A 72,089-nucleotide genomic window follows, 5' to 3' on the forward strand; every position below is an offset into this window, starting at 1 on the left:
GGGGATAGCATTTAATTTCTCTGAATATATGATTTCAACATATCTTTGAAGGAAAGTTGTCAGATTGAAAGGCATCCTGAAATTCCACGTGAAGCTCTTTCCTTACTATTGAAGACATCTTTTCCTATGGAGTGCTGCTTTTGGAACTTCTGAGGTTCCATTTTAGGTTTGAAGAATCACTGTGTTGTGACTCTTTGTACAATGGGTCTCAGGCCTTCCTGGAGCCTCAGAGCTGACCTCGTCTTCATCCATCAGCTACATTTCAGATAAAGGAGACCATGATGAGCATGGTTGTTGAACCTCACCATTCCTGTTAAAAGGAAAACAAGGTCAAAATTTTCAAGGGCAAGAATTTTGAGTTTTGGGCACTGAGGGTTGTACCTCTCTGCTCAGAGTTCTTTGAAATATTTCACCTATGTACATTGTGCCTGTATAGTCAGACTTTATCTTGACAAAGACTTTGATTTCTAGTTTGCAATATATTATAGTTTCCTAATGCTTGAATCAAGTCCATTTCCAAAGGATGACTATCCTTCCGAATCCATTGTGCAAGACATTTGTGGGAAATGTGGGCTATCTCGGTGAGACCTATTTCTTTATGAAGTTGACTGATATTTTTTTCAAATTGAAACACAATGCTTATGTAAACTACAAATTTCTGTGAGTCCTTAAAAGCTTCATGATCTTCTTTTCTCTCTTTTATAAGGTACCAATAGAGACAAAGTTGTGGACCCTGATGAGTTTTCATGAAGGTCAACAAGAGGAACATTTCCAAACCCCATCATTTTGCATATGTTACAAAACCAGATGTTGTTCCTGTCAGCACACAGTTGACTTAAGTCCTTCCCCAATTTGCAATGAACCTAGATAGGCCGAAGTCATCCTGAGAAATGTTGTCCCCAACAGGAAGCCTATGTATTGGAAATTCCTGAACCTTCTATCTCATCATAGGCACTAGGGTGAGCATCCTTCCGAATTGTTCTTGTAACATTTAGGAGGTCTATTATATTTTTGATTACTGTTTCTTTCTAGATGTGGCCCTTCTGCTGCTGAGCACACATAAAATTGTAAAATTGTTTCATTCGTTTTATTCTCCAAGAAAATTCCAAGAAGTGGATACAGATTTGTCAACTTTCAAATTCACATTTCTATTACACACGCACTGTTTCATTTTAAAATTCATTGACCGAATGCAATCCATCAAAGCTTGATAGCAGATGATTTTTAAAGAATAGGCAGGATTTGCCTTGGGGTTTCCCCATTACCTCTACAACAGAAAGAAATGTTGCATTGAATGTTTTTACTCTTTATTCAAAAGTGGATATCATTTTATTCCTCTGAATATATGATTCCAAGATAACTTTGAAGGAAAGTTTTCTAAGTGAAAGGCATCCTGAAATACCACTTGAAGGGCTTTCCTTACTATTGATGATTTCTTTTCCTATGGAGAGCTGCATTTGGAACTTATGAGGTTCCACTTTAGGTGTGAAGATTCCTTTTGCTGTGACTCTTTGTACAATGGGTCTCAGGCCTTAGTAGAGCCTTAGAACTGACCTCTTTTTCATCCATCAGCTACATTTCAGATAACTGAGACAATGATGGGCAAGGTTGTTGAAACTCACCATTCCTGGTAAAAGGAAAAAAAGGTGAATATTTCCAAGGTCAATAATTTTATGAGTTAATGGCACCCAGGGTTGTACCTGTCTACTCAGAAGTCTTTGAACTCTGTCACCTATCTATAGTGTGCTTAAAAAGTCACATTTTATCACGAGAAGATATCCCTATATAGTATGCAATGTTCTAGAATTTCGGTAGGTTCAATCTAATCCATTTCGAAATTATGAGTATCCTTCAGAATCAGTCATGATGGCATCAAGGGGGAATGTGATAGGCAAAGTTGTGGACCATGTGCATTGTACTGAAAGTAGGAAAAGATGAATATTGGCAAAGAAGATCCTTCTGCAACTTTTAGGAAACAATCTGTTGTCCTTGTCTGCTGATTGATGGCAAGTCTTTCGTAAGTTCCAAGTGGGCCTCTAGCAACAGAGGTAATACTTAGAAACAGATTCCCTAACCTGGTACGCTATTACCTAAATCTTGGATCAAGTCAGTGTCACAAGGGTGAGTATACATCTGAGGTAATCCAGAACAATTTGCGGGGCATATTAGCTCTGTTATTAATATCCCCTTATTGATGTGCCCCCAGTGCAGAGGGCTATACATGCAACATGTCAAATAGTATTTTTCTAATCGTTATTGAGGCACTTCCAATGAGAACTGTGTACAAGATTGACAACTTTCAAATTCCAGCTTGTATTATGCCCAAATATTTTAACTTTAAACTTCCGTAAAAGAATAAAGTTGACCATGACTGTTAGTAGGTGATTTGAAGGAATACACAGGATCTACAATGTAGTTTCTACATTAGCTCCTGAAACAGGAAGAAATGTTTCCTTGTATGATTTACTCTTTCTTCAAATGGGGATATCATTTTATTCCTCTGACTATATGATTCCAAGATATCTTTGAAGGAAAGTTTTCTAATTGAAAGGCATCCTGAAATTCCACAGGATGGTCTTTCCTTACTATTGAATTCTTCTTTACCTATGGAGAGCTGCTTTTGTTACTTCTGAGTTTCCACTTTAGGTGTGAAGAATCACTGTGTTGTGACTCTTTGTACAATGGGTCTCAGGCCTTCCTGGAGCCTCAGAGCTGACCTCGTCTTCATCCATCAGCTACATTTCAGATAAAGGAGACCATGATGAGCATGGTTGTTGAACCTCACCATTCCTGTTAAAAGGAAAACAAGGTCAATATTTTCAAGGGCAAGAATTTTGAGTTTTTGGCACCAAGGGTTGTACATCTCTACTCAGAGTTCTTTGAAATATTTCACCTATATACATTGTTCCTGTATAGTCAGACTTTATCTTGACAAAGACTTTGATTTCTAGTTTGCAATATATTATACTTTCCTAATGCTTGAATCGAGTCCATTTCCAAAGGATGACTATCCTTCTGAATCCACTGTGAAAGACATTTGTGGGAAATGTGGGCTATCTCGGTGAGACCTATTTCTTTATGAAGTTGACTGATATTTTTTCAAGTTGAAACACAATGCTTATGTAAACTACAAATTTCTGTGAGTCCTTAAAAGCTTCATGATATTCTTTTCTCTCTTTTATAAGGCACCAGGAGAGATAGACAAACTTATGGACCCTGATGAGTTTTAGTGGAAGGTTGTCAAGAGGAACATTGCCAAAGCCCATCATTTTGCATGTTACAAAACTAGATGTGGTTCATGTCAGCTCACAGTTGACTTAAGTCCTTCCCCAATTCGCAATGAACCTATAAAGGCCGAGATCATCCTGAGAAATGTTGTCCCCAATAGGAAGCATATGTATTGGGAATTCCTGAAGCTTGCATGTACTTATAGGCACTCCGGTGAGCATGCTTCTGATTTACTCTTGGTACATTTAGCAGGTCTATTATATAACTGATTACTGTTTCTTTCTATATGGGGCCCTTCAGCCAATGAGCACACATAAAATTGTAAAATTGTTTCATTTGTTTTATTCTCCAAGACAATTCCAAGAAGTGGATATAGAATTGTGAACTGTCTAATTCATATTTCTATTATGCACACACTGTTTCATTTTAAAATTCATGGACCGAATGCAAACCATAAAAGCTTGAAAGCAGATGATTTTGAAAGAATATGCAGGATCTGACATGGGGTTTCACCATTACCTCTAAAACAGAAAGAAATGTTGCATTGCATGTTTTTCCTCTTTATTCAGAAGTGGATATCATTTTATTCCTCTGAATTAATGATTCCAAGATATCTTTGAAGGAAAGTTTTTTAATTGAAAGGCATCCTGAAATTCCACAAGAAGGTCTTTCCTTACTATTGAAGACTTCTTTTCCTATGGATAGCTGCTTTTGAAACTTGAGGTTCCACTTTAGGTGTGAAGATTCATTGTACTGTGACTCTTTGTACAATGGGTCTCGGGCCTTAGTGGAGCCTTAGAACTGACCTCTTCATCGTCCATCAACTTCATTTCAGATAAGGGAGACAATGATGGGCAAGGTGGTTGAAACTCATCATTCCAGTTAAAAGGAAAACAAGGTGAACATTGCCAAAGTCAATAATTTTATGAGTTTATGGTACCCAGGGTTGTACCTGTCTACTCAGAAGACTTTGAACTCTGTCACCTATCTACAGTGTGCTTAAAAAGCCACACTTTATCCTGGGAAGATTTCCCTATCTACTATGCAATGTTCTAGAATTTCGGAAGGTTCAATCTAATCCATTTCCAAATTATGAGTATCCTTCAGAATCAGTCATGATGGGATCAAGGGGGAATGTGATAGGCAAAGTTGTGGACCATGTGCATTGTACTGAAAGTAGACCAAGATGAATACTGCCAAAGAAGATCCTTCTACAACTTTAGGGAAACAATCTGTTGTCCTTGTATGCTGATTGATGGCAAGTCTTTCATCAGTTCCTAGTGGGCCTCTAGCAACAGAGGTCATACTTAGAAACAGAGTCCCTAACCTGGTATGGTATTACATAAATTTTGGATCGAGTCAGTGTTACAAGGGTGAGTTTACATCTGAGATAATCCGGAACAATTTGGAGGGCATATTGCCTCTGTTATTAATATCCCATTATTGATGTGCCCCCAGGGCAGAGGGCTATACATGCAACATGTCAAATAGTATTTTTCTAATTGTCATTTAGGCACTTCCAATGAGGACTGCATACAAGATTGACAACTTTCAAATTCCAGCTTCTATCATCCCCAATAATTTAACTTTAAACTTCCGTAAAATAAAGTTGACCATAACTTTTAGTAGACGATTTGAAGGAATAAGCAGGATCTACAATGTGGTTTCCACATTAGCTCCTTCAGATAAGGGAGACAATGATGAGCAAGGTTGTTGAACCTCACCATTCTTGGTAAAATGAAAACAAGGGGAATATTTTCAAGGGTGAAAATTTTATGAGTTTTTGGCACCCAGAGTTGTGCCTCTCTGCTCAGATTTCTTTGAAACCTTTCACCTATGTACATTGCGCCTGTACAGTTACATTTTATCTTGACAAAAGTCTTTCATGTCTAGTTTGCAATACACTATAGTTTCCTGAAGCTTGAATTGAGTCCATTTCCAAAGGATGACTAATCTTCTGAATCCCTTGTGCAAGACATTTTTCGGACATGTTGGCTATCTCCGTAAGAACTATTGCTTTATGAAGTTGAATGATATTTTTTGAAATTGAAACACAATGCTTATTTTAACCCCAAATTTCTGTGGGTCATTAAAAGCTTCATGATCTTCTTTTCTCTCTTTTATAAGGCACCAGGAGAGACAGACAAAGTTGTGCACCCTGATGAGTTTTAGTGGAAGGTGGTCAAGAGGAACATTGCCAAAGCCCATCATTTTTCATGTGTTACAAAACCAGATGTTCTTCATGTCAGCTCACAATTGACTTAAATCCTTCCCCAATTTGCAATGAACCTATAAAGGCTGAGGTCATCCTGAGAAATGTTGTCCCCAATAGGAAGCATATGTATTGGGAATTCCTGAAGCTTGCATGTCCTCATAGGCACTCGGGTGAGCATGCTTCTGATTTATTCTTGGTACATTTAGCAGGTCTATTATATAACTGATTACTGTTTCTTTCTATATGGGGCCCTTCAGCCAATGAGCACGCATAAAATTGTAAAATTGTTTCATTTGTTTTATTCTCCAAGACAATTCCAAGAAGTTGATACAGAATTGTCAACTGTCTAATTCACATTTCTATTACGCGCACACCATTTCATTTTAAAATTCATTGACCAAATGCAATCCATCAAAGCTTGATAGCAGATGATTTTGAAGTTTTAAGCAGGATCTGCGATGGGGTTTCCCCATTACCTCTAAAACAGAAAGAAATGTGGAATTGCATGTTTTTACTCTTTATTAAGAAGTGGATATCATTTTATTCCTCTGAATATATGATTCCAAAATATGTTTGAAGCAAAGTTTCCTAGTTGAAAGGCATCCTGAAATTACACATGAAGGTCTTTCCTTATGATTGAAGACTTCTTTTCCTATGGAGAACTGCTTTTGGAACTTATGAAGTTCCACTTTAGGTCTGAAGATTCATTGTGCTGTGAGTCTTTGTACAATGGGTCTCAGGCCTTAGTGGAACCTTAGAACTGACCTCTTCTTCATCCATAAGCTACATTTCAGATAGGGGAGACAATGATGGGCAAGTTTGTTGAACCTGACCATTCCTGTTAAAAGGAAAAGAATGTGAATATTTCCAAGGTTAATAATTTTATTTGTTTTTGGCAACCAGGGTTGTACCTCTCTAGTCAGAAGTCTTTGAAATCTGTCACCTATCTACAGTGTGTTTGAAAAGTCACACTTTATCCTGAGAAGATTTCTCTATCTAGTATGCATTGTTCTAGAATTTTGGAAGGTTGAATCTAATGCATTTCCAAATGTTGAGTATCATTCTCAATCAGTCATGATGGGATCAAGGGGGAATGTGATAGGCAAAGTTGTGGACCATGTTCATTGTACTGAAAGTAGAACAAGATGAATACTGCCAAAGAAGAACCTTCTACAACTTTTAGGAAACAATCTGTTGTCCTTGTATGCTGATTGATGACAAGTCTTTCATCAGTTCCTAGTGGGCCTCTAGCAACAGAGGTCATACTTAGAAACAGAGTCACTAACCTGGTACACTATTACCTAAATCTTGGATCAAGTCAGTGTCACAAGGGTGAGTATACATCTGAGGTGATCCGGAACAATTTGGCGGGCATATTGCCTCTGTTATTAATATCCCCTTATTGATGTGCCCCCAAGTGCAGAGGGCCATCCATGCAACATGTCAAATAGTATTTATCTACATGTTATTTAGGCACTTCCAATGAGAATTGGGTACAGGATTGAAAACTTTCAAATTCAAGCTTCTATCATGCCCAAATATTTTAACTTTATACTTCTGTTAACAGAATAAAGTTGACCATAACTGTTAGTAGGCATTTTGAAGGAATAGGCAGGATCTACCATGTGTTTTCCCCATTAGCTCCTGAAACAGGAAGAACTGTTGCATTGTATGTTTTTACTCTTTCTTCAGAAAGGGATATCATTTTATTCCTCAGACTATATGATTCCAAGATATCTTTGAAGTAAAGTTTTCTAATTGAAAGGCATCCTGAAATTCCACAGGATGGTTTTTCCTTACTATTTAAGACATCTTTTCCTATGGAGAGCTGCTTTTGCAACTTCTGAGGTTCCACCGTAGGTTTGAAGATTCACTATGCAGTGACTCTTTGTACAATGGGTCTCAGGCCTTCCTGGAGCCTCAAAGCTGACCTCTTCTTCATCCATCAGCTACATTTCAGATAAGGGAGACAATGATGAGTAAGGTTGTTGAACCTCACCATTCCTGTTAAGAGGAAAACAAGGTGAATATTTTCAAAGGAGAAAATTTTATGAGTTTTTGGCACCCAGAGTTGTACCTCTCTGCTCAGATTTCTTTGAAATCTTTCACCTATGTACATTGTGCCTGTACACTCACACTTTATCTTGACAAAAAGTCTTTCATATCTTGTTTGCAATATACTATAGATTCCTGGAGCTTGAATCGAGTCCATTTCCAAAGGATGACTATCTTTCTTTGTTTTTTAATTTTTATTAAAGGTATTATTTGAGTTTTACAATTTTCCCCCAATCTTGCTTCCCTCCCCCCACCCCCACCCCACAGATAGCACTCTGTCACTCTTTACTTTGTTTCCATGTTGTACGTTGATCCAAATTTGGTGTGATGATAGAGAAATCATATCCATAAAGAGAACAGAATTCTCAGAGGTAACCGGATCAAACAATAAGACATCTGGGTTTTTTTTCTGAATTCAAGGGAATAGTCCTTGTACTTTGTTCAAACTCCACACCTCCTTATCTGGATAAAGATGGTACTCTCCTTTGCAGACAGCCAAAAATTGTTCCCAATTGTTGTGCTGATGGAATGAGCAAGTCCTTCAAGGTTGAACATCACTCCTATGTTGCTGTTACAGTGTACAGTGTTTTTCTGGTTCTGCTCATCTCACTCAGCATCAGTTCATGCAAATCCCTCCAGGTTTCCCTGAAATCCCGTCCCTCCTGGTTTCTAATAGAACAATAGTGTTCCATGACATACATACACCACAGTTTGCTAAACCATTCCCCAACTGAAGGACATTTACTGAATTTCCATTTTTTTGCCACCACAAACAGGTCTGCTATAAATATTTTTGTACAAGTAATGTTTTTACCCTTTTTCCTCATCTCTTCAGGGTATAGACCCAGTAGTGGTATTGCTGGGTCAAAGGGTATGCACATTTTTGTTGCCCTTTGGGCATAGTTCCAAATAGCTCTCCAGAAGGGTTGGATGAGTTCACAGCTCCACCAACAGTGTAATAGTGTCCCAGATTTCCCACATCCCTTCCAACAATTATCATTATCCTTCCTGGTAATACTGGCCAATCTGAGAGGTGTGAGGTGGTACCTCAACGAAGCTTTAATTTGCATTTCTCTAATAATTAATGATTTAGGGCATTTTTTCATATGGCTATGGATTTCTTTGATCTCCTCATCTGTAAATTGCCTTTGCATATCCTTTGAACATTTGTCAGTTGGGGAATGGCTTTTTGTTTTAAAAATATGACTCAGTTCTCTGTATATTTTAGAAATGAGTCCTTTGTCAGAATCATTAGTTGTAAAGATTGTTTCCCAATTTACTACTTTTCTTTTGATCTTGATTACATTGGTTTTATCTGTGCAAAAGCTTTTTAATTTAATGTAATCAAAATCATTTAATCGGTTTTTAGTGATGTTCTCCAACTCTCCCATAGTCATAAACTGTTCCCCTTTCCCTAGCTCTTACAGGTAGACTAGTCCTTGATCTTCTAATTTGCTTATAGTATTGTTTTTTATGTCTATGTCCTGTAACCATTTGGATCTTATCTTGGTAAAGGGTGTGAGGTGTTGGTCTAAGTTTCTTCCATACTAACTTCCAATTATCCCAGCAGTTTTTATCAGAGGGAGTTTTTATCCCAATGGCTGGACTCTTTGGATTTATCAAACAGCAGATTACTATAATCGTTTCTTGCCATTGCACCTAGTCTATTCCACTGGTCCACCACTGTATTTTTTAGCCAATACCAAACAGTTTTGATGACTGATGCTTTATAATATAATTTTAGATCGGGTAGTGCTAAGACACCTTCGTTTGCATTTTTTTTCATTAAGCTCCTGGCAATTCTTGACTTTTTATTTCTCCATATGAATTTACTTACAATTTTTCTAACTCATTAAAGTACTTTTTTGGAATTTTGATGGGTAGGGCACCAAACAGATAGTTTAGTTTTGGTAGAATTATCATTTTTATTATATTAGCTCTCCCTATCCATGAGCTGTTGATATTTGCCCAGTCATTTAAATCTGATTTAATTTGTGTGAGAAGTGTTTTATAACTGTTTTCAAAAAGATTCTGAGTCTGTCTTGGCCAATAGACTCCCAAGTAATTTACACTGCCTGAGGTTACTTTGAATGGGATTTCTCTTTTTAGCTCTTCCTGCTGTTTCTTGCTAGACATATATAGGAAAGTTGAGGATTCATGGGGGTTTATTTTATAACCTGCAACTTTGCTAAAATTGCTAATTGTTTCCAGTAGTTTTTTAGATGATTTCTTGGGATTCTCTAGGTAGACCATCATGTCATCTGCGAATAGTGAGAGTTTTGTCTCTTCCTTCCCAATTCTAATTCCTTTAATTTCTTTTTCTTCTCTAATTGCTGATGCTAACATTTCTAATACAATATTGAATAGTAGTGGTGATAATGGGCACCCTTGTTTAACCCCGATCTTATTGGGAATGCCTCTAGCCTCTCCCAATTGAGTATAATGCTTGTTGATGGTTTCAGATAGATACTGCTAATTATTTTAAGGAACAGTCCATTTATTCCTACACTCTCTAGTGTTTTTAATAGGAATGGATGCTATATTTTGTCAAAAGCTTTTTCAGCATCTATTGATATGATCATATGATTTCTGATAGGTTTGTTATTGATATAATTGAGTATACTAACAGTTTTCCTAATATTGAACCAATCCTGCATTCCTGGAATAAATCCTACTTGATCGTAATGTATTATCCTAGTGATGACTTGTTGTAGTCATTTTGCTAAGATTTTATTTAGGATTTTTGCATCGATATTCATCAGGGAAATAGGTCTATAATTTTCTTTCTCTGTTTTAACTCTTCCTGGTTTAGGTAACAGTACCATATTGGTTTCATAGAAAGAGTTATGCAGAGTTCCATCTTTCCCTATTTTTCCAAAGAGTTTATATAGGATTGGAACCAATTGTTCCTTAAATGTTTGGTAGAATTCACTTCTGAACCATCAGGTCCTGGAGATTTTTTTTTAGGGAGTTCAATAATGACTTGTTGAATTTCTTTTTCTGAGATAGGGTTGTTCAGGTATTTAATCTCTCCTTCATTTAACCTGGGCAACTTATATTTTTGTAAATATTCATCCATTTCACTTAGATTATCAAATTTATTGGCATAAAGTTGGGCAAAATAATTTCAAATTATTACTTTAATTTCCTCCTCATTGGTGGTGAGTTCACCTTTTTCATTTATAATATTAGAAATTTGGTTTTCTTCTTTCTTTTTTTTAATCAAATTGACGAGAGGCTTATCAATTTTATTGGTTTTTTTTTATAATACCAACTTTTGGTTTTATTTATTAATTCAATAGTTTTTTGCTTTCAATTTTATTAATTTCTCCTTTAATTTTTAAAATTTCTAATTTGGTATTTGATTGGGGATTTTTTGATTTGTTCTTTCTCTAATTTTTTTTAGTTGCATGTTTAGTTCATTGATTTCCTCTTTCTCCAATTTATTCATATAAGCATTTAGAGCTATAATATATCCCCTGAGAGTTGCTTTGAATGAATCCCATAGGTTTTGGTATGTTGTTTCATTATTATCATTATCTAGGATAAAATGGTTAATTCTTTCTATAATTTGTTTTTTGGTCCACTCATTTTTAAAATGACGATATTCAGTTTCCAATTTGTTCTGGGTCTATATCTCCTTGGCCCTGTATTGCATATAACATTTATTGCATTGTGATCTGAGAAAGATGTATTCACTATTTCTGCCTTTCTGCAGTTGATCATTAGGTTTTTATGTCCTAGTACATGGTCAAGTTTTGTATAAGTTCCATGTACTGAAGAGAAAAAGGTATATTCCTTTCTATCCCCATTCAGTTTCCTCCATAAGTCTACCATATCTAATTTTTCTAACAAACTATTTGCCTCCCTAATTTCTTTCTTGTATATTTTATGATTTGATATGATAGCAGGAGGTTGAGGTCTCCTACTAGTAGAGTTTTGCTGTCTATGTCTTCCAGTAATTCTTTCAGCTTCTCCTCTAAGAATTTGGGTGCTGTCCCACTGGGTGCATATATATTCAATATTGAAATGACTTTATTGTCTATGGTACCTTTTAGGAGGATAAAGTTTCCTTCCTTATCTCTTTTAACGCTATCTATTTTTGCTGCTGCTTTGTCTGAGATAAGGATTGCTACCCCTGCTTTTTTTACTTCAGCTGAAGCAAAATATATTTTGCTCCAACCTTTTACCTTTACTCTATATGTATCTCTCTGCTTCAAATGAGTTTCTTGTAAGCAGCATATTGTAGGATTCTGGTTTTTAATCCACTCTGCTATTTGCTTATGTTTTAAGGGAGAGTTCATCACATTCACATTCAAGGTTATGATTACTAATTCTTTATTGCCCTCTGTGCTATCTTCCCTCAGTTTGTATTTTCCCCCTTTCCCTCTCTTTTATCCATATTCTTCAGTATTTTGTTTTTGAATACCACCCCCTTCCATGTGTTTCCCCTCCTATACCATACCCTCCCCTTTCTTTCCCCTTTCCCTGTTCCCTTCCCTTCCTTTTGTTATTTCCTCTTATTTCCCACACTCCCCTTCCCTTTCTCCATCCCCCCTCCCCTTTTCCCCTTTTAATTCTTGAAAGGTTAGATGTTTTATAAGTTAACCTAGTATGTGTAGGTTGACTTTAAGCCAAGTCTGATGAGAAGAAGATTCAGGTGTTTCTCCTCTACTCCCTTCTTCCCCTCTATTACCATAGGTTTTTTGTACCTCTTAGTGTAATGAGATTTGTCCCATTCAATCCCCTCCCTCCTCCCATCTCTTTCCTGTCCCCCTTTTTAGGGAGGTAGTGTATTTTTTTTAGATCATTCTATCTAAGCCATAGAAAATTCTGAGTGTTTGTCCCTTCTAGTTCAGTATATTCTGCTGAATAGAGTCAAAATTCCTGAGAGTTATTAGAGTCTTTCTCCCCAGTGGAGTTAAAGTCAGTTACATCCCATTAAATATCAGTCTCATGGATAGGTCATGGATGTCCATCATTTCTGGCTAGGTATATTCTCTCTGTTAGAGTTACATTTCTCAGGATTTATGAGAGTCTCTTCCCCCCACCCCATGCTGGGATATAGCCAGTTTCAACTTACTGGATTGCATTTTTTTCCTTTTACCTTCCCCCCCCCCTTTTTTTACCTTTGCATATGTCTCTTGAACATCCTGTTTGATTTCCACATTTTCTGTTTAGCTCTGGTCTTTTCATTAGAAATTTTTGGAATTCTTCCATTTTGTTAAATGTCCATCTTTTTCCCTGGAAGAGAAGGCTCAGCTTTGCAGGAGAATAGATTCTTGGCTGCATTCCAAGCTCCCGTGCTCTTCGAAATATCTCGTTCCAGGCCCTTCGATCCCTTAAAGTTGATGCAGCCAGGTCCTGCATGATCCTTACTGTGGCTCCTTGATATTTAAATTGTTTCTTTCTGGCTGCTTGCAGGATTTTCTCTTTTATCTGATAGTTCTGTAGTTTGGCCACAATATTCCTTGGTGTTTTCATTTTAGGATCTTTTTCTGGTGGGGATCGATGTACTCTTTCAATAACTACTTTGCCCTCCGATTCGATGATGTCAGGGCAGTTTTCCATCACTAGATCCTGTAATATTAAGTCCAGGCTTTTTTTCTCTTCAATGTTTTCAGGAAGTCCTATAATTTTCAGGTTGCCCCTCCTAGATCTATTCTCGAGGTCAGTGGTTTTGTTGATGAGGTATTTCACATTTGCTTCTATTTTTCCTATTTTTTGATTTTGTTTAACTGACTCTTGCTGTCTCGTGGAGTCATTAGTTTCTGTAGACTCCATTATTTTTTGGGGGGGAGGAGTGTTCTTCATTAACCTTTTCCAATTGGTCAATTCTACTTTTGAAAGAGCTTTCCATTTGACCAATTGAGGTTTTGAGAGAATTAATTTCTTTTTGCATTTGCTCATTTAAGGATCTGAGAGAATTATTCTCATTTTATAATTGTCCAATTCTACTTTCTAAGGTTTTGTTTTCTTGTTGCAAGGTATTAATTGTCTCCCCCAAATTTTCCAGTTGATTTTTAAACTCCTTCCTTATTTCTTCAAGGAAGTCTTTAAGTGCTGGAGACCAGATTGAATTCTCCTCAGATGTTCCAGGTCTCTCTGGGTTGGGGTCTTTCCCTTCCAGGAATTTTTCAATGGATCCACCTTTCCACTGTCCCTTCTTCATTATGCTAAGACCTTGAGTTGGGTGGGGCTGGTTCACCTGGGCTTGGGATCTCTAAAGGCTTTACTGAGTGCAGTTTCTCTGGCTGGCCAGTAGGAGGTGCTGGTTGCTTTCTCTGGAGTGTCCATGACCTTGGTTGGGAGGCCTTCTCCCTTTGCTTGAGGGAGGGAATTGGAGCTATTGAATTCTTTTGGCTTCAATCAGTGGTGGGCTTTACCCTGGCCTGAGGTCATTCCTCAGCTGGGTTGGTTCTTTTGCTCACACACCTGGGCCTGAGGCAGAAGTAATATGCATTTGTTTGGGAAGAGGCCTCAGTACAATGGAGGTGTGGCCTCAGAGTTTCTCAGACTCCAGGAGCCCAGGGACAGCATCCACAGCTCTCCTGCACCAGACCTCTCCCCCCAGCCCCTTCCCCAAGTTCCAGAGGGGACAGCACCAAGACCAGGCCTCTTCTTCCCCTCGGACCCAAGCCCCCTTCGTCCAGCCCTACTGCTGATCCAGCAGGTCCACCTCTCAGGCCCTCAGACTCCCAGTTCCGATTCAACTGTTGATCTGGCTGATCCCCGGCTGTTCTTACCTCCGAGCTCAGACTCACCTGCCGGTACTCAGCCAAGGCTGCTGTGGGAGACAAATCCTGAGCTAGATTTTCCTCTCCTGGTGTTTCTTTCTGGGTTTCCTGGTTCAGATTTCTTTTAAGAGGTTTGTTTCATGTGATAGATGGGGAAGAGATCAGGAGAATTTAGAACTGTGCCTGTCTTCTCTCTGCCACCTTGGCTGGAAGTCCCCAATTTATAGTCTTAAAAGGGATGACTATCTTTCTGAATCCATTGTGCAAGACATTTGTGGGACATGTTGGCTATCTTGGTAAGAACTATTCCTTTATGAAGTTGAATGATATTTTTGAAATTGAAACACAATGTTTATGTAAACCCCAAATTTCTGTTGGTTGTTAAAAGCTTCATGATCTTTTCTCTCTTTTATAAGGCACCAAGAGAGACAGACAAAATTGTGAACCCTGATGAGTTTTAGTGGAAGGTCATCAAGAGGAACATTGCCAAAGCCCATCATATTGCATGTGTTACACAAGCAGATGTTGTTCATATCAGCTCACGGTTGACTTAAGTCCTTCTGCAATTCACAACGAAACTATAAAGGCCGAGGTCATCCTGAGAAATGTTGTCCCCAACAGGAAGCCTATGTATTGGGAATTCCTGAAGCTTGCATCTCGTCATAGGCACTAGGGTGAGCATCCTTCTGATTTATTCTTGGAACATTTAGCAGGTCTATTATATAAGTGATTACTGTTTCTTTTTAGATGAGGCCCTTCAGCAGATGAGCTCACATAAAATTGTAAAATTGTTTCATTTGTTTCATTGTCCAAGACAATTCCAAGAAGTGGGTACAGGATTGTCAACTATCTAATTCACATTTCTATTACGCACACACCGTTTCATTTTAAAATTCATTGACTGAATGCAATCCATAAAAGCTTGAAAGCAGATGATTTTGAAAGAATATGCAGGATCTGACATGGGGTTTCACCATTACCTCTAAAACAGAAAGAAATGTTGCATTGCATGTTTTTCTCTTTATTCAGAGGTGGATATCATTTTATTCCTCTGAATTAATGATTCCAAGATATCTTTGAAGGAAAGTTTTTTAATTGAAAGGCATCCTGAAATTAAACAAGAAGGTCTTTCCTTACTATTGAAGACTTCTTTTCCTATGGATAGCTGCTTTTGAAACTTGAGGTTCCACTTTAGGTGTGAAGATTCATTATACTGTGACTCTTTGTACAATGGGTCACAGGCCTTAGTGGAGCCTTAGAACTGACCTCTTCATGATCCATCAACTACATTTCAGATAAGGGAGACAATGATAGGGAAGGTGCTTGAACCTCACCATTCCTGTTAAAAGGAAAACAAGGTGAATATTCCCAAGGTCAATAATTTTATTAGTTTATGGCACCCAGGGTTGTACCTGTCTACTCAGAAGACTTTGAACTCTGTCACCTATCTACAGTGTGCTTAAAAAGCCACACTTTATCCTGAGAAGATTTCCCTATCTATTATGCAATGTTCTAGAATTTTGGAAAGTTCAATCTAATCCATTTCCAAATTATGAGTATCCTTCAGAATCAGTCATGATGGGATCAAGGGGGAATGTGATAGGCAAAGTTGTGTACCATGTGCATTGTACTGAAAGTAGAACAAGATGAATACTGCCAAAGAAGATCCTTCTACAACTTTTAGGAAACAATCTGTTGTCCTTGTGTGCTGATTGATGGCAAGTCTTTCATCAGTTCCTAGTGGGCCTCTAGTAACAGAGGTCATACTTAGAAACAGAGTCCCTAACCTGGTACACTATTACCTAAATCTTGGACTGAGTCAGTGTCACAATGGTGAGTATACATCTGAGGTGATCCGGAACAATTTGGGGGGCATATTGCCTCTGTTATTAATATCCCCTTATTGATGTGCCCCCAAGTGCAGAGGGCCATCCATGCAACATGTCAAATAGTATTTGTCTACTTGATATTTAGGCACTTCCAATGAGAATTGGGTACAGGATTGAGAACTTTCAAATTCAAGCTTCTATCATGCCCAAATATTTTAACTTTATACTTCTGTTAACGGAATAAAGTTGACCATAACTGTTAGTAGGCAATTTGAAGGAATAGGCAGGATCTACGATGTGTTTTCCCTATTAGCTCCTGAAACGGGAAGTAATGTTGCATTGTATGTTTTTACTCTTTCTTCAGAAGGGGATATCATTTTATTCCTCTGACTATATGATTCCTAGATATCTTTGAAGGAAAGTTTTCTAATTGAAAGGCATCTGGAAATTCCACAGGATGGTTTTTCCTTACTATTTAAGACATCTTTTCCTATGGAGAGCTGCTTTTGCAACTTCTGAGCTTCCACTGTAGGTTTGAAGATTCACTGTGCTGTGACTCTTTGTACAATGGGTCTCACGTCTTCCTGGAGCCTCAGAGCTGAACTCTTCTTCATCCATCAGCTACATTTCAGATAAGGGAGACAATAATGAGCAAGGTTGTTGAACCTCACCTTTCCTGTTAAGAGGAAAACAAGGTGAATATTTTCAAAGGAGAAAATTTTATGAGTTTTTGGCACCCAGAGTTGTACCTCTCTGCTCAGATTTCTTTGAAATCTTTCACCTATGTATATTGTACCTGTACACTCACACTTTATCTTGACAAAAGTCTTTCATATCTTGCTTGCAATATACTATAGTTTCCTGAAGCTTGAATCGAGTCCATTTCCAAAGGATGACTATCTTTCTGAATCCATTGTGCAAGACATTTGTGGGACATGTTGGCTATCTCAGTTTGAACTATTACTTTATGAAGTTGAATGATATTTTTTGAAATTGAAACACAATGCTTATGTAAACCCCAAATTTCTCTGGGTCATTAAATGCTTCATGATCTTCTTTTCTCTCTTTTATAAGGCACCAAGAGAGACAGACAAATTTGTGGACCCTGATGAGTTTTAGTGGAAGGTCATCAAGAGGAACATTGCCAAAGCCCATCATATTGCATGTGTTACACAAGCAGATGTTGTTCATATCAGCTTATGGTTGACTTAAGTCCTTCTCCAATTCACAACAAAACTATAAAGGCCGAGGTCATCCTGAGAAATGTTGTCCCCAACAGGAAGCCTATGTATTGGGAATTCCTGAAGCTTGTATCTCATCATAGCACTAGGGTGAGCATCCTTCTGATTTATTCTTGGAACATTTAGCAGGTCTATTATATAAGTGATTACTGTTTCTTTTTAGATGAGTCCCTTCAGCCGATGAGCTCAATTAAAATGGTAAAATTGTTTCATTCGTTTCATTCTCCAAAACAATTCCAAGAAGTGGGTACAGAATTGTCAACTATCTAATTCACATTTCTATTACACACACACACCGTTTCATTTCAAAATTCATTGACCGAATGCAATCCATCAAAGCTTGAAAGCAGATGATTTTGAAGTTATAGGCAGAATCTGCCATGGTGTTTCCCCATTATCTCTAAAACAGAAAGAAATGTTGTAGAGGTCTTTACGTGCAACATGTAAAATATTATTTGTCTACTTTTTACTGAGGCACTTCCAATGAGAACTGGGTAGAAGATTGAAAACTTTCATATTTAGGCTTCTTTTAGTCACAAATATTTTAATTTCAAAATTCCATAATAGAATTAATTTGACCATGATTGTAATAAGACTATTTTAATGAGTAGACAGGATGTACAATAAGTTTTCTCATCACCTTATGAGACATGAAGAAATGTTTCATTGATTGTATTTGCTCTTTCTTAAGAGAGTGATATCATTAAATCTATTTGAAAATCTGATTCCATGACACTTTTGCAGGATAATTCTCATATCGAAATGGATCTTGAGATCCCTGGAAAGGTCTTGCCTCACTCTTAAAGACTTTGTCTTATCATGTGGAGGACTGCCTTTTGAACTCCTCAGGTCCCACAGTGGGCCTGAAGAAGTATTGTGTTGTGACTTTTCCTACAGCGCGCTTCAGGCCTACATGGGCCTTCAGAACTAACCTCATGTTCATCCATCAGCTGAATTTGGGGTATGGTTGTGGAACCCAGTAGTTCTTGTTGAAAGGAGAGCAAGGTCATCATTTCCAAAGCAGATCATTTTTTGAATTTATGGCACCAAGTATTCTGCCTCTCTGTTTATGATGTTTTAAGTCTTTCACTTTTTTATATTGTGCCTGATGCAAGTCATACTTTCTCCTGAGAAAGATTTCCCCATCTGCTCCACAGGTTTCTGTACGTTGCATACCTGGGTTCTAGTTTGTTTCAGTCACTATCCTTCTGATATGTTCATGAAATACTATTTGTGGGATATATTTTCTATCTCAGTGATGATGGTTCCATTATTGGTTTTCATGACATAGTTTGAAGTTGAACCATATTGTGTAAATCTTGGAACAATCTGTTTCAGACTTATTTGGATTCTTAGAATCTCTGTCCTCTTCTTTCCTCAATTTCACATGGAAATATTGCAAATTGTGACAGGCAAAGTTGTGGACCGTGGTGAGTTGTATTGAAAGTAGGACAAGAAGAATGTTGCCACAGCAGATCAATTTGCATGGTTTAAGAAATTATGCATACAAATCTTTCACTAATACCCCATGATTCTTTAGTGTCAGAGGTCATCCTTAGGAAAGATGTCCTCTACTAGTACCCTAAATCCTTAATCTTTGATCTAGTCAGTGTCTAAAGGGTGACTATACATCTGAGTCTACTATGAAAAATTGGGGGGGTGCATTTTGTCTAAGTGATGACTGTTCCTTTATTGATGGCCTCCGACAATAGAGTACATTCATATTATAAAATATTATTGTTCATCTTGTCTCTGATCCAATTCCAATGAGAAGTGGGTCCAAAATTGAAAACCATTTAATTCAAGCTTAATTTCTGAAAAAATATTTACCTTTATAATTCTATTAAAGACTAAAGTCGACTGTGGTTGAAAGCAAAAGGTGTTTTTAAGTGAGAGACATTTTCTGCCATGGCTTCCCCAAGTGTCTCATTATTGCAAGCTATGAAGAAATACTGCATTGCATGTAATTGTTCTTTTTTCTAGAACTGAACTCATTTATTCTCTTTGAAAATATGGCACTTTTGAATGAATGTTCTCAGTTTGTAATGAACCCCTAGGATTCCATATGAGGGTCTTTTGTCAGTCTTAAAGATAAATTGATATCTAATGCAGGGCAGCCTATTGAGCTATTTATCTCTGGAGTTGATATCTTAGAATGTTGGTCTCAGACTTCTGGGAGTCTTTAGAATCTTCATCACCTTCTTTCCTCAAGTGTTTATGGGAGCATGGGAATCTGTGATGGGCACAGGTGTAGACCCTAATGCTTCAGATTGACAGTAGAACTGTATGAATCTAGCCAAAGCAGATCATTTTGCACATTTTATGATACGAAATGTTGTCCATGTCATTTCATAGATTATTTAAATCTTTAACCCATTCACAGTGAACCTATAGCAACAGAGGTCATCTTGAGAAATGTTGTTCCCAACTGATAGCCTATATTCTGAGAATTACTGAAGCTTGGATCTCATCACATTCACAAGGGGGAATACCCTTCTGATTTGATCCTGTTAAGATTTAGGGGGCAATACTTTTAAGCGATTACTATTCTTTTATATATGAGTCCCTATCGTAGACAGACATATGTGCATATTATGAAATTTTATTGTTCATCTTGTCTCTGAGATAGTTCCTAGGCAAAGTAACTAACAAAAATGAAGACTTCCTAATTTCAGCTTATTTTATGATTAAATCTTTAAACTTATATGGAGAAATAAAATCAACCATGGCTAGAAAGAGACACTTTGCAAGGGTTTGACATTTTTCTGTCATGGGTTCCCCAATTGTCTGATTGTTGAGAGACAAGAAGAAATGTTATATTGCATGTATTTACTTTCTTCAGAGTGTGTGTCATTTAATCACTGTGAAAATCTGATTCCATAACACTTTTTTATGAATGTTCTCAGATTGTGATAGACCTTGAGAATTCCATGTGAGGGTCTCTCTTTAGTCTAAAAGACTTCTTCATATCCTATGGAGGGCTGCCTATTGAGCTGCTCATTTCCCACTAAAGATCTGAAGATACGTTGTTAGGGTAACTTTTAGAACAATATATCTTAGACTTCTGTGGGTTCTCATCATCTTCTTTCTTCAAGTGTACCTGGGAACAAGGGAGACTGTTAAGGGCATGGTTATGGACCCTGATGGGTTGGACTGAAAGTAAAACAAGATCAATAGTCCCAAAATACATTACTTAAGCTTGGGTCTCATTAGGATCTTAATGGTGAGTATCCTTCTGAGTTAGTCATTTAAGATCATTTGTAGGGCATATTTTCTAGGTGATTGCTATTCCTTTATAAATGGGCCCCTACTGCTGAAGTATGTTGTTAAATTTTATCATTGATCTTTTCTATGAGGAGATTCCAAGAAGTTGGTAGTGAATTGAGAACTATCTAATTTAATCTTCTTTTAATTAAAAAAAAACCCTTTACCTTTCATAGAAATTAAAGAATAGAATTTACCATTGTTGCAAGAAGAGGCAGATCATTTACCTCTTCTTGGGACCAAAGGCTTCTCGATGTTTTTGTTCTTTCACCCATTAATTGTGGATGTGCAGTATAGGTAATCCTTAGAAATGATTTTCTCAACTGGTACCCAATATTCTGGGTCTTGCATCTGAGGTAATTCCAAGGAGAATCAGGTACAAAATTGAAAAGAATAGAATTCATGCTTCTTTATATAAAAACCTTAAAATCTTAAAGATCTTTCAGAAAATAGGTAGAGCTAATATAATAAAAATGACAATTCTACAAAAACTAAACTATCTGTTTAGTGCCCTACCAATCAAAATTCCAAAAAATTACTTTAATGAGTTAGAAAAAATTGTAAGTAAATTTATATGGAAAAATAAAAAGTCAAGAATTGCCAGGAGCTTAATCAAAAAAAGTACAAAAGAAGGTGGCTTAGTCTTACCAGATCAAAAATTATATTATAAAGCATCAGTCATCAAAACTGTTTGGTATTGGCTAAGAAACACAGTGGTGGACCAGTGGAATAGACTAGGTGCAATGGCAAGAAACGATTATAGTAATCTGCTGTTTAATAAACTCAAAGACTCCAGCCATTGGGATAAAAACTAACTCTTTGATAAAAACTGCTGGGATAATTGGAAGTTAGTATGGAAGAAACTTAGACCAACACCTAACACCCTTTACCTAGATAAGATCCAAATGGTTACAGGATTTAGACATAAAAAACAATACTATAAACAAATTAGAAGATCAAGAACTAGTTTACCTGTCAGACCTATGGAAAGAGAAGCAGTTTATGACTAAGGAAGAGATGGAGAACATCACCAAAAACCAATTAGATGATTTTGATTACATTAAATTAAAAAAGCTTTTGCACAGATAAAACCACTGTAACCAAGATCAAAAGAAATGTATTAAATTGGGAAACAATCTTTACAACTAATGATTCTGACAAAGGACTCATTTCTAAAATATACAGAGAACTGAGTCATATTTTTAAAACAAGAAGTCATTTCCCAATTGACAATTGGTCAAAGGATATGCAAAGGCAATTTACAGATGAGGAGATCAAAGCAATACATAGCCATATGAAAATTGCTCTAAATCATTAATTATTAGAGAAATGCAAATTAAAGCTTCTCTGAGGTACCAGCTCACACCTCTCATATTGGCCAATATGACCAGGAAGGATAATTCTCATTGTTGGAAGGGTTGTGGGAAATCTGGGACACTAATACATTGTTGGTGAAGCTATGAACTCATCCAAACTTTCTGGAGAGTAATTTGGAATTACGCTCAAAGGGCAACAAAAATGTGCATACCCTTTGACCCAGCAATACCACTACTGAGTCTATACACTGAAGAGATGATGAAAAAGGGCAAAAATATCACTTGTACAAAAATATTTACAGCAGCCCTATTTGTGGTGGCAAAGAGTTGGAAATCAAGTAAATGTCCTTCATTTGGGGAATGGCTTAGCAAACTGTGGTATATGTATGTCATGGAACACTATTGTTCTGTTAGAAACCAGGAGGGATGGGATTTCAGGGAAGCCTGGAGGGATTTGCATGAACTGATGCTGAGTGAGATGAGCAGAACCAGAAAAAAAATGTATACCCTAACAGCAACACGGGGGTGTTTATCAACCTTGAAGGACTCACTGATTCCATCAGTGCAAGAATTCAGAACAATTTTGGGCTGTCTGCAAAGGAGAGTGCCATTTGTATCCAGATAAAGATCCTTGGAGTTTGAACAAAGTTCAAGGACTATTCTCTTTAATTTAGGAAAAAAAACAGATATTGTCTGATCATGTTACCTCTTAGACTTCTTGTCTCTTCTTTAAAGATATAATTTCTCTCTCATCACCCAATTTGGATCAAGGTACAACATGGAAACAAAGTAAAGACTGACAGATTGCTTTCTGTGGAGGGGGCAGGGAAGTAAGATTGGGGGGGGGGGAAATTGTAAAACTCAAATAATATCTTTAATAAAAATAAATTTAAAAAAAATCTTTGGGAAAAATATAATTGTTCCTGAAGTAAAGAAGGTGGTTTTCCATCAGTACGCAGGTTGACCATCAACTCCTGGATGACCTAAGGGTTCACATAAATAAGGAAATGTCCCCACTCCTAGAATCTGACTCCATGACACTTTTCAATGAATGCTCTCAAACTGAAATGAACTCATAGATTCCACTTGAGATTTTCTTCAGAGATTTGTCTAATCCTAGGAGATCCTGATGAGCCCAGGCTGCTTTATTAGTTGTAGGTATTGAGATTCCTTCTATTAAGGAAGCACAATTTGTCTTTTGGAAGCAGATTGTTTTTGCATGTAATAGTGGATCTAGTATTGTCACACCCAGCTTTAAAGTCTTATTCTTTCAATTTCAATCATCACGGATGGCAGCCAAGAGCTAAAGGGATCTTAGATGAAATAATATCTCAATTGTCATGCCAGTATTTTAATAATTCCTAAACCTTGGATCATGTCATTTGGAATTGAATGAGGTACCTCTCAAACAGATGTTAATGAACACCTATCCAACTTATTCTAGAGACATTTCATGTTTACACATCAGTTGGAATTTATAGAAGAATTGTATGCATCACCATTTTCAAAATCTTTTTTTAACTTCCATCACATGAATGGATAGATAGATAGATAGCATTTCAATATATTGCAAACAGTAGTAAACTTGGTATTGGTTAAGTTCTGGATAACCTCAAGAGCAGTTGGATAAGCTAACTCAGTGTGAAATATAAGAATCCTAGAGTCACATATTGTAAAGGCAATTATTGCCATCCTCTGCATTGGATCCTGTAAGAAACAAATAGAAATAACCATTGTAAAATTCTAGGCTTTCAGGCAGCAAAGAACAGAAAACTGAGAGTAGTCCATTTGAGGTTGTTCATGTGGTAAATGTTTAAACCAAGTGGAGCTTAGTTCCTTGCATCTCTAGACAAAGTCAACATGGTTTCTTCTGGGCAGGGAAGACAACTTGTGGATGTAATCTTAAGCAGAAGTTTTATTTCCTGTAGAGGGCTATGCTTTGAGTTGCTTAGTTCCCATTATCCAGTGGTTCTGGATCTGTGATTCTTTGAAAAGTGTGTCTCAGCACTAATGTACTGTTGGTGGAGTTGTGAACTGATCCAACCATTCTGGAGAGCAATTTGGAATTATGCCCAAAGGGCAATCAAAATGTGCATTCCTTTTGACCCAGAAATTCCATTACTGGATCTGTATCCTGAAGAGATCATGAAAATAAGAATAAAAATCACACATGTGCAAATATATCTATAGCAGCTTTTTGTAGTGATAAAGAATTGGAAATTGAGGGCATGCCCATCCATTGGGGAATGGCTGAACAAGTTGTGGTATACGTATGTGATGAAACCATGATTGTTCTTTAAGAAATCATGAGGGATAGAATTTCAGAAAAGCCTGGAAAAACTTGCATATATTGATCCTGGTGAGATGAGCAGAACCAAAAGAACAATATAGACCTTAAATAACATGAGGTGCTGATCAACCCTGATGGACATGCTCACTCCATCATTTCAATGATCCAGGGACAATTTGGGGGGATCTGTGATAGAGAATACCATCTGTATCTAGAGAAGGAACTGTGGAGTTTAAACGAAGAACAAAGCTTATTATCTGCAATTTTTAAAAGTTGTCTTATGTATTAGGTAATTTTGCTGTCTCTGATGTTTTCTTCTTCCTTTTAGATCTGTTCTTCACATTCAATTTTGATCTATGCATATCATGGAAATAAATGTAAAGACTTTATAAGAATGCCTGATGTTAGGGGGTTGGGGGAGGGAAAGGAGGGAGAAAAATTATAACCCTCAAAACCTTGCAAAAAATTATTGGTAGAAACTACCATTGTATGTAATTGGAAAACAAAATATTTATATCAGAAAAAAGGGGGGGAAAGAAAAGTATGTCTCAGTTTGGAAAGGGCCCTTAGAACCCACAACATCTTCTTCCCTCAGGTGTGTATTACAGGAGTAACTAGGTGGAACAGAGTATAGAGCCCTGGCCCTGGAATCAGAAGGACCTGAGTTCAAATCTAGCCTCAGACACTTAATAATTACCTAGCTGTGTGACCTTGGGCAAGTCACTTAACTCCATTGCCTTCCCGAAAAAGAAAAACCTTTTTCTTGCTACTGGACTCTGATGATACTGTAGGAGAAAGTGAGACTGCTGACTTTGACAATTCTGCTTCACTCAAATCCACTTCACAGGTAAATCAAATCAGGATGGTACTCTTTGATGTCACTGGTCCTCTTCGAGCATGAAGGATGAGCACCAACAACAAGCATTCTGCATGAGAGCTCTACCCAGAGGGAAGGACTTCCAGAGTATGTTTGTGAAATAAACCTTGTCATACAGATTTCTTACACAATGTGCCTCACTACTATTATGGTCTCAGTTAAAGCTTTTTCTCCTTCAATGTATGGCATATATATATATATATATATATATATATATATATATATACACATATACATATATATATATACATATGTATATATTTGTGGGAATGAATGAACTAGACTCTCAGGAGAAGTCTTGTATTAGCTGTCTTTCCCACGTTATCTGAGTTTAATGGCATCACCCTTTGGTGACTCAACCTTCCAAATCAAACAGAAGTTGGAAAATGCTATTATTCCTTTTTTTCCCAAAAAGCTGGGTCAAGTTATTTTTTGTCCTCTGCAGTTTTCATTTTTGAGTTCTTGAAATATAGTTTTAAAAAACAGGCTTTACATAAGCCCACTATTTTAATTTCAGTTTTTTGACTAAACTATCCAACCCAAATCAGTCTGACTTTCATTTAATGGCCAATAATACCCTAGTCCAAGCCTCTGTAGCTTATTGTTTAGGTTTTGATGCCATTGAATGAGTGTAAATAGGAATTGTTTTCTGTTTTGGCCTTGAAAATCAAGGATCTTTCTCTTCCAGATTGATATTTTTGAGATTATAAATTAGGCTTTTATCTCAAGACTTACTTAGACCTTGGTTATTGAATGGGCATGGCCCAGACAAACTGAGACTAGGGTAAGTCCTTAATTTAGAAAGGCTAAGATCATCCACTGCATTCTGGGCATGCCTGACATCTTGACCTTGATCTTGCCACTTGACTCCAATGAACTCTGGAAGAGAGAGTGCAGCTCTACCTCAAGACACCATCCTCATTATGTCATTGGTCCCCTTCAAGGATAAAGGATAAATAACAGCTACAAAAACTAGAACAAAAAAAAAAATTTTCGAGTCTGGTGATTTCTACCCAAAGCAGAATAAGGTAAATATTTCTAAGGAAGATAACTTTACATGTTTTACAGTGCTGATTGTCACCCCTCTCTGCTCCTAGATATTATCATTTTTTTTTACCTTTCTTTGCAGTGGAACTACAGCAGCTGAATTTGTCCTGAGAAAAGATTTCTCCATCTTGTACCTAATATACTGGTCAGCTTCAAGAGACTTGAGTAGCCTTCTGATTCGAACAGGAAGGATTATGTGTGAGGCATATTATTAAGGTAATTACTGTTCCTGCATAAAGGAACCCTTACAGCAAAAGGAGGTACATGCATACTGTGAAATTCTATGGTTGTTTTGGTCCCTGAGGCAATTCAAAGGAGTAGTATATATAGGATTGAAAAAAAATCTAATTCATATTTCTTTTATGAAAAAAATATAAAATTCATAAGTCTAGAATTTATAGCTAGAATATGGTATTTTTCTGTGAATAAGCATGTTCATTTTGGGTTCCAAGATTACATAATGATTCATAGACATGAATTTTTTCTATTTCTGATGAACCTTTCTATTCTGAGAATATTTGATTTGGTGACAATTTAAATATAACTCCTCAAAGTTAATTGGGCCCTTAGACTTCATGTTATCTTTTTCCAACTCATTTTTGTGGAAAATAAGTGAAACTGATCAATCTGAGTTTTGTGGGACATGGAATCTTTTACTACAATTAGAGTAATGTTACCTTATCTCAGACAGCTCTGTTTTCCCATATTAGAGTTCCTGTGATATCCTACCCAGCTATGAAATGTTAGTCTTTGACTCTCTGCAGACTTCTTGGAACCCAATGTTTACTTAGAAGGTTTAGTACCTTCTCAGAGCAATATGTTCAGAAATAGAGGTGATTTGCATGAGATCACTTGCCTTTTAATGTGCTTTCCTTTTGTGTAGAAAACAAGAGAAAATTTTTGGGATGTATTATTTAATATTCATAAATTTCTTGGCCTTATGCAGTGGGATATACATGCCCATTTTGAAATTTTATTATTTTTCTTAGCCACCAGGCAATTGAAATTGCAAATGTATTAAAATTGAGAAAATTCCATTAACATTCCTCTTTTATGAAAAAAAAATTTGAATCATATCGACCTGTGCAGGCCTATAATTGTATGCCTGAGGAGGTCTAAATGGACAATTTGACTCAAGGGCTCTAAGACCATGTATTGTCTATATTCTTAAGGAAAAGGAATATGACATTTAATGTATTCTCTTATATTTTTGTGCTTAAGTCCCCACCTGCTCTGAGATGCTTTGATTCTTTGAACATAATTTCTCACAGTTGAATGGGCCCCTAGTAAACATATTCTCTTCTTATAACAGGTAGATGTATAACTAAGAGAGACTGAAGGCATGGATTTCATTTTTAGTTTTGAAGTATAGGACTTCATTTCTCCCATAAATAATGAGATCTTGACCAGGACTTCAAAGGTAGTTACTTTTCCTTGAGGATCAGTTGATATTATTCTCAGCTTTGAGATACTCTTATTTTTTGACTCATTGCAGACATCTACCTAGTGTTAAATATGACCTAAATTAAGAAGACTTAATTTTCTGAAATTACTGAAGCTTGGAGTCAGGTTGTGAGCCATTTGATGCCTTTTTTAGTGGAACCAATTTTTAAAGGCTATTCTTTATGATACAAAGATTGGATACTACAAATAACTACATATTTATTTTGAAATTCCATGATTTTGCTTGCCTACCCATTTCAATATAAAGGAGAAATAAGTATAAAACTGAGGGAAGGCGAAATGTCCATCTTATATACAAAAGCTTTTAATCTAGTGGAGCTATGGACAGATTGAATTGGCTGCCTCCAGAAGCAAGTGTTTTCACCTAAATGGACAAGTTCATTCTAGGACTGCAGGAAAATTAAATGACTGTGGGCTTTTATTTCAAGTATAGGATCCTATCTTTTTAGCTGCTAAAATTCTTACCAATTTTGAGAACCATAATTTCTGTGACCATTTGAAAACAGTTTTCTAGAACTCAATGAACCCTTAGATATATATATATATATATATATATATATATATATATATATATATATATATATATATACCATCTTCTTCTATCAAGTGTATATGGGAATAATGAATGTGGGGCATGGGTTGTCTCAAAGCTGACTATGTTTAGTCTTACTGCTTGTGTTATTTTTGCATAGATTTGATGGTCACTGATGTCCCTGTCAGCTTTTAGATGTTATTATAATGTAATTTTTTAAATACTGCCTCTAAGAGCTGAATGGACACTTTGAAAGCATTATACCATCTGATTGCTAATATACTTGGAATGACTGAAGCTCAGGATCAGGTCACAGGCATCATTTTAAATAGAGCTTTTGAGACCATTTATAGGTCATCTAATAGAGGTGATTATTGTTTATGTAAGGAATGAAATCTACAGTAGAACTATATACCTTATGATTATAAAATTCTAGGGCTTTTCTTGTCTGTTAGAAAATTAAAAGGGCATCAAAACTAAGAGAATCACATTCTCACTTCCCTTATTAAAATCCTTAAACCTCATGGTACTGTGGAAAAGTAAAATTGACTTATTTGGGATGCAGTTGTTTGTCCATGATGGACATATTTCTTTGAGGGTTATAAGAAAACAAAATAGCCATGAACCTAAAGAAATGTTGTACTTAATGTATTCAATCTTCTTTTTTGCTCCTAATGAACTTACCAACTCTGGGAGGCTTTGATTCCATGGTGGCCTGAATATAGTTTCCCAGATTCAAATGGGCTTATCATATTCTTCTATCAGGACTATGAGGGAACAAATGAGACTGTGATTGGTGCTAAGTTGCCTTTTAAGTTCTGAGACATGTGATTTCTACTATAAATAGAAGAATTTGGGTTGTTGTAGGGTTGGTGATGGTGATAGTCCTTCATTTTCATTTTGCAATCCCCTTCAGGAGGTGATCTGTGAGTTTTTTCAATGACTTTTTTTACCCTCTTGTTCTAGGATATCAGGGCATTTTTTCATGATGATTTCTTGAAAGTTGTTATCCAGTCTCTTTCTTTGTTCATAACTTTCAGGTAGTCCAAATATTCTTCAATTATTTTCCCTGGATCTGTTTTCTAATTGTTTTTCTAATGAGGTACTTTATATTTTCTTCTATTTTTTCATTTTTTTTGTTTTCCTTGACTGAGTTTTGGTTGTTTCATTATTTAAGTCCTTTGAAAACCTTAAAATATTGTATAAATGCTAGATATTAGTTGTTGGGTTTTTGGGGGGGTAGGTTTTTGCAAGGCAGTGGGGTTAAGTGACTTGCCCAAAGCTACGCAGCTAAGTAATTATTAAGTGTCTGAGGCCGGAATTGAGTCAGGTCCTCCTGACTCCAGGGCTGGTGCTCTATCCACTGTGCCACCTAGCCACCCCCTAGTTATTGTTTTGTGAAAAAAATAAAAGCATCTGTGGGTACTGATATATAGGTAATTTCTGTTCATATATGAATTGGACATTATAGTTGATACCTTTCAATTCTGAAGTTTTATGATTTTGCTTTCTCTTTTTCTTTTCCTTCTTTCCTTTATATAAAGAATGATGGGTTTAAATTAGAGAGAAGGCTTTTTAAGTGTCTTAGGTGGAAAACTTTAATCTCAATGAACCTGTGAAATAATAGAATTGACTGCCTCAGAGGCAGGTGTTTACCTCTAAATAGACATGTTCCCAGGTGAACTTCAAGAAAACGTAATGACTAAGGCCTTAACTTTTGTTCTATATACAGGCTTGTCTTTTTAGTTGCTGAGATACTTTAAATTTCCCCCAACTTGAATAGACCCTAAAAACAAAGTCTTCTTCTGTCATGTCTCGGTAGGAAAGAGTTATACTGTCATAGGACATGAGTTGTATTTTGGAACTGTGGTTGGAACTGTGGTGGTCACTTCCAGAAGTAGTTCAAGATAATTATTTCTGAGGGAGTTCCTTTTGCCATGGATAAAAGGGTCACTTGATATCAACCCTAGCCCTGAGATGTTGTGATTATCCGAACAATACAGAACTCAGGACTTGGAGAAGGCAGCAAAGCAAGGAAAGCTCAAACATTCCCTTCACAAGCAGAGAGAGTTTAAGCCCAAATTCAATAAGTCAATCACTGGACATTTATTAAACAACTAAACATGAGCCTGGCATTGTGCTGGGAACACAAAAAGAAGGAAAAGACCATCTCCATCCTCAAGGAGCTTACAATCTAATGATGGAAACAATACAGATACCAAAATATATACAAAGCAAGTGATACATAGGATGAATGGGAAAATTAATAACAGTGAAAGTACTCAAATTAAGAGGAATTGGAGAAGATTTCCAGTCAACAGTGAGATTTTGTTTGGGAAGATAAAAACCTCATTGAATGGGTACAGGAGGGAGAGCATTCCTGGCAAGGGAGTCAGCCAGTGAAAATGCCCAGAGTGTAAAGATGGAATATATAGGTCATAGAAAAGCTGGTAAAGGTTAAGTTATGAAGGATTTTGCATAGGAAACATACATTTTGCATTGGAGCCTAGGGGTAATAGGGAACCTCTGGAGTTTATTGAATAGGGGGATGATACGTTCAAACCCACATGATTAGAAAAATTATTTTGATGGGAAGATGAAGTGGGGAGAGACTTGAGGATGGCTACCCCACCAGCAAACTATTTCAACAGCCCAATCATGAGATAATGGGAGGTTTTACTAGAGAGGGGGTAGGAATGTCAAAGGAGAGAAGGGGGTGTATTGAAGAGATATTTCAAAGGGGAAATAGACCTTGACAGCAGATTAGGTATAAGGGATGAGAAAGAATTAGGAGTCCAGGATGACTCCTAGATTGCAAGCCTGGGAATTGGGGAGGATAATGTTGTCCTCTATAGTAATACAGAAGGAAAGGGGGGAGGTAGGGGGAAAGTTAATTAGTTCAGTTTTACATGTGTTGAGTTTAAGATGTCTATGTGACATCCAATTTGAGGTGTCTAAAAGCCAGGTAGAGATGTGAAAGTGGAATTCATCAGAGATATTAGGGCAGAATAGGTAGACTTGAGAATCTTCAACATAGAGGTGATCATCAACATCATGGGAGGTGATGAAATCACCATGTAAAATTGTTGTGGTGGTATTGTTGCTGATTTTGAGGAGAAGGAGGAGGAGGAGGATGAAGAGGTCTCAGAAAAGAACCATGAGGGACACTCATGGTTAGGGAATGATCTGGATGAGGATCCAGCAAAGGAGACAAAGAAGCAGTCAGATAGGCAGGAAAAGAACCAGGAGACTGTGATGTCTAAAAATATCAAGAAGAAAAGAAGGATGAGCAGTATTAAAGATCAAGGGGAATGAGGGTATTAAAAAGGTCAATGGATCCAGCAGCTAAGAGATCAATGGTAATTTTGAGTAGGGCAGTTTTCGTGGAATGTTAAAGTTGGAAACTAGATTGTAAGTTGTTAAGAAGAGAGTGAGAAGAGAGAAAGTAGAGATACCTATTGTAGATAGTCTTTTTCTAGGAGTTTGGCTACAAAGGACAGTATAAGATGATAGCTGAGATGGAAGGATCTGGTAAGATTCTTTTTCAGGACAGAAGAAACACAAGCATGTTTGTAGGCAGTGGTGAATGACACAGTAGAAAGGGAGAGATTGAAACAAAGAGTGGGGATGACAGATGGAACAATTTGTTGGAGGAGCCAAGATGGAATGGGATCACTGGAACATATAGAGAGGTCACTTTAGTAAGGCCACTTCTTCATGTGAGACAGGAGTAAAAGAAGAGATAGTGTCTAAAGGCTTCTGAGTATTAAGAGACTGGAAAGAGGGAAGGAGAAAGAGTTTAGAGCAAATGGAAGAGAGGAAAAGGTTCAATTCATTTTTTTCAAAATGGCTAAGAAAAGAACAAATAAGGATCCTATCCAAAAGGGCTATTTTGGTGACAGGGATATCTGAGATGAAAATCTTGAAGAGAATGATTCCAAAACATCTAAAGTCAAAGCTTCAATAAACAACATTGCTTTGACCACAAAATTTCCTGGAAGAAAAAAGTGACTTAAAAATAATTTTATAAAAAGAGTGAGAGTACTAGAAATGGAAAAGAAATTGGAGCTACAGAAGAAAGTTTTGGAAGGAGCATTAGTAGTTTGGCACAGGAGTTATGAAATCTTACCTAAATAACAGAGCCATTGAAAATTAGAATAGAAAAAACAGAAGTTAACAATGCATTGAGATAATAAGAAATACTGAAAAAAAGTCAAAAGATTGAAAAACTAGAAGAAAGTATAAGGTATCTCATATATAAAAACTGACATAAAAACTAAATCAAGAGAGAAAATTAAGGTTCATTAATCTTCCTGAAAGCCATGACCATAGAAAATCTTGAACATCATATTTTAAGAAATCATCAAAGACTTCCCAGATGTTAGAAAAAGAGAGAAATGTGAAAATAGAAAGGGCTCATCAGTTACCTTCTGAAAGAAAACTCTAAGTAAACTCCCAGCAATAACATAACCAAAGTCCAGAGCTTCCAGATAAGTGAAAAAATATAGCATAACAGCGATTAAGAATGTTCACTATCTAAGGAACCAGTCAGGATCCTTTGAGAATAAGCAACTACCACTATACAGGAAATGAATGCTTGAAACACAGTGCAACAAAAGGCAAAGACATAGACAAAGGACAAAAATTTAAAAGTATAAAGACTATTGAATTGATGAAACCAGAAGCTCTTTCTAAAATGTTATCATAAACTAGAGATGGCTAGATGGCATAGTGAATAGAGCACTGGCTCTGGAGTCAGGAGGACCTGAGTTCAAACCCAGCTTCAGACTCTTCCTAGCTATAAGAACCTGAGCAAGTCATTTATCCCCAAATACCTCAAAAAAAAAGATGCAATGAAGTAAATTGACAGCTAGCTAGTATAAGTTAACAAGACAGAGGAAAACTATACTCCCTCAAAAATGAAAAAGAACTTATAGCAATTTAAGAGGACATCATGAAAAACTTTCTTGCTCAATTATATGCTAACAGAACTTAAAGGGGGGTAGCTCGGTGGCACAGTGGATAGAGCACCATCCCTGGAGTAAGGAGGACCTGAGTTCAAATGCAGTGGCAGACACTTCACAATGACCTAGCTGTGTGGCCTTGGGCAAGCCACTTAACCCCATTGCCTTGCAAAACAAACAAACTTAAAGGGGATGGATAAATATAAAATAGCCAGATTAACAAAAAAAAAGAAATATCAAAAAAGGACATTTAAAAAGGCATAAAGAAAATCCTAAAGAAAACACTACAGGTCCATATGGATTTACAAGTAAATTCTATCATGCCTTGAAAGAATAATTCCAGTATTATTACATAAATTATTTGCATTAAAAAGAAAAATAGGGCATCTTTCCAATATTTTCTATGATCTTAATATTTATAACAAAGTGACAAAGTATATAGATCAACTGTCTACTGACCATCTACTCAGAAATTTTAAATAAAATATTAGCAAGTAGTCTACAACAACATAGTAGAAATATCATTGATCAGATCAGGAATTTAAGGTCAATTCAAGAAAAGGAAACTATAAATAATAAATCATAGTAATATAAATAATAAAAACCATATTATTGCTTCAAGAGGTATTGAAAGACTTTTGACCAAATCCAGAATCTATTTCCATTGAAAATTCTAAAAAATCTCTAAAAATCAATAGAACATTCTTTAATAGAGTAAATGATATTTACCTAAACCCTAAAGCTACCTTTATGTGTAATGTAATTACATGTTTAGTTACGTGTAATGGAGGAAAAGCCTAATTAAATCAGAAGCAAAGCAAAGATGCCAGTTGTTATCAGTTATCAGTACTATTTAACAAGAAATGCTAGCTATATTAGTAAGACAGGGGAAAAGGAAAAAGGGAATGAGCATAGGCACAGAAGAAGCAAAATAAATGGGTTTTGCAGATACTATGCTGATTTACTTGGAAAATTCTAAAGAGTCAAACAAAAAAAATAGATGAAACAATAAATTTGACAAAGTTACAGGCTATAAAATAAATCCACATAAATCATCAACATTCTTGTATGGTACCAAAAAAACAACCAGCAGGAAATTTTTCTACAGAGAAAAATTCTATCCAAAATAACTATGGAAGTTATAAAATATTTAACATTGTAGTTACCAAGATGTATTCAAGAACTATATGATTTCAAGTATAAAGCACTCTTTGCCGAAATAAAAACAGGCCCAAATAACTGGAAAAACATTACTTGCTCATGGCCAAGTCATTATAATTTAAGATTATAGTACAATCTATATTAGTTTACTAATTCAGTGCTTTACTAAGCTTCCAAAGCAGTATTTTATAGTTAGAAGAGAAATAATAAAATTCATCTGGAAGAGCAAAAGGTCAAGGATCTCAAGGGTAATAATGAAAAAAGTGGGAGGAAGGATATCCATGAAAACTAAATCTCAAACTAATACAAAACAGCAATCATTAAAATGATTTGATGCTAGTTTAATAATGAAGGGATTAATCAGTGGAAAAGATTAGTATATAACATTCAGAAGCAAACAAACATTCCAGTTATTGGCGGAAAGACCACTCTGAAAAAAAATTGCCAGGAAAACTTTATAGTGATCTGGTAGAAATTAAATTCAAATCAATAATTCAAACCATATATCAAGATTAACTGCTCTATATAAAAGGTCACATCATAAACACATAATAGGAACAAGTAAAAAATCATCTTTCAGACTTGTGGGTAGAAGAGATGACTAAACAACTGATAGAATAAAACAAGATTAAAATGTGATTTTTTATTATAAAATTTAAATTTTTGCACAAATTTAATGTAGTCAGAATTAGAAGAGAAACATTTCTCTCATCAAAATGTTATTTCTAAGATATTTAAGTGATTTATTCAAATTTGTAAGACTAAGAACCATCCAACAGCCAAAGGATCTAAAGCCAGTTTATGAAGGAAGAAATCTAAAATATTAACAACTATGTGAAAAAGCTTCTAAATCACTAATCATTGAAGACAGACAAGTCAAGGTAACTGAGGTTCTCATCAGACTGGCAAAGATGACAGAGAGGAAAATGACAAACATTAGTGAATCTGCAAGAAAATAGGAATGCTGGTATTTTTGTTGGTGTAGCTATGAATTGGATCAGCCATTTTGGAAAGCAATTTGGAACTGTGCCCAAAACTTTACTAACCTCTATATACTCTCATTCATCGATACTCCCAGAGAGAACAAAGGAAAAAGAAAACCTATGACAAATATTGGAAAACGATGTATTTTAGGTGAACTGGATGAACAGGTGTTGTTTGTCCTTTATTCTCAAAGAGGACTGTGACATCAAGGAGGAGGTGATTCCATGACATGAAGTGCTGTGAATTGAATTTAAGTGAAGGTTGGGACTGTACAAAGTCACCAACCTCACTTTCTCCTCCAAAACCATCTGGGTCCAGTGGCCAGATAGAGGTCAGGACAATAGATGTAGACCCTAGATGCAGGAGATTTGGCCTTTTTAAACTAAGGTCTTTAAAAGGTCTCATTTTGATGACTGAGGCAATGCCCATTTAGTGACGAAGACTAGAAAAAAAGAAAGAAATGAAGCAATGAATGATCTCTTTTACCTAGTCAAGGGAAAAAAAATCAGCTTGGGAGGGGAAGCCCCTCAGGGTTTCTGGTGAAAACAGGAACTGATGCACTCTGAGAGGATCAGGGCTCAAACAATGACCAAATGAAGTTTGACCTGGGATTTGAGTGATCAAGATTTACTTTCCTTTGGACAGACCACCTGCAGGTAAGGGAATGATAAACCAGGTGGACAGAGAGAAGGAAAAGAAAGGAAAGAAAAGAAAGAATGTGAACTATGAATTTTACTCTTTATATATATATATATATATATATATATATATATATATATATATAGCTGTAACAAGTGGTTGGACACATAAAACCTCTTATTTAAAGAGATCAGATTAGAGAACAGAAGGGTGGGGTGAGATCCAAGTTTCCCTTAAATACCTTTAATCAAATCAATTTAGCCATGGAAAAGCATGCTTTGGGAGATGATGATTGTCCTTTGTTCTCCAAGAAGACCATGATGTCAGATTGGTTATGTCATGACAAGGATGTGAATTGAATTTGAATGAGGGAAGCTGGACTCCTTCACCCCTCTCACTTGCTCCATCTGGGTCCAATGACCAGAAAAGGATAAAGACAACTGGAGATGGCCCTGGATGAAAGGCAATCAGGGTAAAGTGACTTAGTGCCCCGGGTCGCATCGTTTAAGTGCTAAGTGTCTGAGGCTGGATTGGAACTCCCATCCTCCTGACTCCCAAGGTCGGTGTTCTGGCCACTTAGCTGCCCAACTCCTTTCATTGTAAACAGAAAGCTGATTTCCCTTCAGATATACTTTTTCCTTGAATATCTTTTCATTGGTATTCATTCTTTCCACCTTCCCACCTTGCCCTTGCCCCATCCTAGGTTGGGGCCACAGGTGATGTTTCAGATCATACCTTCTGTTGGATAAGGCGATTTCAGGACAACAGTAGGCCTCCATTTGGGATAAATATGCTTATTAACATAATTATGTTTTGCTCTATTTTAAGGCCAAAATCTCTGGTAACACTTGTCCCTATTAGTACAAACTTTGAGAGGTTAGCACATTTATTTCCAACAGGGCAAAACTTGATGAGGATACTTCTTCATTTTGGGGAGTCTCTTTCATAAAAGAAAAAAAAAGTAAAGAAGGACAGAAAGAAGGAGGGAGGGAAAGGAAGTGAAAGAATAAATTGACCAGGTCCAATAAAATTGAATATTACTGTGACATTAAGAAATGAAAAAAATGAACATTTTCAGAGCAAACTGGGGAAGATCTGTGGGCACTGATGTAATGTGAACAGAACAGTTTATCAAATGACAGCATCATAGTTAAAAACAGCTTTGAAAGACTGAAGATGAAACAGTATACTTCCTAACAGAGAAATGATGAACTTATAATTAAGAGAAAAAAAAAGAAAATATATATATATATATATATATATATATATATATATATATATATATATATTGACTTTACCAATGTGGCATATTTATTTACGGGTTTTCATTCCTTTTAGGATTTTTGTTGCTGTTCAATTTGCAGGAGTGGTGGAAGTTTAGATTATAAATGCTCACAAAAATAAATTATATATGCATACAGGAATGTGCTAGTAATGTTCAACAATCAGCTTTATAGAGGGAAAATGTGCCTTTAACAAATAGAGAGAATTTCTGAAACTTTCTTATTTTTATCCCTTTACTCTTCTAAACTATGACTTTGTCCTGGTGATTCGTTTTGCTTATTCTACACCAAAAATATTCTCATAGCTTTTCCTTCCCACATTCTTTGAATTAACTTAAATGGTTAATTGCAATATTCTTCCTTCTCACCTTTGCCTTCTGACTTCCTTCCAATCCCAGCTTGAAACACTTAACTCTCTAGTAAGTCTTTGCCTGTTCCCCTTTCATTTAGGTAGACTTCCTCCTGTTGTTCTTACCAATATAACCTGTTTACAACTTGTTTTGCCATCGTTGTTTGCAATCTACGGACTCCTTGAGAGCCTTTCTTTATTTATATCCCCAGTGCTTAGCACAGCTCCTGCCTAGCCCAGACTAGGTAGCTAAGTAATGTTTATTGACTGGCTGTGTGACTGATTCTAAGATTGGCCTTCACTTGGTATTTCCAGTCCTTCCCAACTGGCCTTCAACTCACCTATTCATGTTTATTGCATGTCACTTCACTTCATATTCTTTGCATTGCAACCAAATTGGCATACTTTTTTCATGAGCACAATATTCCATCTCCTACCTCTTTGTATAGGTCTCCAGTCTCTGACATGGACCGATTCCTCCCCGTCTTCCCTCTGAAGCGCAATTCATAAGCCAAGAAGATTTTCCTGATCCTTCATGGTATTAGTGCTCTTCTATTTCTCTCAAAGAATTTTAAGGACCCATAATTTACATAGATGAAGATATATATGTTTGCATGTATGTGTGCTTATTTGAGTAAATGGCATGTCCTCTCAGTACAAAATAAGCTCCTTGAGGGCACAACCTACTTGTATTTTTGTTCTCGTAACCCTCCTGGGGTACAGTGACTTGGCCCATCTGCACAGTCCAATATGTGTCCAATACAAGGTTCTGCCCCCAAGGTCAGTTCTCTTTCCTTTCTCCCATTACTGTCTGTGATTGGCACTTAAGAAACACTTAAGTGGATTAGACCAGAAGCACAGTCCCACAGCTGGCACATGGCAGTTCTAGGACTCAACCCCAAGTCTTCTGTTGCCAAATCTAAGACTATTTCCACTTGTGCTACCTCAGAATTGACAGATTTCCTGATTTGAGGTGGGACCCATTCCCGATGAACTCCCAAATACAAGCTGCTGCCAACATCTGTCAGTTTCATCGTTGCCACATCTCTCAAATATGCCCTCTTGGGGAGGCTAGGTGGCGCAGTGGGTAGAGCAGCTGCCCTGGAGTCAGGAGGACCTGAGTTCAAATCTGACCTCAGACACTTAATAGTTACCTAGCCTTGGGCAAGCCACTTAACCCTATTGCCTTACAAAAACCTAAAAAAAAATATGCTCTCTTCTCTCCTCTGATACTACCCCTACCTCCGTGCTGGCCCTCATCACCTCATGACTAGACCACTGAAATATCCTACTAGTGGGCCTGCCTATCTCTTTTTTTTAGGGTTTTTTTTGCAAGGAAATGGGGTTAAGTGACTTGCCCAAGGCCACACAGCTAGGTCATTAGAAAGTGTCTGAGGTCACATTTGAACTCAGGTCCTCCTGACTCCAGGGCCAGTGCTCTATCCACTGTGCAACCTAGCCACCCCCTGCCTATCTAAACACTCTTTCCTTTCAACTTTGTCCTCCATTCAACCCCAAAAGTAACTTTCCTAAAGCTCAGGTTTGATCATGTCACTCTCTTACTCAGTATTCTGCAGTGACTCCCTGTCACCTCCATAATCAAAACCAAAATGCTCTGCTTGGTATTCAAAGTCCTTTACAACCTAGACCCCTTCTTACCTTTCCAGTCTTATTGCAGTTTATTACTCTTCCAACCAGTGACACTGGCTTCCAGACTGTTCCATGAACAACACATCCCATCTCTCCTTTCTGGGCATCTTCATACATTTGAATGGACTTCCCCCTCATCTCTACCTACTGGCTTCCTCAGATACCTTTGAGTTCAAGCTTAAATTTCACCTTTTACAGGATACATCTTAATTCCAGTGCCTTCCCTGTTGATTATTTCTTCTTTATTATATATGTCTGTGTGTGTGTGTGTGTGTGTTTGTTTGTTGTGTCGTCCATTAAATTATGAGGTTCTTAAGGGCAGGATCTGTCTTTTGCCCATTTTCGTATCCCCTACACTTGGCAGTGTCTGATCCATCACAGGTACTTAGTAAATGTTTATTGACTAACTAAACACCACTGTCTAGAGGCATTAGCCTTACTTGGAGACAGATTAGCCTCTCTTTGAGGTTCTCTCCTTTATGTCATCAGGAAACCCTTTAGAATAGTCAAGAGGACATTTTTCAACCCCAAGCTTCTAAGTCAGATTTATAACCTTTGCAAAATCTTTTATCTGATTTATGATTGGATTCCTTGAAGCTCTTCCACCCAAGCTGAATCTTACATAGCAGATACTCTAAGTGACTAGATCAGCCTATTGATCATTTTTTTTGCAGTGATGTTGTTTTCACCATGTTCTTTCAGTGCCCAGAAACAAGAGCAGATATGGTTTGAGATTTGGACTTAGAATATGGGTTCAGACTTCAATTTGGCTACCTATTCTTTGTTTGACTTGAAAAAGTCACCAGGAGGTGAAAGTAATCTTAGGGATCATATTGCATTCTCTAGCATTAAAGTCACTCAGAATTTTAAGCTTGTCCTCTTTTGGTACACTGATGATAAAGATCTCTAGGTCATCATAAAATTTTTCTTTGACTTCATCAGGGTTCATCATGGTGGGAGCATAGATACCGATGGTGGTAGCATGATGTTTTCCTCCAAGTGGCAATGGAATTGCCATGAGCCTGTTGTTTACTCCTTTCAATAGGCATTTTAGCTTATTGATGTTTGATTGCAAAATCTACCCCAGGGTCACCCTTCACTGTGGCCACTCCAGAAAAATGTGTATCCAGCTCTGACTTCAGTAATCTGGTATTCATTTGGCAGCCTTGTGTCACTGAGGGCTACTCTTTGAATAAGATACCTGCTGAGTTTTCTTGCAAGAACTGTTCATCTTTCAAGTCTATTGGATCTTGGGTTGTCTAGGAGTATTTACACATTCCATGGACCAATGGTGTCTGGAATCTTCTTTGAAGAAGTTTTTTTGGTGTGTGTGTGTGTGTGTGTGTGTGTGTGTGTGTGTGTGTTTCAACTACAGGTTGGGATTCCCTGCCTGTCGCAGTAATCAGACCAGTTTTGGGTAAGTGGAAATGTTTAGTGCACTTTTTTTCTATCCTCTTTCTCAGTATAATCCTTAGAAGGGCTGCTCAGAAACTCAGAGGCCTGCCCAATCCCACTGCTGCTTTCAGTGGGGAAGCAATCCTATGACCTGGGCCATCTGTGTGCAGGGTTGTGACTACAGCTATCACTGTCTTTACCTTTTGCTTCATCACTTGCCTGTCTTTGAGAGAGGAATGACAAAATGTAATGTTTTTTTTTTTTATTTTTGTGTAAATTGGATTTAAGGGAGGCAGAATTGCACTGTTGTCATTATTACTGTCTTCCAAAGTCATAATAGTCCAATGACAAGACAGAGTCAAGACAACTGGTGATGGCTTGAGATACAGTAGATGACCTTGGTGTCTGTTCAGCCAAGCTTAAAGCACTCCATGGCACCTGCTTCAGCTGCCTTAACACCATTGGAACAAAGTGTTCTCATCCACTTACTCCACCAAGGGAAATCTTCATGTGCCTGGTGTAAATGCTCCCTCAACTCAACAATGGGTTTGAGACCCCCTTAATTACCCTTAAACTGGGTTAGCCTCTCTGCTAAAATGGTTTGCTATGCATCCTATAGCTTCTTGAAGCCAGATAAGAATTAGGTTGTTCAGGTGGACATCAAAGGTGGGAAGTAGCCCCCCAAAACAGCTCAGCAGCAGTCACATTAGAGGTCCCAGACTTCCTTGAACACATCCTACTCCTACATTCCTGTAGGAAAATAGGTACACTGTTGCACCATTAGTGCAGTTGTGAACTAGTCCCAACTATTCTGGAGAGTAGTTTTGGAATTATGCCCAAAATTCTATTAAACTATACATACCTTTTGGCTCAATATCACTATTAAGTCTTTAACCAAAAGAGATCAAACAAAGAGGGAAAGGACCCATGCATATGAAACATTCATAGCATATCTTTTTGTCATAGCAAAGAAATGGAAACTGAGACTCATCAATGGGGGAATGGCTGAAGAAATTGATATTTGAATATGACACATGACAAAGGGGATGGTTTCAGAAAAATGCTGGAAAAACTTGTATGAACTGATGATAATTGTAATCAGGAGAGCAATTCATGCAATAAAAAGCATTTGCAAAGTTTTTTTAAAGACTTAGCATTCAGGGGTGGCTAGGTGGTGTAGTGGATAAAGCACCGGCCTTGGAGTCAGGAGTACCTGGGTTCAAATCTGGTCTCAGACACTTAATAATTACCTAGCTGTGTGGCCTTGAGCAAGCCACTTAACCCCATTTGCCTTGCAAAACCCTAAAAAAAAACTAAAGACTTAGCATTCTTATCAATACAATGAACATCCATAATTCCAAGGATTCATGATTAAACATGCTTTTCACCTGCAGATAGAGCTGATGGACTCAGAGTGCAGATTGAAACATACAGTTTTCTTTTTTGAATATTCTCTGGATATGGATAATGCAGAAATTTATTTTGTATAACTATTATGTATTCATAATGAGTTTTTCTTGTTTTCTCAATGAATGGGGAAGGTAGAAGGGGAAAAGAGCAGGAAGATGATTCTATTTTTAATTTATATTTTTATTGATTTATACATTATTAAAACAGTCGTGTAAGAGTAAGCATAATCCTCTCTACAAAAATTAAAAAAACGTCATAAGAAAGAAAGAGAAAAAAATGTACTTCAGTCTGTGTTCAGATACCATCAGCACTGTCTCTGGGATGGATCACATTCTTTATCATAAATCAGTCAGAAAAGTTACTTCAATATTTTTCCCACAGTTGCTGATTTTAATACCCTCCATCCATTCCTTCCCACTCCCATTTATTCTATTTATTCTTTTCTTACCCTCTTCACTAGTATGCTGTGGGATATCCATGTAGTGCAGCAGACAGAGTAACAGCCCTGGGGCCAGGAGGCCCTATGTCCACATCCTACCCCAGAGACGCAGCAACCATCTAGCTGTGTGATCCCAGGTAGGCCACCCAACCCCACCAACTTGCAAAAGCAAAAAAAAATGTGTTGTATGACTACTTTCATGATCTACCCTCTTTTCTTTCACCTATACTCCCCCTCCCCTCCCCCTCTCCCCTTTCTCCCATCCATTTCCTTACCTTTTCACTCTAGGATAAAAGATTTTTATACCCTATTGAGTGCATAAGTTGTTTCCTCTGTGAGCCATTTCCAATGAGAATGTAAGCTCACTCATTCCCCCTCACCTTCCCCCACTTCCACTCCATTTCAAAAACTATTTCTTGACTCTTTTATATGATATATCTTAGCCCATCCTACCTCTCCTTTCCCTTTCTTCCAATACATTCCCTTTTCACCCATTGACTACCTCTTTATACTCTATTATGTCATTATATGCAGCTCTTTCCTGTGCTTTGTCTAAATATGCTCCTTCTAACTTCCCTAATAAATGAGAAAGTCCATGTGACTATCAATATCATTTTCCCCTGCAGGAATACAAACAGCTAAACATCATTAAATCCCTCATAATTTTCCCTTCTTGTCCACACACTCTATGCCTCACCTGAGTCTTTTACTTGAAGATCAAACTTTCTATTCTGATCTGGTCGTTTCAGCAGGAACACTTGAAATTCTCCTGTTTAATTGAAAATCCATCTTTTTTCCTGAAAGAGGATGTTCGATTTTTCTGGGTAGTTGATTCTTGGTTGCATTCCAAGCTCTTTTGCCTTCCAGAGTATCATATTCAAAACCAGCCCTAGAAGCCCTTTATGTAAACACAGCCAAATCCTGTGTAATCCTGACTGTTACACCATGACATTTGAATTGTTTCTTTCTGTATGCTTGGAGTATTTTCTCTTTGACTTGGGAGTTCTGGAATTTAGCTATAATATTCCTGGGAGATTTTTTTGGGGGGGGGTATCTCTTTCAGAAGATGACTGGTGGATTCCCTCAATTTCTATTTTACCCTCTGCATCTAGGATATCAGGATAATATTTCTGTAGAAATCATTTAAAAATGAAGTCAAGGCTCTTTTCCTGATGATGACTTTCAGTTAACCCAATAAGTTTTAAATTTTCTTTTCTGGATCTGTTCTCCAGGTCAGCTATTGTTTTTTTGTTTTTTTTTTTTTTCATTGAGATAGTTCAAATTTTCTTCCAGGTTCTCATTCTTTTGGTATTGTTTTATTGTTTCCTGTTTCCCCACAAAGTCATCAGCTTCCTTTAGCTCCATTCTACATTTGAAGGATTTGTTATCTTCAGAAAGTTTTTTAGCTCCTTTTCCATGTGGCTAATTCTGCTTTTTAAGGTATTCTTCTCATTATGTATTTGGATTGTTTTTTTTCCATTTGACCTAAACTGGTTTTTAGTATATTTACTTCAGCATTTTTTTTGTGTCTCCTTAACTAAACTGCTGACTTGGTTTTCATGATTTTCCCACGTTGCTCTCATTTCTCTTCCCAATTTTCCCTCAACTTCCCTTACTTGATTTTTAAAATCTGTTTGAGCTCTGCCATAGCCTGAGATCAATTCCTATTTTTCTTGCAGGCTTTGGATACAGGAACTCGAACTTTGTCATCTTCTGAGTGTATATTTTGATCCTCCAAAGGACCAAAGTATTGTCTATAGTCAGGTTCCTTTATTTCTGTTTGCTCATTTGCCCAGCCTATGCCCTGGCTTAGAGTGTTATTGGGATACCCTCACAAGGACCTCAATTCCTTCAAGGTCTTATGAGAGGCTCTGACTGCTCTCCTGCCTGTGCTCTGGTCTGTGGATGACCACAAGCATACCTCTCTGCCCTGGAGCTGGAGGAGGAGGAGCCCTACTCTATGGTAATGGGGGGCCCCCAGACTGCAACCAGGGTCTGAATATGGGCAAAGCACAAGAGTCTTGTCCCAGGGACAGAAGAGAGACTTCCACAGTCTCCCTCTAAACCCTTACCTTCCGTGGGCTGATCACTCTGGAAGCAGATGCTATGCAGCTTAGTGCTGGCTGACTCCACAGGCCTGCTTCTGTTTCCTAGGATCTGGGCTGCATTGCCTATGCTGAGAGCCAGGCCATGCTTAACTGGGCTCTGCACTCATTCACTCTGGCAGAGGGGTTCCCTGCCGATCTTCTAAGATGTGTTTTTTGTTCCCTGGGGTAGGAGGTCTGGAAACTGTTTATGCTGCCACAAGCTGGTGCCCCTAAGGACCCAGGCACCCTTTGGGCTGTTCCCAGAAGGCTGGAGCTCCTTAACTCTGACATGGTGATCCTGGCTATGCTGCCACTCCTTCTAACCTGATGGAACAGAGCCTTCTCACAATCTTCCAGGTTACCTTGGACTGAAGAATTGCCTCACTGGGTCTTTCTCTGGGTTCTGTCACTTGAAAATTTAGAGTCATAATTTTAAGGTTTGGGGAATATTTTGGAAGAGAGCCCCTGGTAAATCCTGTCCTCACGTTGGCCATTTTGACTCTGCTCTCTCAAAAGGAAGGTTGAAGAAGCTAATTCAAAATAAAATAAAATTGGATTTAAAAAAGATACAGGAGTTACCTGCTTGCCACGACAAGTCACCAGAAGAGGATTTTGGTGAAGTTATCTGATGAGATATATATATATAAAACATTGTGTTAACTATATCAGATTAGTCACTGTCAGCAAAGAATTGGACATTGAGGGGATGCCCATCAGTTGGGAAATGGTTGAACAAGTTATGATACATGAATACTATGGAATAGTATCGTTCTGTAAGAAACCATAAATCATGGAACTCTAGAGAAGCATGGAATGAGTTACAAGATCTAATGCTGAGTGAAGGGGATAGAACCAAGAGAACAATGTACAAATTAACAGCAACATTGTGAGATGATCAGCCTTGATGGATGCAGCTCCTCTCAGCAGCTCAGAGAGCTATGAAAACACTATTAAACTGACTATGAACAATGCTATCCCCATCCAGAGGAAGAAAAACAAAAGAGAAAAAATAAATAAAATCCTTCAGAATCTGATGAACATTACATTCACTTTTTAAAAAATTTCTCTAGTGTATTTCTTTCCTTTAATCCTAATTCCTCATACCAAAAATGACTAATTTGTAAACATGTTTAACACAAATGTCTATGTATAATATTGAACTAACTGCTTGATCATGAGGGGAAGGGAGTGGGAAGGGAGAATGGAAGTAAATTATGTAACTTAAAAATATACATATGCATATGGATGAATGTTGAAAAGCTTTCATAATATGTATTTGGAGAAATAAAATATCAATTAAAAAGATTAGTTCCTGTTAAGAGGTGGGGGAGGAGAGAAAGGAAGGAGACAGAAAAATGTGGAACTCAAAAGTTTACAAAATGATGAATGCTGAAAATTATCTGTGCATGTAATTGGAAAAAAAAATAAAATAATATTAAAAAAATTCACCTTGGAGAAAGATGAGTTTGGAAAATCAACATTTTGGTAGGTCACTAGCATAGACTGTGATAAAAATTTTGAAGTCAGTATTGGTCATCAGCATGGCTAAGTTACACAAGAACTCTGTGTCTTGGTCAAGCTATTTTTCATGGAGACCCTGGGAACGCCGAAGAGAAAATTATTGTGTAAGTCCTTAACATATGGCATGGAGCCCACCATCTTAGAAGCAGCTGCAACAATAAGAGATTTCAAGTCTTTCTCTCCTTTACATTCCTGCTTGAAAAATAGAGGGCTGCCAACTAGTCTTCCTTCTTCCTCTATCACTTAAGTAGCCAGGATAAATTGAAACTCAGAAACCTAAACTGAGGCAGATAAATTCCTTTCAGTCTAGAAAGATTAAGGCCAGTGGGGGGGGGGGGGGCTATCTATGAGTACTTAAAATTTTGCAGAAAATACTTAATTTGTTAGATTAGCTAAAGCACTCCTGGCCTGCCTGGGGCAGGGGGTGGGGCATAGTAGTTTCCTTGAGTAGGGAAATGATCTTCCCTCTGCTCCATTTAGAAAACTTCTGTAGTATTGTGTTCAGTTCTTGGGGCCACATTCAAAGGACCTTCAATGTATATGAGTGCAAGCTCAAGAAATGGGAGAATGTCACTTCTGAAGAGGAGAAAACACAGGGTTGGCATGGTGGGTAACTCCAAGTATTTGAAAAACTATCAGATGAAAGAGCACTTAGTGTTTTTCTGCTTAGCCTGAGAGGAGAGAACCAGAAAGGTGGAGTCAGGGGTATGACTTGCAAAGAAGTCCCATTTGGGCTTGTTGGAAGAAAAAAAATTTCCTAGCAGTCAGAGCTATTCAAAAGTATAAGAGAATGCCCAGAAAGATAATGTGTTTTTTTCACTGAAATCCAAGGTATTGTAAAGATTGCACTTGGGATTCTTTTTCAGGTATGGATTGAACTAGATGGCCATTAAGATCCCTTCTAAATCAAAAATGTCATGTCATGCTGTTTTCTTTACTGTGACATATAAAGTAGGCAGTCCAAATATTATCTTCTCTAACTATCAGATGATAAAACTTCAACTCATCCAGGTTAGTTGTTTTACTCACTGTCACACAGTGAGTAAATGACAGAGCAGAGACTTGAGCCTGATGCTGTGCAATTGAGGTTGGGGGGGAATGAGGAGCTTAAGGATAAATTATTTTGTGAAGAATTCACTGATCTCTCAGACTGAGGTGACTGCAAAGTTCCCATGTTACTTCCTAAAGTCCACAGGTTCCCACAGGCTAAGCTTTTTGGAGAAGCAACAAGATAGCGAGCTACTTAAAGGACAGAAGATGAGGTGAAAAAGACTAAGGTGCTTAAGAGAAAAAGGGAGGAAAGAAACCTAAACCGACATAGATCCAGTCCCATGATGCTGAGAGACTATTGTACCAACCACATGGCTGAGCCTTGTGGATCTAGCTTAGAGTGAGTGTGTGAGAGCAGAGCTTGCATCCAAAAGATGGAAAAACTGTGTGCAAGTGGAAGGCCACTCAAACACATTAACAGTGGATGGGACAAGGGTAGTGTTTGAGGACTGGCTTAGCACCTGGCTCCAGGTATTCTCCAATGCATATGCCACAAGGGCAATGCTCAAGGAGTGGCTAAGACGGCATTCATTGCACATGGGTGGCATTCTACTACTACATACTAGATACTAAGCCTTCTCCTGTCCCCGAGGGTGTGGCCAAAAGTACAATGTGACTCAGGATCTTAAATAATGGAGATCAAATAGAGAGGAGAAGCCACTGTCCAAGCTGAACTGATTGTAGCCTGGAGAAACAATCCCCGAGTCTTCTGACTCCAAGCTTAGTACTCCTCTGATATGATGATGTTTGTCCTTCCTTCTCGAAGAAGGCCATGATATCAGGGAGGTGAAGTCATTCATGAATTGGATTGAGTGAGGGGGCCTGTGCTAAGTCACCAGCCTCACTTTCTCCTCCAGAGCCATCTGGATCAGTAGCCAGATAGGAATCAAGGTGACAGGAGATGACCCTGGATGTGCAAGGCCTTCAGGCTGAAGTGATGTAAGTGGCAAGTGCCTGAGGCAATATTCAAACTCCCATCCTCCTAACTCCAAGGCCAGTGTTCTAGTGACTGTATCACCTAGCTGCCCTTATAAAGATGAAAAAAAAAGATGGAATTACAGCTCATATTAAAACAAAAAGTTTCAGAAACAAAGGTGTCAGGAAAGGGGAAATTATGATGTCAAAGTAGAATGAGGTCATTTTTTAAAATCTCAGGCTCAAACTTAGAATTTGCATAAGATTCGCCATGTTGATAGAAGAAGCAATGACTTGGTGCTCCGAGCCAGTGTGAAGAATGGAATTGTTGATAAACTTGGGAAATAAGAAGTTCTGGTCTCTAACTTGGAGAGAGAACAGAAAAGTTCACAGACTGTCTTTGTATAGAGGTCCTTGGAAGGAAAGACTCTGTGAAGAAGCCAACATACAGAGGAACTAGTATCCCAAAGATGTCCCTATTCCCAAATTGCCTTCCTATAGACCTTGGGCAATTTCCTTTTTAGATGAGATCTGGGGCTCTTTCTTTCTTGCTTGAAATTGTTCATTCCAATAGGAGAGATCATTTGCTCCTTTGTATTTTCTGGTAATATACTGGTCTGTATGATTTCTATGATTCTGTTTGCAGTCAGTTCATATAAATGAACAGCAGTTCACTGTATATATTGGTCTGTGGGTGACTGACATTTGGTAGGAAGGGATTCAAACCTTCAGATATAGCTTCAGATATAGCTCCTCTAGTAAAAGATAGCTACCAGAAGCACAATTTGAAGTCTAAAATTTATTTTCCCCTGACTAACAATAGTTATGGTACCAGATATAATTCAAGCTCAGTACCCTATTTTCAAGTGAGTCAGACTCATTCTCCCCTCCTGGTAGGAGTAAAAGTCTCCTTTGGAGAAGGGCAGATGAGGTTCTAGAATTATCTGTTCAGGACTTCCTGTGAGAAACATCTAGATAGAACCACATGGACATACACAACCTACATGATTAACATACATTATACATGAAGAAATCAAGAGGGAGAAAAAAGAATCCAGATTTTAAATAAAGTAGTTGTTTTTCAGTTGTGTCTGATTCTTCATGACCCCATTTTGGGTTTTCTTGGCAACGATACTGGAGTAGTTTCCAATTTCCTTCTCCAGCTCATTGTACAGATGAGGAAACCAAGGCAAACGGTTTAACTAACTTATCCAGGGTGATCCAACTAATGTGTGTGAGGGTCAGTTTTGAACTCAGGAAGATGAGTCTTCCTGACTCAGAGATCAGTGCTCTATCCCTGTGCCACCTAGGTGCCAATTTCTCTCTGTTTCTTTCCAAATTCCCAACCAATCTTCATTTCACCTAAGTCATATGTCAGAATATAATTTAACTGGTATGGAAACTTCCTCCCTTTATATATGGGAATCCATCCAGAGCTTAGAGAAATCCTACCAAGTTGTCAGAGGCTTAACTGAGAAGTACCCATGATTACATAGTAAGTATAATGGCAAGATGAACCAAAGAACTCCTGCCTTCAAACCTGCCAATGAAGCTACTGTTTGAGCCTTTCTACCTCATGGTGATATAGTTTGGTGTTTAACTATGCAGGTGATTCTGATATTGATTCACTGGCACCTTTAAACTGAATCTTTCCTTGTGGGGTATACCATAGGTATATGGCAATTAGGTTAACTCTGTCAGCTTTCCCCATTTTGAAAAGATGGCCTATGTTTGTTGCTTACATTCACGTGGATATTAAGTGAAGAATGCACCTAGATAGCAGAGGACTCAAAATATTCCTGACCAAGCTACTTCTGTAAAATTTCAAATACAATAGAGTCGTCCTCTATGGTCCTTTCACACATTGTTCTGATTTCAATCCTAGGGCGAACAGATTAAGCTCTGAAATTCAGGCTATTTTTCTCTCAACTGAAAGATTTTGACATCCCTGCTTCTGGGCCGAAATGTTTTTAAAGAGTTCTCAGTGTGGTATTTGTTTTCCCAAATTAGCAAACTACATAATGATATTAAATAAATATCAATAAATCCTTATATTGTGCTTTATAGTTTTCCATAGTACTATCAAATTATCCTTTAGTCAGCTCAATCCAGGTCAGGTAGATAGACCAGAAGGGTATTTTTATCCCCTTTTTATAGATAAAGAAGCTGAGGCTCAGAGAGAATCAATATATTGCCTCATATCCAGGGTTCTAGAACCTAAGTTATAGATTCTAGCCAAAGACTTTTGGGTATACAATTCCCCATCTAAATGAAAGCTTAATTTCCCAAATGTGGTCACATCCCATATTAACACAAGCTTTCTGCCACCTAGATTTGGGTATGTGGTGGATCAGATCCTATCTCCACAAACAAGATTCTGTGCACAGCAAAGCTTATGGTGACATGGACGAGATTGGAATACAGCTATTTTACCAGAAAGTGTATTAGATGTGGCTGAAACGAACCCAGATTGAAGTTTTTGCCCAGCTTGCTTATGTGACCTTGGGCAAGGCGCTTCCTACTTCTATAAAATGAGAGTTGGATTAGATGATCTCTAAGATTATAGCTAAATCTAAATCCTATGATCCTGGATGGGTTTTGTAATATTTTTTAATTTGAAAGCACTTTTATTTTCCTTTGATCAAACCCAAATTACAAATACTGCTTAGACAGCCCTTTGTTGCAAGCTCTTTCCAATGTAAAACTCCATTACTAAATTAATTTTCCGCTATATTTAGGGGGGAAAAGTTAACTACAGTGAAGCCTTAGTAATAAATTAATTCTCTTTTGGAATGTTTACCTCATTTGTACCAAAAGACAATAAACACTGGAGTCTTTTGAGTAAGAATTTTTTAAAAACATGAAAATTTGTGTATAGTATAAATAATAAACTGAATGAATGACTAAGTTTGTTGAACAGCAACAAAAAGTGTTGATGGTCAGCAAGTATCTACCTGATATCTCTGTAGAGGCTGGTTTTTGTTAATATGCTGCAGGGCCTGTACAGGCTGGCTATAATATAACCAGAAGTTGTCATTGGGAATTTCTTTTAGGAGGTCATCTGTGTATTATTTCAATTTCTATTTTACCCTTTGATTTTATAATATCATGGCAGTTTTCCTTGAGAATCTCTTGAAAGATGATATCTAGGCTCAGTTTTTCAGTTATCTCTCTGGATCTATTTTCCAGGTCAGTTGTTTTTCCAATGAGATATTTCATATTGTTTTCTTTTCTTATTATTCTTTTTGGTTCTAGTTTATTGTTTTTTGATTTCTCATGAAGAATTTTGCTTCCATTAGCTCAATTCTAACATTTAAGTAATTCTTTAGTGAGCTTTATTTTGTATCTCCTTTGCCATTTCTCTGATTCTACTTTACGGGGGGGGTGGCTAGGCAATGGGGTTAAGTGGCTTGCCCAAGGTCACACAGCTAAGTAATTATTAAGTGTCTGAGGCTAGATTTGAACTCAGGTCCTCCTGACTCCAGGGCCAGTGCTCTATCTACTATACCACCTAGCTGCCCTCACTTCTACTTTTTAAAGAGTTTTTAAAAACGAATTTTTGTTCCTCTTTATCCATTTCACTAAGTCTGTTTTTAAAGGCATCTTTTTCCTCATTGCCTGTCATGCAGAGGTCAATAAATGGGAATGAAATCAAGCTTTTGATGAAAGTCATTGACTTTCTGTTCATGTTTTGGTCAAATGTAGATAGTTAATGAATAAGAAAGAATTCTTTTGAGGGAGAGATTGCTTTTAAAGAGATGATAAAATTTCAACAGAGACTCATGGAATAAGTGAATGAATACAAAGTGATGTGGCAAAGGTGATGGTGGTTAAGATGAAGTCTCTTGCTTCGCAATTCATTGTGCTCTGTTAACATGATTTGCTGGATAATTGTTCAAGGCAAATGATACTAGTTACACTGAGCATCAAATGAACAAAGACTCTCCTGTCTCTCGTGACCAATCTAAATCTAGAATCCTAGTCTCTAAGTTGTGGTTCCAGATTCCTGGACTGGGGATCAGTCAGGAGGCTTGCTTCTATTCCTGACTTCATTGCTAATTCACTCAATCACCTTGGACAAGTCATTTCCTCTCTCTGGGTTTGTTTCTGCCTTTGTAAAATGAGAGAGGGGGGACAAGAGGATCTCTAAGGATCCTTCTTTATATGATGATTATAATAATAATGATAATAATAATAGTAATAGTAATAATAACTAATGCTGATAGCTTATTATGTACCAGACTCTAAGTGGTTTATAAATATTATCTCATTTTATCCTCACAACAACTCTATGAGGTAGTTACTATTATTATTCTAATTTTAGAGATGAGAAAACTGAAGCAAAATGTTAAGTGACTTGCCCAAGGTCTCACAACTAGTAAGTTTCTAAGACCAAATTTGAACTCAGATCATTGTGACTCCAAATTCAGCATTCTGTTTATAAAACCTGTGTATGAGTCTCAGACTGAGACATGGGAAGAGAATGAAACAGTATAGTGCTTTCAATCACAGAGGATCTTATATTTGATCCTAGAGGTGATAGGGTTTCAAAGGAGTTTATTGTATGGTAGAGGGGGAGCAGGAGGGGGAGGCTGATGGTATTGGAAATGGTCGATGTTTTCTTCAAGAATGAGGGACAGCCAACATCAATTGAAAATGGTTAGCCCCTCACTTTAGGAAGATCACTTTAACAACTGAAGGGTGGATGGTTTGGAGTGAGAAGAGACTTGAGGCAGGCAGAGCCACCAGCAACCATTACAGTAGTCCAGGTATGAGCTGATGAGTACTTACAACAGAATAGGGGGCAGTGTCAGAGGAAAGAAAAGACAAATGTAAGACATATTACAAAGGCAAAATTAACAGGCTTCTGCAACAGATAGAATATGGAGGTGGGAAAGTCAAAGATGACTTCTAGGTTCCAAACCTGGGGAAATAGGAGGATGGTGATACCATCAACAGTAATAGGAAACTTTGCAAAGATGGTTGTCTTCAGGGTAGAAGGACACTAATGAGTTGTTTTGTACATGTTGCCTTTGGATGTCCAATAGGCAGTTCTGAAGATGTGAAATTTGACCTCAGCAAGGCGTTAAGTACTGAATTAGATGTGAGAATCATTAGCAATAAAGATGATAATTGAATCCATAAAAGTTAATGAAATCATCAAGTAAAATTGTATAGAGAAAGAAAAGGTCCAGGACAAAGCCCAGTGGGACACATTTGATCAGTGGGAGTAATCTTGATGAAGCAAAGGAGACTGAGGATTCAAAAAATACTTAAGAAGAGAAGAGAAAGCCATGTCGTAAAAACCTAGAAAGAAGAGAGTATTAAAGAGTTAAAAGATGCAGAGAAGTCAAGAAGGATGAGGATTGAGAAAAGGCCATTGGATTTAGCAAGTAGATCACTGGCAACTTTAGAAAGAGCAGTTTTGGTGAAAGGAAGAGATTAGAAACTGAATTGTAAGAGGTTACAAAAAGAGTGATAGGAGAAAAAGTGAAAGCATGTGTTGGAGATAGCCTCAAGTAGCTTAGTCATAAAAGCGAGGAGGGGGGAAGAAAAAATCAACATCAAGTGAGGGTTTTTGAGGATGGAAAAGACAGGCATTAAGTAAGTAGCCTATAGACAGAGTCTAAAGATTTCTGTGTTTGTGTGTCTGTGTGTGCGTGTGTGTGTGTGTGTGTGTGTGTGCGCGCGTGTGTGTGTGTGTGTGAGAGAGAGAGAGAGAGAGAGAGAGAGAGAGAACATGATAGAGCATGTAATCTGTTGAAGGAGAAGGGTTAGAAAGGAATTACTTGTATGTATAGAGAAGGTTGAAAATGGCAAGGAGAATGGTCTTCATGTAAGACAAGGATGTTGGAGGAAATAGTGGCAGAAGGCATCTAGTTAATGAGAGCTGGAGAGAAGAAAGAACTATTGGCAAATGACCTTAATTTTTGCAGTAAAATGTGCTGCAAATTTCTTAGTCAAGAGAGCAGAAGGAGAGGGGTATCTGGGAAGTTGGAAGTGGGATGAAGATGTTTAGCAAGAGTGCTGTTGTTATTCCTGAAAAGATGTGATAAAGCAGGAAGCTGAAATTAGCTGTTCCAATCAAAGTCTGGGTTTGGCTTGTTGACAATTTAATCTCCCAAAGGTAGAGAAATCAGCAAGGGAATCTGCTATTCTGGATCTAATTCTAAGTCAAAAACAAAGTGTCTCGAAACTCTTAGTACTGTGTCAAATTTTAATAGCTTAAGTTTTTAAAACTTAAAACTGCACTGGGATTTTATAGATATTGTATACAAGCTTATCCATCAGGTAGAGAATGCTGAATTTTTGTCTTTGTATCTCTTGGACCTAACATGGTATCTCTCATGAAGCAGGCACTTAATAAAGATATTCTTGGTTAGACCAAACCCATGAGGAGAAATAAGTTGGGAAAAGAGAAGTCTCTTCAGCCTTAGGAAAACATAATTGTGTCATCTTAGAATTTGTGAAAGTCAAGGAAGGAAGCCTTGGATAGATTTGAATATGGCAGTAGTAGACTTCAAGAAAGCATATTTCAAAAATCTGGAGAAAAGGGAGTTAGGATCTCCTAGCTTAAGACTCTCCTTGCTCCACTACTCTCTTCTTGAAGTCAGAAAATCTCCTCAGTTTGCAACCTGTCTTCCAGCCAGCACTTCTCAAGGAGAAGGTGAGGACTCCAGGAATTATCCATTAGATAATCTCTTGTGAGCTGTGGAGCTGGGAACATTTCAGATCTGGAGTTCAGTTTGGAAGGGGGCTTGGAAGGATTTCTGATTTGAGAAAAAAATAAAAGCAAGGTATCTTGGAGTTCCTCAGAATTCAATGTTCTTAAGTCTTTTTTTCTCCTCTGAGTCACAGGATTTCCTCATTTTTCCACCCTAGAGAAACATTGAAAAAGAATAAAAGGATTTTTTAAAAACCTAAATCTTTGAATTAATTTAAAGCCAGTCAGGGACTTGGAGAATCCCAATCTCCACAGCTTTTTTTCTTCTCATACTATAACTGCCGAGCCACTAGCTATTAATTTCTGTGTTTGAATGCAAAATAATGCATTTGGCAAGAAGAAAACAGAGGAAGGTGTAACCCTTCTTAGTACAAAGCTTATCTCTGAGCACCTGATGGTTTTGGTGCCATTAAACATCAAAATGAATCACCACTATATTTTAACCCAGATATGGATTCTTGACTAGTAAGCCCTGAAGAAAATCTGCTGAATATGTTTAGTGAATAGACACAACATTTCCTTTTGAAACCAAGGGATGACAGTGTTGTGTAAGAGTTTTCTCAACAGGCCTGGCTTCAATTCACAAAGTTCAAGGTTGGAAACCAACTGAGAGGCCATTTAATCCATTCTACACCTGGACCCAAGATCCCTTCAACAAGTAGACCTCCAGTCTCCATTTGAAGACATTTTTTGATAAGAAATTCAGGAACTTTGTGTTTGTTTAGGTTTTTGAAAGGGAGTGGGGTTAAGTGACTAGCCCAAGGCCACACAGCTAGGTCATTTTTAAGTAAATATCTGAGGCCTGATTTGAACTCGGGTCCTCCTGACTCCAGGGCCAATGCTCTATCCACTGTGCACCTAGCCACCCCAGAAATTCATGAAGTTTTGAGGAAGTCTATTCTACTCTTAAACTGATTTTCCCTATGATCTGGTCAATTACATGCAACTTTGGATTCACTTTGATATGGTTTTGGAGATTGAAATCCATGTTTTATCATTTCCCTTCCATGTCAATGAAGAGCTCTAGCTTATTAAGAAAGTATTAGAGAGGGGCAGCTAGGTGGCGCAGTGGATAGAGCACCGGCCCTAGAGTCAGGGGGACCTGAGTTCAAATCCAGCCTCAGACACTTCATAATTACCTAGCTATGTGGCCTTGGGCAAGTTACTTAACCCCATTGCCTTGCAAAATCTTTAAAAATGTATTAGAGAGCAGGAAAACTCCTAGAATAGTGGGAGGATCATAAGAGTCGTTCCCCATTTATGAAGAGTCAGAATCAGTCCATGATTGGAAGCTCTCCTTCTCTTATAGGAAGAAATGACAATTTTCTGGCCTTCACTGTTTCCTCTGTGGTATTATTACTCACTTAAGTCAACCTCATGTGATTGCTACCAAAGCAAATGTGGTGGACCATGCCTTTTGTGGAAGACATATCTTTGTCAGTTAATCTCAGACACCCACATTCTATTTTGGCTGTTTCCAAGAAGAGCTGGTGTCTTCACATATAAAGTGTTCATCCCCATTTGTCCGAATGTTCTCATGTCAACTTTATCCCTTTCTTTGTTGAACTCATTATATCTGGCTAATATCAGGAATAAAAACAATAATAATAATAACTAGTATTTCTCTATTGCTTTTGAGATTTGCAATGTGTTTTACAAATATTATTTCATTTGTTCTTTGCAACAATCCTGAGGCATAAGAGCCGTTTTTCCCTCATTTTACAGATGAGGAAAGTGAGGCAGACAGGTTAAATGACTTGTGCAGGTTCACAAAGCTACTAAGTGCTTAAGACAGGATTTGAACTCAGGTTAAAAATTTACAAAAATCAAGTCTGTCTCCAAAGAAGAGCTATAGGAAGATGCCCCGCCCCACCCCTTTGCAGAGGTTGGAGTGGTATGGTATGCATATTTTCAAACTTTTTAAATATGTTGAACTGTTTTGCTGAGTCTTCTCTTGTTATACAGGATTGTTCTCTAGCAGGGGAGCAGAAGGGTTACAGAGAAGTTAGATGATATAAAAAAAGATTTGAATAAATTTTCATTTAATGAAAAAGTCAGTTTGGTCCTACCAGGATATCCGGGAAAACTATCAACTTTGCTAAAACCGCTATTTTCTCTGACTAGAGAAAAGGCTGCCCAAGCCACAAACATTTAAGTATCTGTTCTGTATAAGGCACTGGTGATTCCAAGGGAAAAAATGAACCCATGACTTCCCTCAAAGAGCTTGAATACTAGTAAGGGAAGGCAAGAGGTTCCCATATAGGGAAATAGATGATATATACAAGATACACAGTGATAGATCACTAACAGCTGGGCCAGTCAACTTCAGCCCAGTGTTTACTAGACCTAGAGGCATGAAGAGGGGAGGTGGGAGGTAAGGAGAAAGAATATTCTAGGGATGGGGCATAAAGACTGGGGATAGAATGTCATATCTAGAGTGGGTAGCCTCAAAAGTCTATGAAGGAGAGCTCTAGGTATAATCAGCTTGGTGAGAGAGGATGGCATCAGATTTTTTTTTAATGTTTGTCCTTCATTTTCGAAGAAGACCATGACAACAGGGAGGTGATACCATGACAACAAGCAAATAAATTGGATTTGAATGAGGGATGCTGTGCTAAATCACCAGCCTCATTTTCTCCTCCAGAGCCATCTCGGTCCAATGACCAGACTTGAATCAGGATGACTGAAGATGGCCCTGGATGTGAGGCAATCAGAGTTGAATGACTTGCCCAAGGTCACCTAGTTAGTAGGAGTCAAGTATCTGAGGCCATATTTGAACTCCTAACAGTGCTCTAGCCTTGCATCAGATAATGAGGACTTTAAATTGGGGTAATCACATGCTCTGAGCTACACTTCAGGAGAATCATTTTGGCAGTTGTGCCAGGTGTGGGGGGTAGTTGGGGGAATGGGGGAGAGCTTTGAGGTGGGGGACCAATTAGAGGACTGTTGCAATAGTCCAGGTGAGAGTGGGTAAGGGTAGTTATGATTTGAGTTCAGAAAAGAATATAAGATATTACAAGGATATAATTGACAAAGCTGAACAAGATATAATCCAAGACTAGATTGGATGAGAGTATGAGTCGGGATGGGGTTGAGTGAGACAGGAAAGTCAAGGATGACCCTTAGTTGTAAATTAAGGAACTAGAAGAATGATTTAACTGTTCTACAAAGAAACGGAGAAATTAGAAAGAGGAGTGTAGAGAGAGAAATAATGAGCTCTTTTTCTTAATTGAAATTTTATTTTTCCAATTACATGCAAAGGGAGTTTTCAACATTCATCCTTTTGCAAATTTTATAAATTCCCCATTTTTCTACCACCCTTCCTTACCTCTTCCCTCCCCATGGTGATGAACAGTGTGGTAAAAATTGGACCTGGACAGTCGTATTTAACATGTTTCCATATTAGTCATGTTGTCAAAGAGGAATTAGAACTAAGGAGAAGAAAAAACTATGAGAAAGAAAGGAAAAAATGAACTCTTTTTTGAATTTGTTGAATGAATACCGTCTCTTAAAAGAAAAATGATACTAGGTAAGAGATGAGGAAATGTACATTGTTCCTTTGGTTAGAGAGGTAGGTGACCTTGAGTGTAGCAGATCAGATATGGTTGCTATTTTTTTGTTTGACATTGGTTCTCTTTGTTTCTTGTTGGTTTTCTGTGCCACAAGGGAAGGCAGAGAAGGGAGGAATGGGGGAGACAGAGATGGAGGAGTATGACTTTGATATAAAAATGAAATGTGTCAATAAACTTTTTTTAATGGAGAGAAAGGGAGGGATAGCCAGATAGTTGCTCCATATCGTGGAATCATGGTGGATGACTGGTTGAGAGTAGTTTGAATAACGAAAAAGGAATCTGTCATGCACACTGATTTAAATCCCTTGGTAAAAGATGTTCATTCCCTTGGTATAAGGTGTTCTTCTCTGCAGCATGGGATGACCTTTCCCTGGTTGCCACTTATCTGGTAGTACAATCACCTAGATCCAAATGTGGTTCCCAGTCAACAAGCACCTAATAAGCACTCTCTTTGATCCAGGCCCAGGGATAAGACAAAAGGAAAAGAAAAAGAAAACCAGTCCCTGCCCTCAAGAAGTTTCATTCTTCCAAGAGGAATGACTTGCTCAAATCCCACCTATTTCACTCTTAACAGTGTGCTTAAAAAAATAGGAGCTGACTTTTTTGTCCACACAGGTGACAGCCATTCTACATCTTAGCAGGAGATCATTCAAAGAATGAGTAGCCTCAACAGCTTGAAGATAACCTGGACAACAGACAGGCAGCTTTTCACCAGGTCAAGTCTCACCTGAAATCTTTCCAGCTTGGACCAGCTTTACTAAGATCACCACTGATAAAGTGCCAAGGTTACTTTAATATCATACTCGTCTTTCCATCCCTACCACCTTGCACATGGTTGTTCCTTAAGAAATGTTTGTGTATGACCTGTAGCCCTTGTGCCTCCTTAGAAAAAAAACTAAAATCTAAAGTAATTGGGGCAGCTAGGTGGCACAGTGGATAGAGCGCCGGCCCTGGAATCAGAAGGACCTGAGTTCAAATCCAACATCAGATATTTAGTAATTACCTAACTGTGTGACTTTGGGAAAGTCACTTAACCCCATTGCCTTGCAAAAACCAAAACAACAAAAAAGAAAAAAAAATTCTAGTCATTCACATTCTGATGCCTCCATAATTAGAATTTCAAGGAGCAACAGAAAGAACCTTGGATGTGCCAATCTCATGCCCCTCTTTTTCTAATGCAGTTTTCTGCCCTTTATAGCTTCACTTTCCCTAAGATTCCCAGTGAGGAACAAAGTCCCAAACTCCTTTCCTGTAGGCCAGGCTTATTCAAAAACCACTTTGCCAATCTTGCTATCCAAAATTGCCATACTGTACCCCAAGAAAATACTAAAAAGATAAGGGGGCATAGGTTACAAACTTGGAATTAAATTGAATGAAATTCAACAAGTTTAAAAATGAGTGGACCATTAGGAGAAATAGACATGACATATTTTGAATGAATTTTTGTTATTGTTATCTTTTTTTGTCATGTAAATTTCCTAATGTATACCTGCTTCTCCCCCAACTCACAAAAACCCATCCCTCATAACAAAGAATAAAGGAGGGAAAAAAAAAACTCTTCAACCAAACTAGCACACACGCAAAAATCTGTTATTATATTAAATGTTCCACATACATAGTCACCCTCCTCTGCAAATAAAGGGCTAAAATGGCTTTTTAGACTTCTTTATGGACAAGGCCCTCTATATTCTGACTCTAAGCACTTTCACTGTTTGTCTTCCATCCCTCCTCATCTCCACCTCCTGGATTCCTTCAAGTTCTGCTACATTTCACCTTCTCCAGAAAATCTTTCTTAATCTCTCTTCATTCTGGTATCTCCCCTTTGAAGATTATTTCCCATTTATTCTGGATAGAACTTCTTTGTAATATTTGTTTGCTTGTTGTCTCCCGCATTGAATTGTGAACTTCATGAGGGAGCTCTTTTTGTATCCCCAGTACTCAACACAATTACTAGCACATAGTAGGGCCTTAATAATTGAATGACTTTCAAACTTAGTCATTATCATTTCATAGCATTCAATTCTGGTTATTTTGTCCTTGGCATCTTTTCTGCTTGCATTGTTTTTAACTATTTTGTATATTATTTTCTTAGTTTATGCAAATCATTCCATTCTTCCCTATGTTCATTTTTATCATTTCTTATAGCATAATATTCTATTACAGTGATGTACAGCTTTTTTTAAAGCAATTCCCCCAATTGATGGATATATTCTTTGTTCCCAGTTCTTTTCTACTACAAAAAGTAGTGCTATAAATATTTTGAGATATATAGAGACCTTTCTTTTTTATCATTAACTAACTTCCTTAGGGTAGCAACAGGATATCTGAATCAAAGCATATAGACATTTTAAGTTACTTCTCTCTATCAATCCAGAATCACACAGAGGCAGGAAAAACATCTCTGGGCAATTTGAGTTACAGTGATTTGGAACATTCATTCATGGGATTGTCAATAATTTCCAATTCTTTTTTTGAAAATGCTTTGTTCATGGGACTCCACTAATTATCTATTGGGGATTGGCTTTTGGTTATGTACATTCTAATTAGTATCTTAGATATCATACTCTTAAATAGTCGATGAAATATTCAATGCAAAGATTTTATTCCTAGTCTATTTCCCTTCTTAGCCTGGCAGTACTGATTTTGTTTGTGCAAAAGTTTTTCAATTTCACAATTGAAATTTCTTTTATCTCTTGTGATCACCTCTATCCTTTTTTGAAGGATTTATTGCTTAGTCATAATTATGAAATTGTAAAAGCCATAATTGTGTCTGATGTGATTCTTTTCTCATTTTTCATGGAGTAATCTTTAATAACCAGGTCATCTATATATTTGAAGTTTATTGGGGAATATGGTGTAAGATATTGGTCTAAAATGAGAGTCCTTCAACTTCCTTTTGTATCAAGAATTCCTTTGGCAGGCTGATAAAACCAATGGGTTTCTTCTCAGAATAAAGTTTTTAAATATATAAAATAAAGTATATGGATTACAAAGTATGATAGGATCAACATTTACCAGAGGTTTTTCCCTACCTCCACAACATAAGTTATACTTGATTTTTCCCTAAAAAGTGCCAAAGCCAAGATTAGTTTTTCCCACAGCAGGTCAAGGACTAATGTTATGCCTTCAGTAATGCAACTTCTTGCTAGCTTTTGGTGGTATTCAGGTCTGTAAGAATTATCTGGAGGTGGCTAGGTGGCACAGTGAATATAGTACCAGTTGTGGAGTCAGGAGGACATGAGGTCAAATCCGGCCTCAGACACTTAATAAGACCTAGCTGTGTGGCCTTGGGCAAACCACTTAATCCCACTGCCTTTCCAAAAAAAAAAACAAAACTAAAAAAATTTAAAAATTTTAAAAAAGAATTGTCTGATTGTCTTGGGAGATTAAAAAGACCCACTCTCTGAGCCTTTCAGACTTCCTGATATCCAGAGATCATGAGAATAACCATATCCTGATTAGAAAGTGCCCCTATGAAGGCAAAGAAGGCCACATCTACCAAAGGTAAGAGCTACTATATACTTGTTCAATATCCTTGCTAAATTAAGGCTAAATATACTTCTTTCTGTTAACTGTTCAGTAACCCACAAGTGCCTTGTTTTTTTTCCCAACATCAAACCTGAAGTAGCAAGGTGCCTACTTCAGAACTATCTCTAACACAAAGGAAACCAATTATACTGAAACACAATTAACAAAATATTAAAAAAAAAGTTCATGTATGCCAGGTTAAGAACTACTGATCTAAAACAGTTTATAACTTCAATAACAGGGTATTAAAATGCCAGTTTTCCCACAGCCTCTTTAATATTTGTCATTTTTTTACTTTTTGTCATCTTTGCCAATTTGATGGGTTTTATATAAATATATACTTAATTTTTGCCAAATTATTTTCCAGTTTTTTCAGCAATTCTTGTCAAATAGAGGGTTCTTCTTCTAAGGGATCTGTGTCTTCAGCTTTATTGAACACAGAGTTAATGAGTTAAATTATTTCTGATTCTTCCTAGACACTAAAATTTCAAATCTGCCAGGAACCTACAAATGCATACAAAAGGGTAAAGGTTGACTAAGCTTTGAAAGCTATTATGGTAGCCACCTTTCTGGATTTCTTATCCTCTACCTTGAGGAAAAATATTCTACATGGAAAATAGCAGAGAAGGCATGGCAAGAAAGAGAGGCTTTTTCTCCTGGTGACTATTATTTCTGTTCAGAAGAAACCTTGATAGGGGGTCTAATCCATTTTTATCTTTCCAGGAAGAACAATGCCTGAAACATCCTAGACATATATTCGTTGATCCAAGTGGTTGTTTTACTGTACCCCTGACATTAGCCCGATACCACATGCATCCATTGGGTTGGGGTCAAGGCCTGTCTACAGTAGAGCTCTACTTGGAAGAGCATTTCCATTGCAAGTGCAGTTCATTCCTCCCCAGACCACATAGGATCTGTCCTCAACCATCTATGAGAGTATCTAGGGCTCCATCACTTTTTTTTAATTTATTTTCATCTATTTGTACATGCATATATCCAAATTACAAAGCTTCCTTCCACCTTCCCTTCCCACCTCCCTCCCCCTCAGTTGGGAACAGTCACATTAGCATTTTATGTAATATTTTCTTAAACATATTAATATATATAGCTAAATTAATATAACTTAATAATTTTTGGCATGAAGAATTTGGATTAAGGGAAAGAGATACATAAGAGATAACTTTTATAAACTGTTCATCAGATTTGGTAGGGGTGTTTTTTTCTATGTTCTGTTTTGGTTTTTTTCTTCCTCTGATTGGGGATAATATAGTCCATAATCTATCAAATATGGTTGTCCTAGTTCTCTGGACTGCCGAGAGTGGTGCTTCCATCAAGGTTGTTGTAAATTGTTCTCTTGTCTCTACTTCCTTCACTCAGCATCAAATCCCATAAGTCACTTCATGATTCTCTAGAGTTCGACCATTTATGATTTCTTATAGAAAAATAATATTCCATAGTATTCATGTGCCATAACTTGTTTAGTCATTCCTCAATGGATGGGCATCCCCTCTATTTCCAATTCTTTGTTACTACAAAAAGAGCTGCTATGAATATTTTGGAACATGTAGGACTTTTCCCATGTTTTTACAATTTCTTCTGGATTCCAGAATTGGAATTGCTCTTTGAGTTTTACTGCTTTTTCAGCCATATTGCTCTCCAGAAAGGTTGGATCTGTTCACAACTCCACCAGCAATGCATCAATGTCCCAATCCTCCCACAACCTCTCCAACACTGACCATCTCCCCTTTTTCTCATCTGGGCTAATCTAATAGGTGGGAGATGATAGCTCATCATTGTTTTAGTTTGTATTTCTCTAATCAATAGTGATTTGGAGCCTTTTTCATATGCTTATATATAAATTTAATTTCTTCATGTGAAAACTGTCTGTTCATATCCTTTGACCATTTATCAATTGGGGATTGACTTGTGAACTTATTAATTTGATGCAATTCTCTGTATATTTTAGAAATGAGACCTGTATCCGAACTCCTGGTTGTGAAGATTGTTCCCCAGCTTCCTGCTTTTCTTCTAATTTTTGGCAGCATTGATTGTATTAGTACAAACTTTAATTTAACTTTAATTTAATATAGTCAAAATCATTCAGTTTGCAGTTTATAATGTGTGCTAATTCTTATTTGGTCATAAATTTATCCCTTTTCCATAAATCAGATAGATAGAATATTTTTGGTCTATTAATTTATCTATGGTAGCACTCCTTATGTCTAAATCTTGTACTCATTTTGACCTTATTTTGGTATAGGGTGTGAGATGTGGATCTATGCCTAGTTTTTGCCATACTATTTCCCAGTTTTCCCAACAATTTTTGTCAAATAATAGAATGCTGTAGTCATTTACTGCATTTCCTTTGAACCTGTCCTAATCTACTGATCCATTACTCTATTTCTTAACCAGTACCAGGCAGTTTTGATGTCTGCTGCTTTATAGTATAGCTTTAGATCTGGTAGAGTAAGGCCACCTTCCTTTACATTTTTTTGCATCATTTCCCTTGCTATTCTTGCCGTTTTGCTGCTCCAGATGAATTTTGTTACTGTTTTTCCTAGCTCGGTAAAAGTTATTCGGTAGTTTCATTGGTATGGCACTGGATAAGTAATTTAATCTGGGTAGAATTATCATTTTATTCTATTATCTTAACCTAACCATGAGCACTTGATATTTTGCAATTATTTAGATCTGACTTTATTTGGGTGAGGAGAGCTTTATGATTATGTTGATACAGTTTCTGGGTTTGTCTTGGGAGGTAGATTCCCAAGTATTTAATGTTATCTACAGTTTTTAAATGGAATTTCTCTATCTCTTGTTCTTGGTCATTATTGTCCATATATAGAAATGCTGATGATTTATGTGGGTTTATTTTATATCCTGTAACTTTGCTGATCATTTTTCTAGTATTATCAAGAACCATGTGCTACCTTACAAACTCTCAAGGAACAAAAATCTAGGAGAGCTCTAACTTCTTTCAGATCAGTAAAAATCTAGAGGCTTATTCTATGTTATTGGCCCAAACCAACCCAAATTACACATAACTAAATGCAGTGTAGAGTGAAAGGTGCCCTGAACTAGGAGTCAGGAGAACTGGATTCTCATCATCACCCTGCCATCTTACTGAATCACCCTGGCTAAGTTACTCATCTATTCTGAACCTGAATTTCCTTATTTGACAAATGCGACACATCCTTCTTTTGAAGAAATTGACCAATAATGTAGGATTGTGAGAATACCACAGAACCATAGTCAACAATCAGTGAGATATTATAAAAGGGCTTACAAACTTAAGACATCTCCACAAAATAGGGAAGGTATAGGCACATGAATCCCAGGATAAACTCTGGCCATCCAGAAAGTCCTAGTTTCTTAGATACAAATCACATTTCTTTTGTTTGCTTTTCTCTGAGTCAATACAAAGGTTTGGCAGCTGAGGTCCAGGCTTTAGGTTTTCTCAGGATGATTGATATTGTATTTCTGTCTAACTGCATGTTCCAAAATTTAAAGAAACACCAAAAGGTAAAATCAAAGGAATGAAGTAGCTCTCCCTGTTTATCATCAATTTCTATCCCATTTTCCATAGGAAAATGACTCAGAAAGGAGAAGAAAGATTTCACCTTCATTCCCAATTGGAGGCTGCATGGAAGGAATCACTGAAATCAGTATCTTTGAGCACCTACTGTGTGTACAGCCTAGCATTGTTGGGGGATACAAAGAAGCATAAAGTATAGGCCTGGTCTTTAAGCATCACAAGATCTCAAGCTAGAAGGGACCTCAGATATTGTCCAAACCAATGCTCTTATTATATTAATCAAAAAACTAGAATATACTAGAATGAGTGACTTGCCCAAAGATGTACAAAGTAGGAAGTGTTCGAAATGCTATTTAATCACAAGTTCTCTGACTTTGCCTTTAAAAAAAATAATTTTGTTGTAATCTTTTGTTTTTGTATCACCTTTATTTCATATTGAATTCCTCACTGACACTGCCAGACTGCTGTCCTTTATAATAAAGTATATAAAAGGGGGGGGGGGAAGAGAAAATTGCACAAAATTAAACAATGCATCCCAAATGTCCAGTGTTCTATGTAGCATCTCTTATCTATGTTTCTCCACTCCTGCAAAGAAACTGGGGAGAGACAACTTCTCATATTTTTCCTTTGGGAATAAATATGGTCATTATAATTCTGTAGCATTCTTTGTAGTGCTGTCTTGTTTGTTGGTCTTTAAATTGTTAAAGTCATAATAACTATTGTTCTTTTGGCTCTGCTAACATCACTTTACTTCAATTCATTTTCCTTTTTTTCCTATATTCATCATGTTCATATTTCTTTGACAGTAATATTCTCATTACCTGTACCATTCACTTATCACACACTTTAGCAATGACCTTTTACTTTATTTCCAGTTATCTACTATCATGAAAAGGGCTAATTTAAATATTTTGGTATATATGAGATTTTGGTCACTTAATCTTTCATTTTTGTCTATTATATAAGGATGTTCCCAACCTTTTCATTTTGCAGATGAGAAAACTGAGGTCATAAAAGTAAAATGCCTTGCTTATGTTCTTGCAGATACTGTCAGAATCAGATCTGAAGCCAAATCTTCTGTCTCTAAATCTAGGGTGTTTGTACTGTCCTCTGTTTCTTCCCAGTGGTTTAGGGGGAACAAGGTAGGAAATCTACACAGGAAATAATTGACAAGTAAGTGTTCTGAGTGAAATGGGAATTCAGGGATGGGAGAGAGCTGGGATCAACTGGAGGACTCAAATAAAGACAACCTGGAAGAGCTGGGAAGGATAAGTAGAATTTGCATGGGCAAAAGGAAGAAGGGAGGATCTTTCAGCCTGGGAACCAGATGAGCAAAGGCAGCAAGGCAAAAAAGAATTTGATTTTTATGAACATCAATAGAAGGATGACCTGGCTGATGTAGATGTCTGTTAAGGAATAGCTGTGGCTCAGTGGATAGAGCACTGGCCCTGGAATCAGGAGGACCTGAGTTCAAATTCGGCCACAGACACTTCATAATTACGTAGCTATGTGGCCTTGGGCAAGTCACTTAACCCTCCTGCCTTTCAAGAAAAAGGAATAACTGTAAATGAATGGTAGGGTAATAGGGTGAGGACACATTATAAAGGCTTTGAGTGTTAAGCAGAGATAGATTGTACTTGATGTGGTATTCAGTAGTAGACCATTGTAGTGTTGAACAGAAGAGGGACAATGAAAATATGATATCAAGGATATTAGGATGGTGGAAGTTAGGTTAGGAAGGTAGTTATGACCTGTTATATTCAAAATTGGAATTGCTGAGGGCAGTGGCAATAAGAATAGAGAGGAACCAGAGAACTGCAAATCAGTTCAATAAACATTAAGTGTCTACTAAGTGGAGAAGAAAATGACAAAGCACTCCAGTATGTTTGACAAGAAAACCCCATGAACTGTATAGACTATGGAGTCTTGAAGAGTTGGGCACAACTGAACAATATGTGTTATGTCCTGAGGACACAAACAAAGATTAATACTGCAAAAGAACTAGAGGACTTGTGACAGATTAGGATATAGCCAAGAAATATTTATTAAGCATTTATTATATATGCAAGGTTCAATTTTGGAACTTATGAATGAGTATTCCAGTATGGCGACTGGGAGAACTGGGAGTGGTACTGATTTTCCCTGAATTAACGTAACATTCCTCACAACACTCTTGGCCTCAGTTCCTCTTTTCTCTGGGGCAAGGGAGAGAAATGGGTTCACCAAATGACTTGCAATTTCCTTTTACTCCTTTAAAATATTTTTGTAAGAACTCCTGTGCTTATTTATTTCTCTAAGATAGCTAACATTATGAACAGGGATGGATAGCCCTCAGTTTTCCTTGACACCTGGTGCAAGTGGAGTTGGGGGTCCAGCTTAACAACCTGTCATCTGCCTCAGAATCTCTCCTCTACTCTCGTTTCCTCAGATCTTTCCATGTAACTATGATGGAAATGAATCTCTTATTGCTGAGGCTAACATTTCTAATACGATATTGAATAGTAGTGGTGATAATGGGCATCCTTATTTCACCCTTGATCTTATCGGGAATGCTTCTAGCCTATCCCTGCAGCATATAATGCTTGTTGATGGTTTCAGATAGATACTGCTTATCATTCTAAGGAAGTCCATTTATTCCTATGCTCTCTCATGTTTTTAGTAGGAATGGATGCTGTACTTTGTCAAAAGCTCCTTCAGCATCTACTGATATAATCAAATGATTTCTGATAGGTTTGCAATTGAAATAGTAAATTAAAGTCACAGTTTTCCTAATATTGAACCAACCCTGCATTCCTGGGATAAATCCTGCTTGGTCCTAGAGTATTATCCTAGTGATAAATTGCTCTAATCACTTTGCTAAGATTTTATTTAAGATTTTGGCATCTATAGTCATCAGGGAGATAGGTCTATAATTTTCTTTCTCTGTTTGACACTTCCTGGTTTAGGTATCAGCACCATATTGGTGTCATAGAAAGAATGAGGCAGAATTCCATCCTCACCTATTTTTCCAAAGAGTTTATATAGAATTGGAACCAATTGATCCTTAAATGTTTGATAGAATTCACTTGTGAATCCATCTGTCCCTGGAGATTTTTTCTTAGGGAGTGCAATAATGGCTTGTTGAATTTCTTTTTCTGAGATAGGCTTATTTGATTATTTATTTTCCTCTTCATTTAACCTGGGTAACTTATATTTTTGTAAATAGTCATCCATTTCACTTAGATTATCAAATTTATTAGCATACACTTGGGAAACATAATTCCTCATTGTTACTTTAATTTCCTCCTCATTGGTGGTGAGTTCACCTTTTTCATTTATGATACTGGTAATTTGGTTTTCTACTTTATTTTTTTAATCAGTTTAACCAGAAGTCTATCAGTTTTGTTGGTTTTTTCATAAAACCAACTCTTGGTTTTATTTATTGGTTCAATATTTTTCTTGCTTTTGATTTTATTAATTTCTCCTTTAATTTTTAGAATTTCTAATTTGGTATTTAATTGGGGGGTTTTAATTTGTTCTTTCTCTAATTTTTTTAGTTTCATGCTTAGTTCATTGGCTTCATCTTTCTCCAATTTATTCATGTAAACATTCAAAGATATAATATAACCCCTGACAACTGCCTTGGCTGTATCCCATAAGTTTTGGTGTTGTCTTGTTATTGTCATTAGGATGAAATCATTAATTCTAAAATTTGTTGTTTAATCCACTCATTCTTTAAAATGAAGCTTATTTAGTTTCCAATTAGTTTGGATTCTATATCTCCATGGCCCATTATTGCATGTCATTTTTATTGCATTATGATCTGAGAAGGATGTACTCATTATTTCTGCCTTTCTGCCATTAATTATTAGGTTTTTATGCTCTAGTACATGGTCAATTTTTGTGTAAGTGCCATATACTGCAGAACAAAAAGTATATTCCTTTCTAACCTCATGCAACTGTCTCCAAAGGTCTGCCATGTCTAGGTTTTCTAACATTCTATTTACCTCCTTAACTTCCTTCTTGTTTATTTTATACATCAGAGCAGGAGGTTGAGGCCTCCCACCTGTAGAGTTTTGCTGTCTATGTCTTCCTGTAACTCATCAGCTTCTCCTCTAAGAATTTGGATGCTGTGCCATTGGGTGCATAACTATTCAGTATTGAAATTACTTTATTGTCTATGGTACCTTTTAGGAGGATATAGTTTCTGTCCTTATCACTTTTAACACTATCTATTTTTGAAGCTACTTTGTCTGAAACAAGGATTACTACCCCTGCTTTTTTCACTTCAGCTGAAGCAAAATATATTTTGCTCCAACCTTTTACCTTTACTCTGTATGTGTCCTTCGTTCTTGAAGACCATGGCATCATGTCAAGCACATGAATTGGATTTGAGTGAGGGGGTACTGTGCTAACTCACCATATGGCCCCTGCCTTCAAGGTGCTCACATTTTAATAGAAGACACAACATATAAATAAATAGGTTTATATGAGATACAGAGTAGATGGAAGGTAATCTCAGCAGTAAAGGTACTGGTACATACAGGGACCAGCAAGGGTCTCCTGCCCAAGGCAAAATTTGAGCTGTCTTTTTTTTAATAATTATTTTCAATCAGCAAAAATTCATTTTCTGCCTTCCACTCAACCCCAACTGAGGTTAAAAGGAAAACAAAAACAAAACCCTATTACAAACTAGTAGAACAAAACAAAAGAAATTACCTTAGTGGCCACTTAGAAAAGAAATAGATAAATGGATAGATAGATAGATAGATAGATAGATAGATAGATAGATAGATAGATGTGTGCACAAAAGTATGTAAATATATGTGTAAACACATATATACACATGTGTATATCATTCTATACTCTTGTGTCTTCTCTCTGTCAGGAGGTAGGTAATATGTTTCATCAGTAATTCTCTGCAATCTTGGCTAGTTATTGCTCTGATCAAAGATCCCAAGTCTTTCAAAGTTGTTTTGTCTTTATAATATTGTTGTCATTGTATAAATTGTTCTTTTGGGTCTGTTCACTCTGTATCAGTTCATATAAGTTTTTCCAGGTTTTTCTGACACCATTCCTTTCATCATTTCTCATAAGACATTAGCATTTCATCCCATTCATATGCTATAACTTATTTAAGATTAAGACACACACAAACACACAGTAGTCTCTTAAGCTATCTTCTCTCCAGTTCCCTCTTTTCTCTTCTCCCCTTTCCCTCCTATTTCTTTGTTGGGTGAACTGTATTTCCCTAACCAACTCAGTGTGTGTTGATATGTTTGTATACACAAATTCTTCCATCCTTTGACAAATTCAAATGAGAATGAGATTTCTGGCAACCACTCCTCTCACCCTTTACTCAATTGTATAAATTCCTACTTGCATACCTCAATTACATGAGATCATTTCTACTTACCTTCCTTTTTCTTCTCCCTACTCTTCTCACTTTCGATTCATCTTTTAAGATCATCAGAATATAAAAGAACCACTCTGAGGCTTTCTGTCTAATCAAACTCCCCATATGATTCCTGGCAATATGGCTAAGAGGGGACATGAGTCATCTCATGAGAACATAAGTAGTTTATCCTTGTGTAGTCTTTTATCATTGTTCATTTGCGTTTACCTTTTTAAAGTTTCTTTTAACTCCTTTGAGTCTTATTTTATCAGAAATACTTGGTAGTTTCCTATCTCTTAAAGGTCAATTTTCTGGGTGAGTTATTCTTTTCCTTAAGTCTCTACCCTTTGCCTTCTGGAACATCGTGTTCTAAGCTCTCTACTCCTTTATAATGGTGAAGGCTAGACCATATGTTATTCTGACTGTGACTTCTAAGCATTTGAATTCAATCTCTCTGATGCTTGAAGCATTTTTTCTTTGACCTGAAAGATCTGGATTTTGGCTTAGATGTTCCTGCAGTTTTCATTTTAGGGTTTCTTTCAGGAAATAACTGATGATTTTTTTAATTCCACTTTTCCCTTTGCTTCAAAAAGACTCAGGCAGTTTCCTTTTAATATTTCTTGAGATATGATGTTTAAGCTCTTTCAGTTAGTACAGTGATTCTTAAACTATTTTTCTCCTTGAACTATTTTCCAGATCAATTGTTTTTACGAGATACTGTACATTTTCTTCTACACTATCTGCCTTTTGACTTTGTTTTATTATTTCTTGTTCTTTGTTTTCATTTGATCCAATTTAATTTTCATCTTTGTGAGATCAAATTCAGCCAGAAGCATTTGCAAGCTGTGTGACCCTGGACAAGTCACTTGCCCTGCCCCTATTTGTCTCATTTTCATCATCTATAAAATGAGCTGGAAAAAGAAATGGCAAAGCACTCTAGTAGCTTTGCCAAAATAATCCTAAATGAGATCACAAAGAGTTGGACACGATTGAAACAAATGAACAGCAACAAGAAATAAAAATTTTAAGTAGTTTGTTGCTTGGGCAAGCTATTAATTCCCTTTCCATTCTTTCTTTCATAATTGATTTTTTTCAATTTTTGCATGGAAAAAGGGTTAAATGACTTGCCCAAGATCACAAGGCTAACTATTAAGTGTCTGATGTTGGATTTGAACTCGGGTCCTCCTGACTCCAGGGCTGGTGCTCTATTCATTGTCACCTGACTGTTCCCCAATCTTTCTTTCATAATTCTCATTTCTTTTTCATTTTTTCTTCTAGCACTCCATTTTATTTCTAAAGATATTTTAATTCTTTTTTTTTAATTTTAGCTTCTCTTCCAGGTATTCTGGTTTAATTTATGACCATCTATCTTTTTCTTTGCTTATAAATGTTTGGGAATATTCAATCCTCTGGA

The 72,089-nt window shown here is 37.2% G+C and overlaps 1 long non-coding RNA gene across 1 annotated transcript; it reads left to right on the forward strand.

The window, feature by feature from the left end:
* Nucleotides 1-2,100: 2,100 nt before the first annotated feature.
* LOC141498285 (uncharacterized) lies at nucleotides 2,101-45,857 on the forward strand. Its single transcript, XR_012471601.1, has 9 exons — nucleotides 2,101-3,441; nucleotides 5,356-5,613; nucleotides 14,652-14,909; nucleotides 17,139-17,395; nucleotides 25,023-25,139; nucleotides 25,939-26,080; nucleotides 26,182-26,315; nucleotides 42,391-42,506; nucleotides 44,647-45,857. It is a non-coding gene; the product is annotated as an uncharacterized LOC141498285 (long non-coding RNA).
* The last annotated feature ends 26,232 nt before the right edge of the window (nucleotides 45,858-72,089 follow it).

This window comes from Macrotis lagotis, chromosome X (assembly GCF_037893015.1).
Source record: "Macrotis lagotis isolate mMagLag1 chromosome X, bilby.v1.9.chrom.fasta, whole genome shotgun sequence".
Taxonomy (NCBI): Eukaryota; Metazoa; Chordata; class Mammalia; order Peramelemorphia; family Peramelidae; genus Macrotis; species Macrotis lagotis.